The sequence below is a fragment of the Ruditapes philippinarum genome, unplaced genomic scaffold (assembly GCF_026571515.1).
Source record: "Ruditapes philippinarum isolate M1 unplaced genomic scaffold, ASM2657151v2 ctg1614_1_1_1_1, whole genome shotgun sequence".
NCBI classification, from domain to species: domain Eukaryota; kingdom Metazoa; phylum Mollusca; class Bivalvia; order Venerida; family Veneridae; genus Ruditapes; species Ruditapes philippinarum.
Window position 1 is genome coordinate 1 of NW_026855418.1, and position 55,356 is coordinate 55,356.

At 32.5% G+C, this 55,356-nt stretch overlaps 2 protein-coding genes across 2 annotated transcripts; both read right to left on the bottom strand.

Annotated features, from left to right (window-relative positions):
• Positions 1-25,751: 25,751 nt before the first annotated feature.
• Positions 25,752-44,598, bottom strand: LOC132743255 (germ cell nuclear acidic protein-like). The gene is made up of 11 exons (XM_060731789.1): positions 44,515-44,598; positions 42,074-42,178; positions 40,896-41,162; positions 40,493-40,582; positions 38,444-38,548; positions 37,342-37,446; positions 34,183-34,287; positions 33,085-33,189; positions 31,925-32,029; positions 29,609-29,743; positions 25,752-27,201 (listed from the first exon to the last, which is right to left on the bottom strand). The coding sequence occupies exons 3-10, from the start codon at positions 41,086-41,088 to the stop codon at positions 29,631-29,633; spliced, it is 921 nt and encodes a 306-aa protein (XP_060587772.1). The 5' UTR covers positions 41,089-41,162; positions 42,074-42,178; positions 44,515-44,598; the 3' UTR covers positions 25,752-27,201; positions 29,609-29,630.
• A 223-nt stretch (positions 44,599-44,821) lies between these two features.
• LOC132743251 (uncharacterized) lies at positions 44,822-52,012 on the bottom strand. The gene is made up of 6 exons (XM_060731786.1): positions 51,518-52,012; positions 50,640-50,792; positions 48,895-49,192; positions 48,292-48,381; positions 46,081-46,185; positions 44,822-45,168 (listed from the first exon to the last, which is right to left on the bottom strand). The coding sequence occupies exons 1-6, from the start codon at positions 52,010-52,012 to the stop codon at positions 44,822-44,824; spliced, it is 1,488 nt and encodes a 495-aa protein (XP_060587769.1).
• Between the last annotated feature and the right edge of the window lie 3,344 nt (positions 52,013-55,356).

The following is a 55,356-nucleotide window of genomic DNA, read 5'->3' on the forward strand; positions in this document are numbered from 1 at the left end:
TATTTTCGGGTGCTTCCGTACGTTCGATTTAGATTTCGTAAACCTAGGTTAAGTATTTATATTTACTTAAAATTTGAATCATATTTGTTTATTGAAATATTTGAGGTCGTGAGTATTAAAGTTGCGTAATTTGTGTTATATTTTTTATCTACCACTCCAGTTCCGTACGTAAGTTATTTTGGAATTCTTAAATTGGAATAAATTAGATGGCGATTGGGAAAAAGGTTTAAAAGACGTCCGTAATACCTATTTTAAGTAACATTGTAACTAAACAGCATCGTTTGTACATCCTGATGGTGTTTTGAACGCAATTTTAATACTACAGTATTATAAGTTTGCGGCGAATATAATGTAATATTTATATTAAATCATATAATTTTCTTTTGCATGAGATGTTATGTCGTTTACATTACCAATTATGATTTGGTGCCAAAATGACCACTGTTTATGAGAATCTTTATATTTGATATAAATGATATGGAGGCTTAACTTTGTTAAAATCTTCTTCAAAGTCCCTGTAGACGGCTTCTGTTCAAATTCGATTGCTGTAACAAATACTTGGGGCATATACCATTCTGCTTCTTTGAAGCAAACGGTACATGAAACATATAAGGAATCATGGCCCGATCATAACTCGAACCCACAATTCTTAAATTGAAAGCCAGACTTCTTGACCTGAATGCCATAACGCCCAGTTTACACAATAAATTAAAAAAATATATTGATGATAAAATAATATTACGTCGTTATATTTGTTTATTATATGTTTTAAAGGGCGTTTTTTTACGACCAAAGTACGCAGACTGGGTTGAGTCTCAATTTCAATTATTTCACTTATTTATCCTAACATCATTAAAGACTTGATTTACAATAGATGATATAAATTATCATCAAATAGTGCTACTTAATATTGTCTGTAAACAAATAAAGGAAAGACTATGTAACTAACCAATCTCATAAACTCTCCTAAATATTGTTGCCGATCAGCTAGTCAGTAAACATTTAACGAATCAAAGACGAAGAAATAGGTCCGTTCCATGTTAAGGACCGACTGTGAGGTCACTTTATAATGCTATGACGTCATAAATACCGTGTGCTATTTCTTACTATATTATTCCGCACTTTACTAGAACATAATGGTAAAAGTTCAACGAGGAAGAAAATCATATTGTTTAAATAACAAAATTTCTACTGAAAGTACTGAAACATTTTTTTGGTGTTTCGCGTGTTGTAAAACAATCAACGTGCTCGCATTAACGTGTTGAAATGACAAATTTGTAATTTGAATAAATACCCTAAAATCATCCCTTAACCAAGTCTAGTACATTTTATAATAATTTATGTGGCAATAAAAACCTCCTTTGTGTTTTATTTCCGCGGCTTAGTACAAATATGTCGTTAACTCACAAGTTATTTTTTTATTTACACCTTACAAGTTATTTACTACTATCAAACAAGGATAGTCATTTTTATCAGGCTATGATATCATTGAAATATCTGTTTAAAGAATATCTATAGCCTAAAACTGGGATATATTCTCGAACAACACTGTGCACATGTATGATTATTAAGTGACTTATGCATATTTTTATGCTGGATGTCTTATGCATATTTCTTATATTTAGTGATATATGCACATATATGATCTAGTTATGTGCTTTCACATTTCTTTATTTTTTCTTTTTGTCTTTAACTTATTTTTGTGCATTGCGTATGATATGCACAATTACCTATACTGATTATTGTTCTTATATTTCTTCTATTAAGTGACATATGAACATTTCTTATGTATTTTGTGACTTATATACATATTTCTAACATCGAGTGACTTATGCATATTGAGTTTATCAGACATATGTATCTATAGTGACTATGATATTATACATTCATATTGCATTTCCAGGGCGGAAATTAAGAAATTGAATTGAGTTTACCTTTTGTGTATGGAAATTATATATTTTTTTCTTCCTGAACAAAAGACAAACAAGCAAATTCCTCGTACTGTGACATGATGTCAACACCTTGTGACGTAAAGGAAATTATTTCAATGACAAAAAGGAAATTATTTCAATGACAAAAAGGAAATTATTTCATTTCTTAAACTTTTTTTCAAAAAAAAAAAAATAAATATTGGTAATGGCTGTTTGTTGATTCGTCCCATGAAAATAGATTTTTTTTATTTTGAGAAAAAGATTTTTTTCTGTACAAGTAAGCTGAATATAGGTAGATTTTGATTGTTAAATTGCAAGTAATTTATGTTTGACACAAATAAATAGAGGATATTCATGTTTTTTCTATAAATACATGATTTATTTTCATCGAGTGGTATGAAAATAAATATTTCATGAGTGGCGGTAGCCACGAGTGAAATATGGTAATTTTCATGCCACAAGATGAAAATAAATCATGTATTTATAGAAAAAATTTGAATTTTCTGTTTATTATATACATTTTTCTCTTTTTTGACATTAAAATTTAAAAGACTTTCCCTTAAATTTTGTGTACTGGCAGAATTTAAAAGAAAGTAGTCCGGCAAGACACCAGTGAAAATACGGAAAATATGTTTCACTGCAGTGAAAAATAAATTTTTACAGTAAAAATACGGAAAATGAAAATATGCATTTTATTTCATCAATATTTCTCAATATTTCATTTATAAGTATATAATAAAATGAACAACTAATTTTTTTTGAAGGTTAAATAATGCGAACGTTTCTTTTTTATTGAAATTTATGCGAACAATTCTTTTCTAAATCAGAAGAACAAAATACTACTAAATCATTTTAGAGAATTCTTGAAAATTAATTCTTATTGTCAGGGAAAAATGCGAATATTTTTAAACGAAAAATAGTGTGAAACTCATTCTTCGTATTAGGGAAAAAGGAAAGATATTTATTATCACAAAATACGTTTTATCAATAAATATTGCAATTGACACAAGTTCAAGTGTTAACAAGTACTTTATACTCATATCTAATGATTGAGTGCTCTTAACACTCCCGAATGATACACCCATATTTTATACAAGGATTGACTTATCAAACTGTAGTTTAAACATATTTATTGTAGCTCAATTTTGATGAAATTTTTAAAGCTGCCCTCAGCTCTTATTTTTTATAATGGAGAAACAATTCTTTGTTGTTTCAAACTAAGCGTTTCAGTCTTTTTCTATTGGAGAAATGCAGCATATCTCTGTAAGCCTTCTTCATAACAGCGTCCCGAGAGCTATTTATAACTCGTCAGTGACGTTTGCTTCTAAAAATAGAAGATCGCCCGCTTCACTAATTTAAATATACAGAGTGGACAGATAGATATAAGGAATCGATGTTTTTTTGTATTGTTTATGTATTTTATCATCGGTAAATTTCATTTTCAACCTAAATTCTTTTTATTTGACAATTATATGAAACAATTTAGTGACCTTAAAAAAACTGAAGGCCACTTTAACTAAAAATGAAGAACGTGTTGTCTTCCTGAAACATAATGGTGCTGGTGACATATGAAGAAACATGGTCGTGACCTGAGTGAGACTCTTACCCATAACTCATGGTAGCAGAAACCTTGACCACCTCTCCGACACAGTAGACTTTCAAAGCCATATGATAGAAAGACGCTTCAGTCTAGGTTTGAGCAGCATAAGTGATGTGTTTTTCTTCTTAGCTATATTAAATGACATCTGTAGACCACCTCTCAAGCACATAAACCTTTCAGAACTATAAATCAGAGGGACTAAGGCGTTAAGGATGAAGCAGGGAAATATATTTTTTTTTTTTGTTTCTCCCAACCAGCATTTTTATTTTCTTATTTAGGCAACCTCTCCAACTCTTGAGCCTTTCACTGCTATGCAACATCGGGACACTGACGTCTAGCGTTTAAGCAGGGAAATTATTATGTTTTTCCTCTCCTACAGCATATTGAGGCTACCTCTCTAATACCTTAGCCTTTATAAACTAAACACCAGAATAACACAGACGTCTAGCTATAGGTTTTAAGAAGTAAAAGTATTGTGTTTTTTTCTCTCTAAAGTAGTTTTTTACAGCATTTTTATGCTATTTGTTACCATATTCATTAAGTTGAATTTCTTATGATCCGCTGACATGTATCACCAAATAATAAGTTGCAGCAATCAATTTTGCTTCATTCAAATTGACAATTTTCTTGAATTGTTTGTTCTGCTTAGAAGTCCATTAAGATAGTTTAAAGGCCAATTTATGACGCATATTTATTACATGTATTTAAATACCGGTTTACGATAGAATTAATTAATAATTTTCGGACGATTTACATGCATAAAATCTCTTTTTCTTAAGACTTGGAAAAAAAGATATGCACCATGAGCGTTCGTGATTTTCACCCTAGCTATGCATTTTTATAGAGAATTTATCAAGCTTAAGAGCTGAAAAGAAATATCACTTAACAATTGCTACAAAAGGATAATTGAACTAGGCTAGAAAGTACGAAAGACCGGTGGTGGCATTCAACTTCTTGAATTCTTGGGTTCATCTTCATGAATTCAAGACTTTAACTTCACGAATTCACAATTTCAACATCACCAGTTTACAATTTCAGCTTCATGAATTTTCCTTCATGAATTCACGATTTGAACTTCACGATTTGAACTTCATGAATTCACGGCTTTAACTTCGTGAATTCGCGACTTCAACTTCGTGAAGATGAAATCTTAAGTTCATGAAGATGAAATAGTGAATTTGTGATGTTGAAATCGTGAATTCGTAAATTCCGTATGTAGAAAACGTGAATTGACGAAGTTAAAATTGCCAATTCACGAAGATCAAACCGTAAATTTATGAAAATGAAATGTGCCCCACTGGTCTTTCGTAAAAAAGGGACCATCTTTGTGAATCACTGGGTTAATTCGTCTGTTGATAACGCTATTTCAGCATTGACCGATCTTTCCATTTTAACGTTCATAAATCACCGAACATCACAAAATGTGAACTTATCTATTCACGAAATCACGAACGGTTGCTAGATTTAAAATTTCACACTAAAACTCCCTTTAAGTTAAACACGACGCTTCTATTATGTATTCAAAAGATTATACAAAAAGGCAATCAGTTCTATACCCTATGAATTACAAATTTCATCAAATTTGGCGCTGATAAATAATCCGTCGGTCAATTCATTACACGACTGGACATATTTGAATAATGCTGATAAGATAAGTAAAGTAAACATGAAAATTCATCAAAAAGATTGAATACAAACCCTGAATGAAAAATCTTATAGGGCGTTGTCTAGTTTTCCGTCAATCATCAAAGTTTATATTAAGCATTTAATAAATGTACGTTTTTTCCTCTGAAACATATTAAAGAAAGTGAGTTGGAAACATTTATTAAATAAAAAATGATATTTTTGGGTCACAATTTTCATTTATTTAACATACAGCTTAAATGAAAACTGTTTCGTAAAAATTCTTTTTATTTAGTATAAGCTTAGAATATAATACAAACAATATTTTTAGCAAAACGTATGTAGGACACCGATCTCTTTTTTGAGTTAACTGCCCTTGAAATATTTTCTTTTGATGATATTAAGGGAAGTTATTTTGCATTTCAAGGTAATAATTTGTAAGATTTTCATGTAGCTTACTTCCATTCAAGTCAATGTACCAAGGATTTTTGTTTTAATCCGGTTGTTTTTTTCCTGCTTTAATAAAATCAATAATGTCTATGAAAAAAATACCTTAAAATGACAAAAGTATAAGAAATGTTTTACAGAATTGAGTACAAAAACCAAATGGTGAAGCAATATAAGTTTGAAATAATTAGTAAATGACTTTTCATTATAAACATGCACCCGAAAGTCTTAAGATAAAAAACATCATTCTATTGAGTCTAATACAATAAAACAATATTTGTTTGACTAGGTTTTACATCGCACCAACACAGTATAGCACATTAGGCGACTTTCCAGCTTTAGGGGGCAGGGGACATATTCGAATGATGGCCCCGGTCAAATTTTTTAATAACTCAGACATGGTGTTTTGAAGGTACTGATAACTTCTGATATTTCTCTGTCATTGTAATTCTTTCTTGTTTGTGTGTAGAAAATGAGAAGTATTTTTGGGTTTTTACCCGAAACTAAGCATTTTGGTAGCTTTATATGTATTTCTGACTCTCCGAATGGAGGTGAAAAAGTTAAAAATCAAGCTTTGACAGTTGGCGCCAAACAAGTAAGAAATTTCAGATAAATTTTGTGAAAAATCTAAACGTATGACAGACACTTTATTGGTCATTTCCGAAAATGCCATAGCTTGCACTGCGTGTTACTGATATTTTTAAAGGAATCGGGCGGATTCTGGAGTATGCTGTACCTTCATGAAGATTGCCCATATTGGTATATTTTTAGGTGTGATTTTGGCTGGGTGGGGGTAAATATAAATTGCTGTCAGTCATTTTTTGAAGGAGCAATGCATGCAAACTATTATTTTCTTCAATGTATGTCATATATCATTGAATAATGCTGTGCAACTGGTTATCTGCCTGTGAAACAGATTTTGAAATATTTGGAATTGTGTTTCTGGTCACACTGAAATACAAAATTGTTCATTTTTAGGTCCCCTGCCCCCTTAAGGAAATTTTCAAATTTATAAAATGTGTTGGAATTGAACCAAATGTGCCCATAAACATTCCTTCTACACTTGTTAGTCAAAATTTTGAAGTGACCGGTAGGATTTATTAAGTTGTGTAGAGTAAGTAGACTTTCAAATCAAGGGAGGTAATAAAAATTTGGAATTTTTGCAAAAACTGTACTTCACAGAATGTGCACATTTATCCAGATTAAACAGTTTTATATTGTGCAAATTTGACATAATAATGCATAATTGAGCACTTTCAATTGTTACAAATGTATATAATGTCATATAAGTCAACAGTGGTATCTTTACTGCACTTTTAGCTGTATGCCAAAGTAAATGGGGTCTGGTTTGCTGTAAAATTCATTTTTGGACATTAAATGTGGCTGTAATATTGTTTTTCTTGCTAGAATCTCCTTCCAAAAGACTTTAAATACTCTGAAAATACTTTATGGTACTTAAATGAAGGTGGAATACAGAAAAATGACCATCTCACAGGTTCCTGGCTCTTGATATTAAGTAAATCATATAACAGGCATGGTCATTGTAATAGTTACTTCCCCTGAAATAGGGTCTTTTTTAAATCTTTGATTAAATACAAAGTAACCGCAATACACACTTTTCGAAGTTAACGTTTAATGCGAAAAACTTCATATTTTAAGAAAATAAAAGGAAACGCTTTAATGCGGATCACATAAAAATCTTAAGGGGGCAGGGACATATTCGAATGATGGCCCCGGTCAAATTTTTTAATAACTCAGACATGGTGTTTTGAAGGTACTGATAACTTCTGATATTTCTCTGTCATTGTAATTCTTTCTTGTTTGTGTGTAGAAAATGAGAAGTATTTTTGGGTTTTTACCCGAAACTAAGCATTTTGGTAGCTTTATATGTATTTCTGACTCTCCGAATGGAGGTGAAAAAGTTAAAAATCAAGCTTTGACAGTTGGCGCCAAACAAGTAAGAAATTTCAGATAAATTTTTGTGAAAAATCTAAACGTATGACAGACACTTTATTGGTCATTTCTGAAAATGCCATAGCTTGCACTGCGTTTACTGATATTTTTAAAGGAATCGGGCGGATTCTGGAGTATGCTGCACCTTCATGAAGATTGCCCATATTGTATATTTTAGGTGTGATTTTGCTGGGTGGGGGTAAATATAAATTGCTGTCAGTCATTTTTTGAAGGAGCAATGCATGCAAACTATTATTTTCTTCAATGTATGTCATATATCATTGAATAATGCTGTGCAACTGGTTATCTGCCTGTGAAACAGATTTTGAAATATTTGGAATTGTGTTTCTGGTCACACTGAAATACAAAATTGTTCATTTTTAGGTCCCCTGCCCCCTTACTGGTGAAGGAAGGCCTCGTGTGTACTTACATGCATTATTTCAGACACGAACAGGAATCTGTGAAGAACCACATTTTTTCCGTAAGCTAGTGGATAGCTTCCTTACATGAAAGAATTCAAAGTCCTTATCGGAATTCGAACCCACAGCGGTCAGGGGCAATAAAACAAGGTTATTTAATCTGGGATTAGTCAGTAACCGGTTTATAGATCAACATGAAACCCTACACCGTGAAATCTAAATACATTTTATTTACACAGAAATAGATTTTTTCGAAATCGTGGAATTTTTGAAAATTTAAACCACAAAAACCAAACCGTTATCTAGGGAAATAAATAACCACAATCCTTTTAAGAGTTCATTAGACGTAAAATTAACAATCCGGCATTTTTTTCAAACAATGTCATGATTTGTTATAGAGATAATAAAGTGACACCCTCTGCAATTGTTAATGTTATCTAACACTAAAAATTCCAAAACTGGCTTGAATATCTCATTAAGATGATAGCATAATCTATCAATTTACAAACGGGTAGCGGTTTATGTAAATATTTTGATGAAATGGTATCTAAAATTGCGAGCATACCTGTCAAAATGGATATATACTTGTCAATAATACACAAACGGGGTTTTTGTCAATGAAATAAGCGCGTGTTTGTTTCCATGACACATTGTCACTCAAGATCAGTGTTCAGTTATGTATATATGTAAGAGATATTTAGTTACATGTTTTCTTTCTGCAATAGATGCAACTTTGATCGGCTACACGGACACAGTTATACTTATTGTCACGTATATTATGACATAACTATTGTGGCGACATATTTCCATGTGTTTGCACGTGCTGAAGGTGTTTCAAAAATTGCCAATTTATTAAATCCAGATTTTATCCATATCATGAACGCAAAGTTAAGGTTTCAATTTATTAAAAGTTGAAAAGTGCAAATCCTTTTTTTTAAGAGATAACGACATTTGCATATTAAACCAATTCTACTGTTACATCAGTTTAAAAAAAACCAGGAAGATAGAATTACATTATGATTGCCGCACTCCAAACCCGCGTCCGAGATATAACAATACTTTGACTTCTGGGGTATGTTATTTTCTGGCAGAGATCCTGCACTGTCGTTGTAGTTATAATGGTAAAATTCGGACTTAATTAAACATTCCACATACGTTTTCAAAAGATTTAAATACACTAAAGGGCATCCGAATCAAAGGTACCTTTTTTGCTTAAAAGGACTATTTTTTAGGTCTAATACATGTAGTCTTAATTATAAAATCTGGGATAGTTTCACACATTAATCAGTACAGTTAGGATAAAAGATTATACTTGAGTGAAAAGCGCTGCAACGCTTTATCCATGATTTTTTTTGTCCCCTTATTGTAAAAAAAACCTTAAGGTGAGAATACTGTTTTGGAGCACGGGAGAGAAGGTACGAAAAACAAATTCATTCAAATTCACTTCTGATTAATTTAGTTTAATGTTGATTTTTGGGGATTGGCTTTATGTAAGCATGTAATACACATGGATGTTTGATAAAAATATATATTACGTATATGTAGATTAAACTTCTATTGGTATGTAATACAGGTTACAATACTCTTTGACTTTGTTTGATAAGGACTAGTTGTAAAAATGATTGATTCAGTGTACAGACTGATTTACCTAGCTATTAGCTGAAGTGGTTGTTACGCTGGATTGTTTGAACAACTCATTGATAAAAGGAGATTTTTTTGTTGGGTTTTACGCCACACCAACATAGTATAGGTTATACGGGATGGCTTTCCAGCTTAACTGGTGGAGTAAGAAAGACCTCATAAAGAGAAAAAATAATATTAATCTTATTAATGAGTGAAGAAACCCCCCCACCCCCCAAAAAAGTGAAGAAACAAAAAAAAAAAAAAAAATTTTTTTGCCATTTCATTGTTATCATTGTACAGTTTATTAACAAATATTATTATATTCTTATTAATGAAATATTGAAAAATAATGATGCAATAATGCATTTTCCAACTTTTACAAAAATGATTGTTTTTCTTACAATCAAATCTCTACCCAAAAAAAAGAGTAAGCATTCGAATTCTGTCCCTTTATGTGCTTTGTGTCTTCTTTATGTACTAGTAATGTGACTGTATATGAAACATATATATGAAAAATATCTAACTTGATATTAATCGAAACTAGGCACGGCATTTAAATAAAACCTTATCCACTTGACATGGTTACACCCTCCAAAAACACATATAACATAATGGTTCATGTCATTAAAGCGTAGAAAAAGCAAGATATAAAGAAACTTTCGTTATTTACTAATTCTTTTGTAAACAAATTAATTTGATTTTCTTATTTAATCAAGCCTCATGTTTGATTTGGCAATGTTTCTTGTTTAATTAAGTAAACACGGAAGTTTGTCCATGAAAATGATATCATTTGCTTTGCTTATCTTTTTTAATCACTACCTGCTTTAGGTCTTTTTGCAACAGATTTTCGCGACAATCATATTGACTTGTTATCATGATTAAATTAAAAATAAAATGTGTCTATTTATGACAAATTATTCTTTCAATACCGTGTAATCAACCTATTTCATTATATATGTTGGCTTTTTTAATGCTAACAAGAATGTAATTGTTTGTAAGTTATTATTCTTAAACTTATTTGTGTCAGTTAAATTAATATACAGTACAATACAGATATATTCCATATAAAAGGCCATCGCATGACTTTTATCACTTCACATTCTCTAAATCATTCAAACATCATATTTCGTGTATTTCAATAAATTTCTTAACACACATGGATAAACTAAATATATTAAACAAATAAAATAAATACAAAAGATAAGAAAATTAAAAATAAATATTCGGTTCCAAGCTGATATCCTTGTGTTTTATGAATGGATCTGAGTTCACTAAGATTTTACAAGTATTTTGTATAATAGTCTTATGGATAGATAGTCTTACTGCTATGGTCAGGAAGTTTTCATCACTGAACAATAAGATAATTAAATAATACTTACTTTTAAGTTGAGTGATGTTGAAAGTGTCTGTCTGCATTTTCAACGAAAAAGATAATGGTACTGATATGTTGTAAATTTAAATTTCTAAAAACAGTACAATTGTATGTTGACTTAACTGGAGAAAAAGTATGTAATAAACTCTTTGTACAGGTTTATACACACAGTTAAGACTTAAGCAAAATGACGGAAACATTACAATTAAGGGGCAATGTGTAATGTTGAACCTAACGAGAGAAAAAGCATAATAATAAACTCTTAATCAGGTTTCTATACTCAATGGACTTTACCAAAATTCAGGAAACATTACTGTTAAGTAGTGATGTGAGATGTTTGTCTCTTTAAATTGATTGTTATCTTAAGGCACATGCCAGTAATAGTGGTGTAAATGCATGCGGTGCATATGATTGTAGAAAAAAAGATATAAAATAAGATGATGATCGTGGTATAGATTTTGGCATTATAAGATAAAGTCATAGTCGTTTGCATTGTCAGTTTCTAGTACTTTATGATAAATACTGGGTTGAAAAGGGGCTGGACTTTGGCCAATGTTATTTTAATTTTGGCGGTGTGACAAAAACAAAGAGGCGAAACATACGTTTTCAATTGGTGATTACGCTTTATTCTTAAATATTACATGTATATATAATAACGTTTTGCTTTAGGTTTGAAAGTATTTATAAAGTTTGAAAGCAGTCGAATACAACAGACGTTATAACGATACCTGTTTAAGAAGGTACGTTCACTAGAAATTTCAGAGATGATTTCATCATGGACTTTGTCCGTTTTCTTCGCTTTGGGCATATTCAAATTTGTTCAACCACATTCGTTGGAGAATACAGCTGGCAGGTAAAGACAAATACTATATTCTTATATACATAACTTTGGACGCTAGCGCTAATTTTAAATCATTGAGCCTCTTATATTATTTATCTATCTTTTTATTGTCAAAATCTCTCGCAGGTGTTGCAGAAAAGGCTTTTCAACAATTTGATAACAAAGAGATTTGTTTGGTTATATCTGCGTTAAAGCAAGAAAGAGATGCGAGCCTTTCTACAAAAAGCGTCTTAATTAGATTTGAAGATTAAAACAACAACAACAACAACAACAACAAGACAAGAACAAGAACTTGTAATTATTTCAGTACGCTGATAACCAGTGACGATACGAGATGAAATAATTTTATTTCATATAAATGTGTTTATCGTCCACATATGTCTGATAGCTGTTAATAATATAATCATATATTGATTTTAATGTTCACATAACAGTGGTATAAATGTATTGAAGACGGAGGAATTAGAGCAAGATGGTTGGAGGATGGTATTTAGAGGAACATCTGGCAATGGTCATAGTGTGAACCATGTTTGAATGGAAGGTAATGTTGATTATTTGTTTAAACCTGTAATTGTTCCTTGATCCTTTTCATTTCTAGTATAATTAAATAAGAGAAGTGAAAAGATAAGACATGGTATTTATGAACCTTACAACACTAAATTTCTCAAATAAACATGTATATCTTTCAATTTGGCCAAGACCATTTATCATCGTTTCGAGAGATATGTACAATCAATAAGCAGACGGTGCATATCATGATAGGACGGAACGGCAAAATATTAGTGTCATCTTAAAAAATAAAATGCTGCGATTTATGCGAACTGCAAGTTTTAAAACATCTTCTTAAATAGTCTTTTCAAAGTGTAAACGAAAATACAAATAATGAGCTTCATGTACCACCAGTATAGAATATGAAAAACAAGATCAACAAGGTAGAATGGAATTCAATGAACGCATTCCCAACACAAGAGCCCAGCTTAGCCAGAAATTTTTATCTCATCAAACCAATAACCTTTCTGTTCTTCATAAATGCTGCCTAAAGTTTACCGAACAATCATAAGATACAGTCAAATAAGCAAAGATGAAACTTTACAAAACAATATTTCCTCTAAGTTTCTTATACACATAGCATTATAAAGGCACAGTAGCCTAAGAAAGGAAAGCACAAATTTGTGTTTAACAATTTTGTCTTAATGGGTTTAGAACATGCGATAAGCTTATCACATCGAGCGAATAACAATGCGATAATGGTGGCAAGATATAAACGAATTGGTAGATCACTAAATACTACTGTACTAGTAGGTTTGTTTTGCGATTACGCGTGGATGCTGATACACATGAATAGTTCCATTCAATACCAATCCTCCGGGTATAAACACAAACCTTAAGCAAAATAAATCTTAAAATAATCACAATTTTGATAAAGCAGGTCATTGACCACTTTGTAAAAGTAATTTGGAAATGGAGAAATTGGAGCTTGTCTAAAATCTAAAAGTTAACATAAACTTCCATCATTCGGTAAACCTTGATTGTACTAAATTGGCTGACTCTTATAGTTGCAGTCATATGTTTGCTAGATTTTGCTACATCTTTGACGGACTTTGTGCCACTCATTTTCTTCTCCACCTACGAACGGTCTTATATGATACGTTAGTAGATCCCTTAATAACCAAACAGTATAAGAGTACAAACCGTTAAACAAAAGCTTAAAATGTTTCCAAACAACAAAGTCAATCTTGTTACAAATCATGGTGTCACGAAACATGGCTTATAAAACACAAAAGAAGGCCCGCAGTCCGCAGTTACCAAATGACGGTAACACAAAGGAATTTCTTTATTGCATATTTTTCACCTGTGATGGAATAGCCGACGGGAAAAAGTGTACATGGTGGTTTTACCATGTGATATTTGCCTTTTTCCAAAACTGAAAAAGTTCTTAATTGGTCGTCGAAACAAGCCTGACAGAGCCGTGGCTCAGACACCGGCCAGTACCTCAGATTTCTACCTGTTTCTTGGCGAACTTCAAAAAGTTCAGAGATTAAAGATAAGTATTTCAAAGCATGGAAACCTTTTTTCATAAGATTTAAAGTTCATTTGAACCAATTACAACAAGCAATTATCATAGTATTGCAAGCAATCCATAAGTCCCCTACCGGTTAGAACCCCAGCAACATTCTGATGGGCCATTGGCCATTCAATTTTACCAGTGAATGAATGACATGAATGAACTTATATCTTTTGAGTTCTAAGTTTGTCTATATAACAGTAATGTGTTAAGTTTCCCTGCCTTGTAAGGAAATTATGTTTATACAACCTTGTCATATTATTACAATGTGGGATTTTAAAGTAAATCCTATAAGGAATGAAGAAGGTGGAGTGAAAAATACCAATTTCTCGAAGTTCAAGGGGGATATAATTCTGGAAATAGTCTTGCTAGAGTATTTAACCTTCTCAAAAATGTTGAGTGATAATAAGAAACATATATATGAAGTTTGAAGTAGATACATTAGGAAATAAAGAAGTTATTTTAAAAAAGACAACAACATTTTTTTTTCATAAAAATTCTAAGTTCAAGGGAGGTAATACTGATGATTTTTGTGCTAGAGTTGTAAACCTTGTCACAGATGATGTGGTTGATGACCAGAAACTTATATTTTAAGTTTGAAGTAAACACCTTAAGAAATAAAGAACTTATAGTGAAAAAGCTGAAAAATTTAAATCAGAAATCTTGAAATTCAGGCTATTTGTTGCCATAGCAACCAGAATATTCAACAAAGGAAGAAAAAAAAAAAAGTTGTACATAATCTCCAGACTGCCATCTACCCATATTTTAAGTTTCATAAAAATATTTTCAGTACTTTTTAAGTTATCACTGGATCCAGTTTATGTGTTAATTTTGCCATATTTTCAGACTATTTGTTGCCATAGCAACCAGAATGTTCAACATAGGAAGAAAAAAAGACGTGCATAATCTCCATACTGCCATCTATCCATATATCAAGTTTCATAAAAATATTTTTTGTACTTTTTGCGTTATCGCGGGATCCAGTTTTGTGGACGGACGGACTGACGGACTGACAGACAGATGGACAGACGGACGGACAGACGGACGGAGGGTAAACCTAAAGTCCCCTCCGGTTAAACCGGTAAGGGACTAATTAGGCTTTTGTACAATAAGCATTAGATATTGAACAACCCTCGAAATTGCCAAAAACGATGAAACGAAACACACTGTGGTTGAGCTATATGGACATAGACAAATTATTTTAAAATGATAATTGGACACCAAAAAAATCAAAAGCTTTCAAAAATATATAATATTAGAATATCATAGACATAATAACCTTTAAAAAATTCTTACCGAAAAGTCATTCAAGGATATGTTTTTAAAGATTTATATGTTTTTGAAGATAAACACATTTTTTTTAAACAGACACCCTTCAACGGTGTTTGGATAATGTTTTACACATACATTTTTATCATCGCGCAGTGATAGGTTTAATATTTTTGCCCAATGTTTTATGTCTTATAAATCGACAAATAAAGTTGAAACATTGTCATTTATCAAAATATTTTTTTTTAAATTGTAGTTTAATTTTAAATTATAACCCTATTTACCTGTCTTTAAAAATCTTAACTATATTAACAAGGCAGAGATAATTGTAATTTTTATCATTTTCCGTTATTTTCAGGAAAGAAATCAAATCCTGACAAACCAGTTTCCATGAAACGTTCTCATGGTTTACATTATCGGGATAACATCTTAGACAACTGGTCTCACCTTGATTTCAAGCTGGTTAAGTTTGCATTCTATGATGCTATCAAAAAGGTAGCGTACGTGATATTCAACGGGTAAGAGAGCAACATGCATCATTGGTATAATAAGAGTCATGTTATTGAATCAAGCTGATCAGACCTGACGTCTACAGGTATCTTCAACCAATTCTTTTTTAAAGGTCATTCCTTGCAAAATCATTATGACCGTCGTTTTTTATCAACAGAGAGTATGGTGGATGCTAAAATGATAGTGGTCATCTTGTAGTTATGAATTTACCTCTTTCTAGCCCCTCTTGTTTGTATGACGACCACAGTGCCTATCCAGCATTGCTATATTCGCTGACGTTTACCAGAAAATAATGTTTGGTAACGCGGATTTCATGATGATTTTTATAAAGGCAGGATTGTAATCTATTGTTTTTTCACAAACGCACTGGCAAACAATCTGACTTGGATAACACTTTTAATATACATATCCATTATCTATACCTGAAGAACGTATTGTTATGTTAAATTATGTAATATTTCATTTTTATTAAAATATACTAAACCGTTGCTATATAAATCATAATATCACAACATACGAGTATAACATACCATCTTTTTGTTAGAAAATCAAAAATGTGGTATTTTGCAATAAAATCTTTGCCACGATCTGTTTGTAGCTATACCCTTACCGAATGTCTTACCGAACACAAACAGTAATAGTTAATATATGGAAATGATGCTATATTTGTTGATACAAATGGAAAATAAATCTTTATGTAATCAAAATGTTTCTTAGTAAAATTGACCTTAGAAAGTACATGTAAATATAAATAGAATACAATGTTTTATTGCAAGATAGTCATTTGTAATACAAATTTTGTTAAAAATAAATAATTTTGTGCCACTCTCTTTCACAAAAAATGTGAAATCATATTCGTTTGTGTGGTGTTTAAAAGTTTATAAAAATGTGTTTCTAAAAATAGAAAACAGGCCTCTATCCCATTTTAGGCACAATTGTTGTGGTGTTGCAATTAAAAAGGCTCTTGTTTAATATGCATAATAATACCTAATATATTCTTTTTGTTGTTCTTAGTTTGCTCATGCGTACTCTTAAATGGGATAAATCTAATCGTTAGGATTACACCACACTTTGAATGCAAATAGAAATTAAACAAAAAAGTTGAATAAATTTAAATCAACCAAAGTTTTAATGAACTAAGTATTTATTTACACTTAACTAAAAGTTAGTTAAAGCTAAACAAGCTTACAATAATCACTGTTAAATTAATATATACTATTCTTATTTAACCAAAAATATGAAAATCAGAATAAAGAAGTTAAAGTAATTTTAAACAAGTTGAAAGTTGTAAAAAGGTCATACCTAAAAATATGAAAAATAACTTTAATGATTCTGTGCTATTAAACTAATGATTCTGAATATGAGCAAGCCCTGTTTTAACCTATATCAAAAGAAATCTCATAATTTAAGATGGCTGCCACTTAAATCAAAGAAAATATATTAATTAATCTTTATTAATTCTGTAAAAAGAAATTACTAAATTACTTACACAAATTTGTCAAAAATCTCTGAGTTTATCTCTAAGGTTTACTTATTGCCAAAGTGCCTTAATAAATTGAGTAATTAATAACTTGACCTTAGAGAAGCTTAAAAGATGTTACTTCTTAAAAAAACGGCAGAATGTCTAACCTCCCTTAATGAAATTCTACATCTCAGAGGGAGCTAACATTTACATACAGGTGGCACTGTATGTAACAACTTATCTGATTGTTCTGCAAACAGCCAACCGGAATTTAAACACAAATGATTTAGGCTTATCAGTTCTTTACATAATATTTACATCATATTTCTTTAAAAGTATTCATGAAAATTATATATGTTTTACTTCTAGAGTAATATTATGTGATATTATGAAATGATTATATAAGCTGTTGTAGTAGGAATCCAACTTTACAACACCTTCACATCAATTACTGTTGTAGGGTTCTGAGAGCTATTCAACCTGCTGGTTTTCCAGCAGCTCATAATAACAAAATGTTATTACCTGTAAATGTTTCAATGTTACTGAAACAACACTAAGATATAATATTATGTGATTGATACATATATAAACAACTTACGAAACGAGTTAAGGAAGGCCGGAAATATCAATAGATGAAAATATTTCATGTATAACTATTTGAATAAAATCTTGTAACATGTGGATATGAAAGTTTGAAAATTGAAAACAAAATGAATGATGAAATATGTACAGCTGTACAGACAATATGATTTTTAAATATAATATAAAAAAGACGTTTGATATGTTTCGTTTTTTTGTACGCTAGATTTATAACCCTTGTAAAAATATGATGATGTTGGAGTTGAAATGAAAATTTTAATGCTATAAGAAATAAAGAAGTTTGAGTAAAAATTATAGTTTCTAGTAAAGAAAAATATAAGTTCAAGCGGGATTTTGGAAATAGTCAAGCTAGAGTATTGAACCTTCTGCCAAAGGATTTGACTGATAATGAGACACATTAATATGAAGTGTGATGTAGATACATAAAGAAATAAAGAAGCTAAAAAATCTAAGTTCAATGGGAATAATTCTGATGATTTTTGTCCTAGAGTTGTCAACCTTGTCACATATGAAGTGTTTCTTTGAAGTTTGAAGTAAATACCTTAAGAAATAAGGAATTTATAATGCAAACTTAAATAAAAAATCTTGACGAGGTTGCATACGCTTGTTGAGTAAGACAGCTCTCATAATGCTCCTGGTAGTTAAGATTAAAATGGTGTATATAATCTCCATACAGCCATCTATCCTTATTTGAAGTTTTATAAAAAAAATATTTCTTTTGAGTAATCAGAAATACAGTTAATTTTGCCATATTTTAAAGATTTTTTGTTGCCATAGCACCCAAATTTTTCAACATAGAAATAACAAAAAAAAAGACATGCATAATTTCGAGACGGCCATCTAGCAATATTTCAAGTTTTATAAGAAATATTTTCAGTATCTTTTGCGTTATCACTGGATCCAGTTCATGTGTCAAATTAGCCATATTTTCAGTCTATTTATTGCCATTAAAACCAAAGTTTTCAACATAGGAAGGAATAAAAGACGTGCATAATTTCCAGACTAATATCCATATAGTTTTATCAAGTTTCATAAACATATTTTAAGTACGTTTTGCGTTATCGCGGGATCCAGTTTTTTGGACGGACGGACTGAAAGACGGCCGACAGAAGGACGGACGGACGGACGGTTAACCGAAAGTCCCCTCCGGTTAAACCAGAAGGGAACTAATACAACCAGAAGTGATATCCTCAGGGAACACAGTCAATCTGACACAATCGACTGGGATAGGCCTTTTTTTGGATTTTAAACACATTTAAACCTACGGCGTTAGCCTCAACTCATTCAAGCTCACACAACCGACCGTGAAATGCTTTTAGAGAGGGGTTTTTTAACGCAACGAAACCGACAGTGATACCCTCAGCGAACATAGTCAATCTGACATAACCGACAGTTATAGGCCTTTTTGGGGGTTCTTAACACAATTAAACCTACGGCGATAGCCTCAACACATTCAAGCGTGAAATGCTTTTTGGGAGAGGGTTATTAATGCCAACAGTGATATCCTCAGCGAGCACAGTCAATCTGACACAACCGACGGTTATAATCCTTTTTGAGGGTTCTTGATAATGATAGCCTCAGGCAATACAATCAAACTGACACAAACCAAGGTGAAATGCCTTTTCAGGGTTCTTAACGCAATAAAAACGGCGGTGATAGCCTCAGAGAACACAATCAGGTTGTCCCAACCCGATGAAGGACTTTTAGGGATTTCTGAATGCAATAATATTGACGGCGATAATCTAAGTGAAAACAAACAAGCTGATTGAACTTAAAGGGATATACCTTTTAGGGGTTCTTAACGCAAAAAGTCGGCTGTGATATCCCAAGAGAACACAATTTTGGGAATAAAATCCGGCGGCAATAGCCTAAGGGACACAGGCAGGTTTACACAACCCACAGTGAAAGCCTCTTAGGGTTTATCCTTAAGCAATAAAACCGATGAAGATTAAATACTTTAACACAAGCTGACACGACCCGTGGTGGTAGTCCTTTTTGAGGTCTGTAACGCAATACCTGAGGACACAGTCAAGCTGACACAACCCAAGATCATATGCCTTTTTCGGGGATCTTAACGCAATAAAACGGACGGGTATTGCGTTAGGAATCACAGTCAAGGTGACAAAACCGTGGTGATAGGCCTTTCAGGGTGTTGTTAACGTAATAAAACAGGCGTTGATAGTCTGGGAACACAGTCAAAACAGTGGTTGGCCTTAATGGGAGTTCTAAATGCAATAGAACAGACGGTGATAGTCTCAGGGAACACTGTCAAGCTTGCACAACCCGAGATAATAGGACTTTTGGGGGTTCTTAGCAATATAGCAGGCTAAGATAGCCTAATGGCACACAGTCAAGCTTGCGGAATTAATTTCCTCAGGGAGCACGGTCAAACTGACACAGCCAATAATGAAAGGCCTTTTTGGAGGTTCTTAACATAATTAAGCCGATGACGTTGATATATTCAGGAAACAATCTCAAGCTCACACAACCCATGGGGATAGGGTTTTAAGGGGCTCTTACGCAATAAAACCGGCGAATATAGCCTTAGGGAACACAGTCATGCGGACACAACCCACGTTCATAGGCCCTATATGGGGTTCTAAATGCAATAAAACCGGCGGTGACAGGGGACTGAGGGAACTCAGTCAAGCTAAAATAACCCACAGTGATAGGCCTTTGTTGCGGGGATTTTAATGAAAAAAAAAAAACGACGGCCATATCCTCAAGGTACACAGTAAAGCTCACACAAAAGTTAAAGTCCCTTTTCTTGGTTCTTAACGCAATAAAACTGGAGGCTTCTAAACGTAGGAAAACGGGCAGTAATAGTATTGGTGAACACCGTCAAGCTGATTCAACCCAAGATTATAGACCATTCTGTTCTAAACAAGATAAAATCGACAGGTACAGCCACAGTAAACACTGTCAATATGACGAAAACTTAACCTCTGTTATAGGCCTTTTTTAACCTAACACAACCGGCTGTGATAACCATAGGAACACAATCAAAGTTACACAACCCTAGGTAATATGCCTTTAAGGTTCTTGTTTAAAAGTGACGGCGATCGCCTAAGGTAACGCAGTCAAGATGATACATCTAAAGGTGATAGGCCTTTGCGGTTCTCAAAGCAATAAGATCGGCCGTGGGTGATACCCTCAGAAATACAGTCAAGATGACACAACCCAAAGTGATTGGACTCCTAGCGGAATAAAACCGGCGTTACTAGACTAATTGATAACAATCATTCTGACACAACTCGTGGTGAAAGATATATTTGGGGTTTTTAACAAAATAAATCCGTTGGTGATAGCCTCAGGGTACAGTTGATCTGCTATCACAACTCAACGTGATAGGCCTTTAAGGGGATCTTAACTCAATAAAAGAGGCGGTGTTTGCCTCATGGAACACAGTCAAGCTTACACAACCCATGGTGATAGACATTTTTGTGGTTTCTTTTGCCATCAAACCGGCGGTGATTGAATACAATTAAGCAAAGCAACCAGAGGTGATAGGCCTTTTTGGGATTCCTAACGAAAGAAAAACGGACGGTAAAAGCCTCAGGAAACAAGGTGAAGCTGACAAAACCCAAGGTAAAAAGCCTTTTGGGTGGTTCTTAACACAATAAATCATGCGTTGATAGCCCCAAATAACACAGTTACGCTGATACAACTCACGTTGATAGGCTTTTTTTTCGGGGTTTTTAACGCAATAAAATCTGCAGTGATTTTTATTTTCATTAAATCTGACCGTTTTCCCTAGATAACTTCATTGAGTCTTGAAGGATGTTTTGTCAATTGAAGCAAAAGTAGATGTTCACTTTTCCAGACAAAGTTAACATGACTTAAGACTGCTTGAAAATTGATTTTACTGAATCTGACATAGCGCATTTTGTGATAATGGGTGCTTTCATTCCGATGAACACGAAAACAAGGTTGGCAAATTGTTATTACCTCCAATCGTTTTTGTTATCATATTCTAAAACCATGCAATGCTTTTGTTGATTCTTTTATACAGTTTTCATTCTGCTATAGTATGTCTATATGTCACTGAAACATACGCCTTAAACTCGCTAGCGGGTTCAGATTGCTCACCTGCAGAATCACTTTTGTGATTGTATAATTATAGTAGTTATGAACGATTTCTATTGAAATTTTAAATGAAAATAATAGTAGTTTTGAAAGGAAGTTTCTATTAAACATAATCAACTTCCTAAATACTATCCAATAAATGCAGTTCAGAAATATATCGGCTTCTTTAGGCTAATGGTAGGGAGCGAGGCTTTGTTGTACAAAAGCAAGACTATATGCTTCTGTTTGAGATTGACTGACTAACAAATGATTCAATACAAGTCTTAACCAGAACGCGATAAATATTTTAAAAATAAATAAATAAATGCAAATGTGCTAAATTTGAAATTGACTTGAAAGTCATTAAACGTTACACGTGGAATTTAAGAATATTTAAAACTATTAAGCAATGGCAAATTTAATTAACTTCAGGCTAATGCTTGATGGATGCCTAGATTTTAAAGAATGACTATTATTAATTCTTCAGCTTGCAAGTCATATTTATGCGACTTTTTAGATGAAATTGCTACAGTGTGACTTTATAGACAATGTAAAAGCTCTAAATACAGTGCAGTACGTTACGCGCGAAGTATAGTGTATTTTTGGTAAAGAATTGCCGCCCTTTGTCATGTCTAGAAGAGTTATATTTTATGCATCAATAAAATGTTATATTTGCTCCTTCCTTACCGGCGACACGTTTTGAACGCTTAATGCACACTTGCTTGCGAAATCAATCCTATGTGCGTGTTGTTAAGAGTGCGCGAGTACTATCTTTGTACATAAGTGATGAAGTACCGTCAGGACGTCGTTCAAAATACCATTCTAGATAAATTTTATGTAATACATGTACCTCCAGGGAACAAATATTGTGTTCAACACTTAATAAAATATTCGTTTAAGGCAAACTTTATTTTTTGTTTACTATCACAAGTTGGTGAAATACTATAAATGTTTTTAATTATACTTTAACTCTGAAGACTGCGTCTAAAAACAACCATTGCATTTAGAATGATGGCCTTATAGCTGACTTCTTAATAGAACTTACCTATATTTTATCAAATTTCATTTACCGAATGCCTTTTTGATAGAATATTGTATTTCTTATAAATATATTTAATCAATCAATACTTTCAAGGAAAGAAAAAACAAAGGAAAAGAATTGAGTTAGTTGTCTACTATATTTTAATGGCTCAGGGTGATACTTTAGTATTGTTGGATCTGTCCGTTTCCATCTAGTCCAACATTTTTTGTCAGTATGTTTGTCCCAGTAATTGTTTGCATGCACGATAACCGCCTCCGTGGTCGAGGTGTTAGAGTCGATAACTTCTAATCAGTTACCTATCGGGCGTGGGTTCGATCCCCGGGAGATGCTTTGGTAGTTTAGCGCGGAGGAAGGTAGTCTAGTACTGGTGTAACTCTCCAGGAACAATGGTTAGGAAACTACTCGCCTATATGACTGAAATACGTACTGTTGGAAAAAGGCGTCAAATGAAACAAACAAACAAATCAATTACATATATTTTGCATTATTTAGTATTCACAAATTGTTGAATACTGATATAATTTGTAAATTGTCTGTTGTTACAAAATATGTAAGCTTGGCTAAATAAAGAAATATTGTTGTATTGAACAGAGATTTGCATGCACGATGTCTAACATAGGTCATGTCGGATTGATAACTGAGTCTCAAAGACCAAAGTAGTAAATCTTGTTAACACTCAAGTGGCTACTTGTTCTGTCCAAATATCCTGTAAATTTGTCAGAACAGCTATTTACATGATTTTTACATAATATTCTTGAAATTTGCCAGAATTATTGTAATGTTGATTTTTAGCTCAATTTGAATATTTTCGGGTCAAAGCTAAGGCACAGAGTACGAACAACCTTGTTCACTCTGTCAATGTAACAATTTAAGCCCAAATACCATGGAAATTTGTCAACAAGTTTATTTTATTGATTTCTATATCCAGTTTGAATATGTGTCAACTTTGGTAAACAAGAGCGATCAGTAATCACACGTGTCGCCTCATAATGGCCAATTTCATGTTGGGACAAATTTTGTGACAGACGGACAGACAGGCGGACAGTACACAACTACACTTGGTACTGATCCTGTAAAGTTTGGATAAAATTGCACAAGTAGTTTATGAGGAGTAGTCCGGACAAGCTTTTGCGTATCTGGCAACACACAGAAAAAAACACCTTTTTATCAAAGGGCCATAACTCGGCCAAAAATCATTCAACCTGAAAACCCGTGCAATATGCGCAAGGACTTGAGCTACAGATCAATCCTGTAAAGTTTCATTGAAATTGCATTAGTGGTATAAGAGAACTAGTCCGGACAAACTTTAAAAATAAAAATTATTAAAGGGCCATAACTCTGACAAAAATCATTGAACCGGAAAATGCTGACAATATGCACAACTAGACTTGGTACTGATCATTCCTGTAAAGTTTGGATGAAATTGCACCAGTTGTTTATGAGGAGTAGTCCGGACAAGCTTTTGTGTATCTGGCAACACACAGAAAAAAACACCTTTTTATCAAAGGGCCATTACTCGGCCAAAATCATTCAACCGGAAAACCCGTACAATATGCGCAAGGACTTGAGCTACAGATTAATCCTGTAAAGTTTCATTGAAATTGCATTAGTGGTATAAGAGAACTAGTCCGGATAAACTTTAAAATTAAAAATTATTAAAGGGCAATAACTCTGACAAAAATCATTGAACCGGAAAATGCTGACAATATGCACAACTAGACTTGGTACTGATCATTCCTGTAAAGTTTGGATGAAATTGCACCAGTAGTTTATGAGGAGTAGTCCGGACAAGTTTTGTGACGGACGGACAGACAGACGGACAGACAGACGGACAGACGGACAGACAGACGACGGAGAAGTGATCCCTATATGTCGCCACTCCGTAGAGGCGACACAAAAACTAGGTGACACAGCTCGAATATGGAAAAACCTTGATTACTTAATAAAAATATGCAATATTCCAGATACATGTATGAATTTTACGTTATCAGTTTAATATTATCTGCTTTTCATTTATAATGAACAATAATAGTTGTTATAAAGAGTCCTAATAATCAGCTGAGCGATAAAAAGGGCCATCGTAGCCATCTTGTTATTACTGTTATTTACACACACAGAGAAATATAACTTGTCCACTTTTCTCCATTCATACATGTATACATTTTTTACAATATTTTCTCAATAATGCTGCAAAAATTGCTAAATTATTGTGATATGAACAATCACTGCTAAAAATGCTATTGTAGCTGAGGGGTTGTCTTTATATATGTTTGGTATTAATTGTCTGTCCGTTTCAACATTCTTTTAAATAATATTCAAAATATACAATAATAATAATATATCTATATTTCCATTTAAAACATTTATTATTGCTGACAACCATTATTTGATTTTTCAAAACGTATTTTGTGACAATGAAAGCAATATAGTTTTGTCAATGATAAAAAGCTGAAAAGGTATTACAGGTACAAGTGCAGTGTAAAATTGTCTAAATTGTCCAATGAAACAAAAGAAATTTGAAGTACATTGCAACGGGAATCTAGTATTAAGTAAAGTATATTTTCACACACAATGCAGCTTTAAAATGTCTTTAATAAAAATGGTTACATTATTGTTCGGCAATATTGATATGAGACTTTCCGGAAGCATTTTCGCTAGTTTCCGTAATTTATTACGATTTACTTATTGATTTGTAATGATAGAAATGTTTTCGATACTTCATGGTATACTGACGTCCCTTTGGCCTAGTGATAGCAAACGCGAAGTTGCAAGTTTGTAACCTCAACAAAATATGTTTCTTTCATGTTTCTTTAATTTTTAAATAATATGCAGTATCAGTGGATTCATCATTTCTTTAATATCTTGTGTTTTTTTCTTTTTAAAAACTAAAAAAAATGTAACTTTCAATTTGTACATATGTACAGTGTATGGGTGATTGGCATTCAAAAAAGTTTCGCAAAAAATATTAAAACCCCTATTGAAATGATATTCCATTTAGATTTAAACCTACATCCTTTAATTTAAACAAGAAACTCTTAACGTCTTATCACCGAGGCCAGTTAGTCAAGTGTTGTGTCGGTAACTTATGTTATACATAAACCATATATACCGTTATACCATAATTTAAAATCCGTCAGAATAACTTCGGAATCTGACAATTATGGACAAAAGGTCATTGAATATTCACATGTCTCAGGTCAATATTGCCGAATATTACATTCATATCAACATTTTGATATTAATCAACTATTTCGAAACGCTATTAAAAGCCTGTTTGTCGACAAAGCTTGCCGTTTACTGATTATTTTATACATAAAGTGTCTAAAAGAAAAGAAGACAGTTTCTAGAAAAGAATACTACTTTTCGGTAAAGTTGGAAAACCAAAAAGTGAGAAACATTTGAGACTTAAAACACATATGAAAGCTTCTCTCTCACACAACATAGGTCTAAATCATCAACATCGTTTACAGTTATTAAATTTGCAAAGAAGTAAAACATGCAGTTTTCACATAACAGTCGTTATGTTTCACCTGTCACACATATGAACACCCCTAATATCACAGATGTTAACGACGTCTCACTTAAAGACAGGAATACCAAGATATGCTCTTCCATTTTTGTCTTTTTTTTGGCATAATTTTCTAAGATATATTGTGCAGCAGTCGATTGGAGGATGACAAAAACTTACCAAGCGCAGAACTGTTCTACCTGAATCCAACGGATCTACTTGCAACCTATTTACGGGTGTGTTTATACATGTAATTTAAGTCAATATTAACAAAATAAAACGATGCAACGGTTTAAAATCACAGCAAGATAAACTTTGCAAAGCCTTTACTTCGATGCTTCTTCCATCGGACTAGACATTTATGAATCATCTAGTTCTATATAAATATTCGAGCCTGTGGTGAAATTTTATTGTTTGATAACATTAAAAAAAAAAAAATAAACAAAAAAAAACAACAACAACAAAAAACAAAAAAGCACCCGAACTACAATGTGTTGGATAGACGCTTTAAACTGTTAAGCATTATTGTTACGTCAGTTTTGTAAATTCTAATTAACAATTATAAGTATTAAATACTGGGTTTCGCAATAATTATTGTTTAGTCAAACAAAAATTTCAAGATCATCCATGTTGCTTCCAAAGCCGCTGCTTAAAATACTATTCTATACTCCATCATAGGGTCATCATCATGTGCTCGTTCCATTTCTATTATATTTTCAGTTCTATTTTGTTTTTCAAATACCGATAGTAGACTTTAAGTGGCGTTCAAGAATTCGTTAGTTCTGTTTAGTTCAACTGCAAGCCCTGTTCTTTGTTCCGGTAGGACTCTCTTGTATGAATACCATGTGCCGATATCCGATATGAGTTGAACCTAAAAAAATCATATCTGCGTTATTTTATTTAAACGATATAAAACAGACCAAAAGTAGAAAGAATTGCACCCTTTGATGATATACTGAACCAAAAAAGAAACTTTCGCTAAGTATATGCCAGTTGTTCAAGGGTACCACTTAGATGTACACACTTATATGCATGTAGTAGCTTGTAAAACTTGTTTTGTTTGCAAAATCGGTCAGCTAATCTCCGTATAAAAGCCCCATATGTTTATTCAACGTAAAAATCGTACTAACATATCTACATTCAAACTTGGAGAAAGTTTCTTTTTTGTTTCAGTATACATATATTTCATTTACTTGTAAAGCTTAATTGATGCAATTTGTGCACACAATGATTACCTTAAAAAAGCGTATACATATTTGATGTTCTGAACATATATTTAAAATGTTTATCAAAACATTTGTTTTTAATTGGTTATAACAGGGACCATGTCTACACGACATAGGTCTAACGAAAGGTTTAGGTGAGAGATGTTGAACTGTTCCATTATACCTCATTTACAGACTGAGACAAACCGGGCTTAAAGTTTTAGAACTTCAAGCCTTTTTATAGGAAAAAAATATTAGAATTTTGATATACTGTATTCCGAGATATTATTCCACGCTTTTCGCGGTGGATATTTTTTCGCGATTGTTTGTATCCGCGAAAAAGATGCATGTAACAAATTCACAAACATTTGTAGCTTCAACAACTTATATTATCTAATATCATTATGAAGTTCTATGATGAAGTATGCATAACTTTCCTTACATACACAATTCAAGGTAAAATTTCCCCTTTACAAAACGGTCTTGCTGTTTGGAATATCCATTTTATACCAATTAAATAAAATCATACATTACATGTTATTTACAGTGTGCATACTTTAAATGACGGTACTTAACTTGCTAAAAAGAAAGGTGTTATTGTCTGTTACAAGTACAATTTATTTCTATATGGATAAGCATTTACTGTTAACGGTAAAAATTCATTTCATTCAAACAATGAATTTTTTTTCAGAAAGTAAGATCAATCATAAATCACTCTATTTCTTAACCCGACATTATGATATTAAATGCAAAATAAATGCATTTTCGTGTTTCTGGTCGCAGAGAATATGGTCAGAATGGTGTCTTATATCTTACATAAAAATTGTCTACTCCAGCAGCGACTTTATATTTGCGAAATTCGCGGTCAATATGTTTTCGCGAAAGTTTGTTTCCGCGAAAAAGCAATCCCCATGAAAAATGCGAAATATTGTTTCCGCAAAAGTTTCTAGGAATACAGTATACATGCAGTTTTCTGTACACATCAATGATCAAGTTAGATTTTGGACATTTTTAACTGTAGGGACATGCTTTAAATACCTGCAAATTTGTAAACGTCTACTAAAAATGATTCTTCCAAAATATATTAGTTCTAGGAATTATAAAAAAACACGTTTTCGTTAAAATTAATGCTACTAAGGGCATGGCTGATATTGATCTGTGGCATGATTATTTAATATTTTAGAGAAATAAGAACTTTAAAGTTATGCTTATTACCAAATCACTTTGTACATGTAATATAAATTCTTCGACTTGAAAATCAGTTTTTATTATAAGTAAATGTAAATTAGGTTCTAGATATACACTGCGATAAGGAGGGGAAATTATTTAAAGATATCGTTGACAATAACGTACGAGGCACCACAAATGGTGGAAGCCGGAAATTTTGCGATCCTTATGCATGGTAATTAGCATTTTGTGAACCAAAACTTCCAGATTTTTTAAGGAAACAAAAAAAAAAAAAAAAAAAAAAAAAAAAAAAAAAAAAAAAAAAAAAAAAAACGAAAACAATACAAGACACACACACAAAAAAGAGAGAAAAAGTACCATGGATCGGTATTTTTTAAGTCTATCCTATGTCTTTGATTTGATATCGTTACTCAACCCAGTACTCTCCGTGAATTTATTAATATTCTCGAGTATTTCAGTCATTTTCTTTTCCGAAATTCTGTTGTCGTGAGAATGAAGTATTTAATACTTGCTGTGACGAATCATCTTTCATTCAAACTAGACAGTAATATACATTGCATATAATTCAGTTTACTGTACAACTATTTCCCAGCTGTGTTTAATGTAAAATATTTTTCCAAACGCATTGCTTTTCAAACAAACATCTTATTTAAAATATTATAAAATTTTATTTATGAACTTAACTCAAAACTTAAAACCAAATAAGTTTTGATCACAAACATAGTATTTTTACCTTTGAAAGATATCGGATCCATACTTTGAATTACTAAAAAAATTATCTCAGGAAAAATTATGTAACAATGCTCTAAAATGAAATATAAAAATGGTACTTTTTCAATATTAGAGACTGAGAAGAAATAGATAAACCATAAAAAATAATAAAACCTGATATATTTCTATCCTCTTCTCAACAAATTATGCATTTTTCATTTTTCTTTCTTCCCCAATTAAACTCTTCTTCACTGTTGCCACGCACGTCTGATAAAGCTTTCAATGGTAGTTTTGGTACATGTAGTTTATCTAAAAGAACAAGGCTTATGTCAATTACGTATGTCGTATGTCTGCCTTTATTTGCATAAAAACATCACAATATTAATTTTTTTCAAAGAAATTATGATTGATTATCCTATAGGTGTCAGAATAATTGTACAGTATCACTGTAGATATTCTTTTTTACATCGGGTTAATTTTTCTCTTCAACGATACAGCGGCGTAATATAAATATCATGTTTAAACCAGTTGCTGTGCGTATAAAATTTATCTACATGTAAATGTCAAGTATCAAATATTCGAATTTTTGTTATGTAGCGTTTATTTTTTATTTTTTGGTTGAGAAGAGAATTTGTTGTTTTAAAGGGAGTTTTGTTGATTTGTTGAAGTTGGTTGAATTTAATTGTGATGACTTTAATTGGTTCATTGGTTGTTATTAGTTGTTTTGATTGTTGTAGTTTATTTGGTTTTTGAGTTATATATTATGTTTGGTTAGATATATTTGGTTGATATTGGTTGAATGTTTAAAGTCATTTTGTCTTGTCAAGGTTATATTATTTGATGCTTTGTTTTTGAGGATATCTGTAAATATTGGGTCCATTAGTTCGCTTTTCTGATTAGATGTTGGGAAGCTAATATTGCTGGTTGAATGTTTGTGGTGTATACTGTATCTTAGAGTTGTAAAAGAAAATTCAGTTTGTGTTCTTCATTTTTGTAGTGATTTTATTGTTTTGTTTGATCATAAGTTCTTTAGAGCTTGGGCTCGCCGAATGTCTAGTATTGTTTCGTATAAATAGAGGTTGTTGAATGAGTGTAGATTTAATAATAAATTTATTGAACAAGTTGAATAAAATCAAATAATGCGAGCCTCTGGGTGTAAATAATGATCAAAATTGTGCAAATAATAATCAGAGTTTGTTGTTTAAATGTATATATGGATTTGAGATAGAAAAAGATAAAAAATATGTAAAAAAATAGTATTAACTAAACAATAATTTATTACAACTGAGAATATTTCAATTTTAAGTCAGGCGGTGCTGTTCAGTCCCATAACTTGAAAATTGGTTCTAGTTTTTATTACTTAATCTTTCCTTAGCTTAAATAACATGAAGTCAGTCATTCTCCTGACAAAATGTAAGCAATATTGAAATTTTGTTTATATAAATAATATCACTGTATTTAAGAGAAGCTAATTAGACACAAAAATATATCGTTAAGCTAAGAAAAACATAGTTCCTTTAAATTACTTAAAACGTTATAGTAATCCTATTTAGATACGTTAAAATTATTTTAAGATTACTATCATATCTTAAGACAAAAAGACTTGAACATTCAGCTACATTGCTCTGTTGTAAATATATTATATATTTAGTATAGTTTTGATGTGTTCGGTTTTATCCATAAGTATTTTTATATTAAACTATCCCTTTGTTTACTCATGTAACATGAACAACAGTAAATTCGATTGATTCAATGAAGAACAGCACAACAGACTATTTACCCACTTTTTAACAACAACAACAAAGGCAATGTCCTATTCAGTCACATGTATGTCCGTCTGTTTATACGGTTTATTTCTGTCGATTACATGACTGTCACATCATCTTACAGTATGTGGTCTTCGAAAGTTATATACGTGTATAAATTGTTATTCTGTTTTGAAATTTGATTATACCAATGAGGAGTACTAATGAAAGACTCGTGAACTATTTATTGTGATCTAATGTAATTCTCAATTAATGTTAGAACTAAATTTATACATGCATTTATTTCGAGTATGTATATAATTAAACTGGAGGATGTAGCGTTTTAGACGGATAGTTAATGAAAAAGGAAACACAACAAAAAAAAAAAACACTTTACAAACATCAAACGTAGACACATTGCAAATGGTAAATTATGAACTTTGAAATTATCCGAAAACGAATTCAACACAAACTGAAATCATATCGTTAAAGGTTGATTGACGTGCAATATATGAAAAATATCTATAAATTGTATCCTAACACAGATATGAAAGTAAAATCTGATGTGCTGTTTACTGAAACAATTATATTGACATAAATCATTAATATTTTTTCCAGCAGTTCACATCTCACCAAAAAAAAAAACGACAAAAAATGACAAAACGTCAGCAATAATATCACCCTGTTTATAAATAAATTGTTTATGGTAACAATATGATGTTTGGACTATAAAGATAATATATACCTTCAACAGAATCAGACAAACTAAACTTTCTCTGAATTTGCTTTTTGTGTTCTTTATCAGATGATTGATCATCAGTTGATTTGTCAGGTTGGCTTCCAATATAACCTGGTTGAATGATTAAACAATGAAAAAGGTTTAGAATATTAACTTAATGCATAAAATAAAAGTAATTATATTGAGTTTTCACGAAATTGTTGTCACTGCTATTATGTACATTTCCTCTTTAAACTGATATTTTTTTACATGAACAAAGTTTGCTTGTTCCTTTTGTATTTTTGTGGTGGTAAATAACCATCCGGGTCACGCAGTGGGCTAATTAGAATTCACCAGGGTACAGTTAGCCACAGTGACTGCATTATTCCTGGACAGGCTGTCAAGCAGCTTACTTGTAGGATTGCCTTCTCTTTCGCAAGGAAATGATAACATTTGTACATGCTAGAGCAAAATTCCAGTGCATATTACCGTAGAAAGGATTTCATACAAGTTACCAGCTGGGACCGGGAATCGAACACATTATCGCCAGATTAAGAGTCCTAACGCTCTTACATATCTTAATATTGAGCGAACCGGACATTATTTGTATTATTGTATTCCCCCTTTTTTCTTAATTTCTATAACATACGGAAGCGTCCTGGTGCAAATTCATAATGTTTTATAAAAAATAAACTCCTATGTAGGAGATAAAAAAACCTTAATTAGGAGTTTATAGCTCCTACGTAGGAGATATAAAAGCCTAATTAGGACTTTTAAACTCCTACGTAGGACTTTATAACTCCTACGTAGGACTTTATAACTCCTACGTAGGACTTTGTAACTACTACGTACGACTTTATAACTTCTATGTGTATATAAATTGTTATTATGTTTTCCTTATTATTAACGCTTTGAAATTCCATAATATACAAAAGCATCGAAAATACAACATCATTGATTAAATGTACGGGGAGACTTGTTACAGCCGCCACACGGCACAAATAACACGGATGTGACAATGAAATAGAGAAATACAGAATCCCAGATGAGGACCCAACTTGACAAAATTGAAAATGTTGCAGGCTCGGTTTGATTGAGTCTGTTCATGTTCATCAATATGACTTTTACTGTAACATTATAATGTTTATCTAATAATATGGTGCTTAGATTGTAAAGATAATGTTTACCTCCAACAGAATCAGACGAACTAAACTTTCTCTGAATTTTCTTTTTGTGTTCTTTGTCAGGCGATTGATCATCAGTTGATTTGTAAGGTTGGCTTTCAATGTAACCTGATTTAATGAGTCAAACAATGATAAAAGTTATAGCATAACTTTATGTATATAATTAAAAAAAACATTACGTTTTGACGAAATGTTTGCGCATAGTAATGGTAATTTTATCTCGACCTTGAATAATACAAACTCCTCTTTTTCATAACAGCAAAATGGATAGAAATAGATTATAAGAATGAGAGAAAAATACAAGTTTGTAATATAATGTATGATACTCTACCTAAAAAAGAATTTTCTGATACAATTCACAGTTTATTTTCATTATCAAAAGCATTATTGAAAATTTTGCACTTAGAATACGTAATAGATATTTCCAGGTTACTTTGGTATCTTCAGACAACAAGGGCAACATTGTCGCAAAATACGCTCGTCACAAAAGCTTTTGACAGAGATGTAGGCATTATAGATATGCATAAAGGAGATATGCTATGGGTATTTTCTAGAACATATCTGGATAACTTGTCATCTCTAGTGACCTTGACTTTGCAAATGCTAACCTAAATAACATGTTTCGCACCAATAGTTATGATAATGACCATTTGTGTTTCAATCCCTCAATGAATGAGGACAAAATGGTCCAAATACACATTTTCATACTAGTCTTGTATTTGAACTTTAACCTTGACCATGATTACAGGGACCTACATTTGGCACACGACGCCTCCCCTTACAATGGCAAACATTTGTGCGAAGTAATAATAAAATCCCTTTATGCATGTAGAAGTTTTGCTCTAGACAAGCTTTTTGAAATGACCTCTTAGTGTGACATTGACCTTTAACTTGGAGACCTAGTTCATGTTTATGACACTGCTTCTTATAGAGGTGAACATTTGTATGAATTTTCATTAGAATCATTCCATATGTATAGGAGATATGCTCTGGGCAATCACATCCTATTCAAAAAAGGTTCTTTATAAGTCACCAATATGACTTTTAATGTAACATTAAAATGTTTATTTAACAATTTTAGATTGTAAAGATAATGTTTACCTCCAACATAATCAGGCAAACTTAACTTTCTCTGAATTTTCTTTTTGTATTCTTTGTCAGATGATTGATCATCAGTTGATTTGTCTGGTTGGATCTCAATGTAACCTGATTTAATGAGTTAAACAATGATAAAAGTTATAGCATATCTTTATGTATATAATAAAACAAACATTACATTTTGACGAAATTTTTGCGCATTGTAATGATAATTAGACCTCGATTTTGAATAATACAAACCCCTCCTTCTCATAAGAGCAAAATAGGTAGAAATTGATTATAAGAATTAGAGAAAAATACAAGCTTATAATAGAATGTATGATACTCTATTTAAAAAAAGAATTTTCTGATACAATTCACAGTTTCTTTTCATTATGAAAAGCATTATGGTAAATTTTGCACTTAGAATACGTTATAGATATTTCCAGATTACTATGATATCTTCAGACAACACGGGCAACATTGTCGCAAAAAACGCCCGTCACAAAAGCTTTTGACAGAGATGTAGGCATTATAGATATGCACAAGAAAAGCATTGATGCAAAGCATCAAAGGGCGTCCAAGCAAGCAATGCATCAAGTGAAGATGAACTAGTAGACATATGATGACAAGATATTCTTATAATTTTTTCAATGGTTTTTACCAGAATTGTATATCACTTATGAGTGAGCGAACGAAATACATTGTTCATTATGAACTTTGATTGGCATGCTAGAGATTAGAATATTACTTGTTATTTCTTTATGATCGTGGTTATTAATAGCAACGGATATACATGTATACAATCATTCATAATCCATATGTGTAACGCATGATCAACACCACACTTGTGTAATTGTCCCTTATTATGTTATCGCTATTAGCGAAGATCCCCTTAAGGTATCTGCTCACAATATGACACTGGTTATATTACCATGTTGATCATGTTGAGCATAATTGTTTATGATACAATAATTGTAATATCTATTAATTTTAATAAAAATGACAGATTTTATCAATATCGTTTTCTTTTCTTTTTTGTGTTTTGAGTTTTTATGTTTACTACTCTTTTTTTTATTAAAATTGTAAAATAAACCTTAAGAAGAGTTCAATTGTCATATTGACCGACGATTATAAGTCAAAACTTAACTGGAAAAATTCAGTAAATTATGGTTAATCTTTCAATATATAATATTGTTTATTCTCAAACCATGTACATGTACATTTGTATCTTTCTTTATCATTTTTTAAATTATCAATCAATTGAATAATTCATAAAATCTAATTTGTAACTTTGAATAATTCCTCGGCATCTTTACTAAACTCGAATAACAAATTAAATAAAATGTTTCAAAGTTGATAGTGTCATATTAATACCATAAAAATGTACCCTTTTTCTCAATTATTGTACATATTTATTGTTTTTATCTCATATAGATAAAATGAAACATACTATTGATGTTGTTGTTGTTTTTTTCTCGAATTGTATGTTTATGTATAATAATAATCAATAAATTTGAGAGTTGATCTGTGTTTATTAATAATTGTAACCAAACTAAGTGACTAACATTCATTTTGGGAAAAAAGCTTATTTATCATATTAAAATATTTGTTCTTTTCTGTAACGATATCAAACATCTACTCCAAAACCGGGAGAGACCGGACAATAAACGTGTGGTACTATTCGCCGGTCACTAGTAAATCCCGGACAAAATAGACCGGGAGAGACCGGGAATTACCGATAGGAGTACATCCCTCTATAAATAGATTTTCGGAATATTTAGGTCATCAACTCATCATTCTATTTACAGCTTTCGGATACATCACGGATTTATATTACATGTAAAATCCGTGGATACATGTACCATAATAACCCAATGTGTACTACAAAATGATAAATAAAAAAACCCCGAAGAGCGCGATTTATTGACGGAAAAGGTTATTTAATTTGAAAATATTTGCATTGCGAAATTCTCCAGTTCGCTATTCATTGTACATATCGCGACATTTCCTTTTTAATTAATAATCAAGCACCCTCATACCGATCGGAAGGATCGGCTTTTATTACATGCTTTTCGGTGGTTTATAGAAATATATCGGTGATATCAAAGTGGTAATTTCACTTTTTGAAACAATCAAATTACCACTTTGATAAGTTCACTGTTTTGAATTTAAGCCCCTTACGTTGTTTCAGTGAAATACCAGCGTGCACAGTACTGGGTACCAACTTAATGAGGTGACGTCGTAAATGACGTCACGTTGTATTATTATTTGCCGCGCTTTTCATTCAGTATTAGATTTAATGTCTTTTTAAAACGTTTATTTGCATATAATAAAAAGAAAATTTGTTAAGTTTAGTGTAAGATCAAAATATATTTCACATTGAGAACCAAAAGTTAATATTTCACTCGTGGCTTCGTCACTCGTGAAATATACCTTTTGGTGCTCACTCGGTGAAATATATTCCGATCTTACACTGAACTAAACAAATATCCTCTATTTATTATGACCGACTAAAAGGCTAGAGAAGTTGCTGTCGCCCTTTCACAAAATCTGATTTCATTCCATAAGAGGCGCCGCGCTTGGGCGCGGACGCCAATAAAGGAGATATGCTATGGGCATTTTCAAGAAAATATCTGGATAACTTGTCATCTCTAATGACCATGACTTTGCATATGTTAACCTAAATAACATGTTTCGCACCAATAGTTATGATAATGACCATTTGTGTTTCAATCCCTCAATGAATGATGACAAAATGGTCCAAATACACATTTTCATACTTGTATTTGAACTTTGACCTTGACCGTGGCCACAGGGACCTACATTTGGCACACGACGCCTCCCCTTACAATGGCAAACATTTTTGCGAAGTAATAATAAAATCCCTTTATGCATGTAGAAATTTTGCTCCAGACAAGCGTTTTTTTAATGACCTCTAAGTGTGACCTTGACCTTTAACTTGGAGACCTGGTTCATGTTCATGACACTGCTTCTAATAGAGGTGATAATTTGTATGAATTTGCATGAGAATCACTCCATATGTGTGGTAGATATTCTCTGGACAATCACATCACATCCTTTTCAAAAAAAGTTCTTTATAAGTCACCAATATGACTTATAATGTAACATTATAATGTTTTTTTAACAATATGATGTTTAGATTGTAAAGATAATGTTTACCTCCAACAGAATCAGGCAAACTAAACTTTCTCTGAATTTTCTTTATGTGTTCTTTGTCAGATGATTGATCATCAGTTGATTTGTCAGGTTGGATCTCAATGTTACCTGATTTAATGAGTTAAACAATGATAAAAGTTATAGCATAACTTTATGTATATAATAAAACAAACACTACGTTTTGACGAAATGTTTGCGCATTGTAATGATAATTAGACCTCGGTCTTGAATAATACAAACTCCTGCTTCTCATAAGAGCAAAATATGTAGAAATTGAATATAAGAATGAGAGACAAATACAAGCATGTAATAAAATGTATGATACTCTATCTAAAAAGAATTTTCTGATACAATTCACAGTTTCTTTTCATTATCAAAAACATTATGGTAATTGCACTTAGAATACGTTAAAGATATATCCAGATTACTATGATATCTTCAGACAACAAGGGCAACATTGTCGCAATATACGCCCGTCACAAAAGCTTTTGACAGAGATGTAGGTATTATAGATATGCATTAAGGAGATATGCTATGGGCATTTTTCAGAAAATATCTAGATAACTTGTCATCTCTAGTGACCTTGACTTTGCATATGTTAACCTAACTAATATGTTTTGCACCAATAGTAGTTATGATAATGACCATTTGTGTTTCAATCCCTCAATGAATGAGGACAAATTGGTCCAAATACACATTTTCATACTTTTATTTGAACTTTGGCCTTGACCTTGGCCACAGGGACCTACATTTGGCATACGACGCCTCCCCTTTTAATGGCAAACATTTGTGCGAAGTAATAATAAAATCCCTTTATGCATGTAGACATTTTGCTCCGGACAAGCGTTTTTTAATGACTTCTAAGAATGACCTTGACCTTTAACTTGGAGACCTAGTTCATGTTCATGACACTGCTTCTAATAGAGGTAAACATTTGTATGAATTTTCATTAGAATCACTCCATACGTGTAGGAGATATGCTCTGGACAATCACATCACATCCTTTTCAAAAAAGGTTCTTTATAAGTCACCAATATGACTTTCAATGTAACATTATAATGTTTATTTAACAATATGATGTTTAGATTGTAAAGATAATGTTTACCTCCAACATAATCAGGCAAACTAAACTTTCTCTGAATTTTCTTTTTGTGTTCTTTGTCAGATGATTGATCATCAGTTGATTTGTCAGGTTGGCTTTCAATGTAACCTGATTTAATGTGTTAAACAATGATAAAAGTTATAGCATAACTTTATGTATATAATAAAACAAACAATACGTTTTGACGAAATTTTTGCGCATTGTAATGATAATTACACCTCGATTTTGAATTATACAAACTCATCCTTCTCATAAGAGCAAAATAGGTAGAAATTGATTATAAGATTGAAAGAAAATACAAGCTTATAATAGAATGTATGATACTTTATATATAAAAAATACTCTAATACAATTCACAGTTTCTTTACATAATAAAAAGCATAATGATAATTGCACTTAGAAAACGTTATATATATTTCCAGATTACTATGCTTTTTTCAGAAACAAGGGCAACATTGTCGCAAAATGCGCCCGTCACAAAAGCTTTTGACAGAGATGTAGGCATTTAAGATATGCATAAAGGAGATATGCGATTGGCATTTTCCAGAAAATATCTAGATATATTATAATCTCTAGTGACCTTGACTTTGCCTAATATATTAACGTAAAAAACATGATTCGCACCAATAGTTACACCAATAGTTATGATAATGACCATTTGTGTTTCAATCCCTGAATAAATGATGACAAACTGTTCCAAATACACATTTACATCTTTTTTAACTTTGACCTTGACCTTGGCCGCAGGGACCTACATTTGGCACACGACGTCTTTCCTTACAATGGCAAACATGTGTGCGAAGTTATAATAAAATGCCTTTTATGTATGTAGAAATTTTGCACCGGACAAGCGTTTTTCAATGACCTCTAAGTGTGACCTTGACCTTAAACCTGGATACCTAGTTCATGTGTATGACACTGCTTCTTAAAGTGGTGAACATTTGTATGAAGTTTCTTAGAATCCCTCCATATGTGTCGGAAATATGCTCTGGACAAAATCTCTATATTTTTCATCATCTTTAGTGACCTAGAAGATTACTTCAAGTGACATTGACTTTTAATATATTTACCTAAATTACATGGTCGTCATGAATATTTCCATTTGTGTTCTCATCAATCAATAAATGATAAGTAAAATGGTCCGAATACACGCTTTCATATTTGTATTCGAAATTTGACCCCTGTGTGACCTTGAACGCGGATGCAGAGTCCTTAATTTTGCACGCGACACCTCGCCTTACAAGGGTAAACATTTGTGCGAAGGTATAATAAAATCCCTCTATGCATATAGAAGTTTTGCTTCGGACAAATGTTTTTATGTGCTCTAAGTGTGACCTTGACCTTTAATCTTGAGACCTAGTTCATGCGCATGACTCTTCTTTGTGTAATGTGTGAAGTGTCATTAGAATCCCTTCAATATGCTCTGAACAAAATCTCTACATTTTATCATCTTTAGTGACCTCGCCTATCAGTTCTAGTAACCCTGACCTTGCATATATAAACCTTAATCTGAAATCCCTCTATGCGTGTAGATGTTTTGTTCCGGACAAGCGTTTTACAATGACATTTAAATGAGACCTTGACATTTGACCTCGAGACCTTGTTTATGCGCGCGACACAACTTTACAATTCCTCCATGCATGTAGAAAATATGCTCCGGACAGAAAATGGTACCCGTCCGCAAAGCCTAGCAGCCTAGCAGCGTGTCCATGGTTTTCTCGAGTGGTAATGGTCATGGTCTTCAAACCACTTGCCCTACTCCGCTGTTGATCCGAATCCCGTCAGGGGCTTTTTTCATTTATGTTAGAAAATTATCTGACTACTACCTCATCGAACGTCAGTTGTGAGAAATTTTGAAGAGAAGCGTTCTGATGTCGGAATTTAGAATTTAATTTTTTATAATTACGTATTTGAAGTACATGCACATCTAATTCACAAGCTAAAGTAAAACAAATATATATTAGTCAACCATATTTTCTCATTATTGTCAATGTCAACTTATGTAAAATAATCTTTATTTTAATAATATGTTGTTTGGCTTATAATGTATACCTTCATCATAATAGGGCGAACGGAACCTTCTCTGCGTCGACTTTTTGTGTTCTTCGTCAGATGATTGGCTGGGCGGGTTTACTGTACTTTCTAATTTAATGACAAACAATGAAAAAAGTTATAGCATATCAAAGCTGTTCCGTTTTTTACGAAATTATTTTCTTTTTGACATTGCAATCATGTACATTAACTTTTATCAATTTTACGAGTTTTACGTAGGAGCCGATTTTCCTTTTATAACTTTTTCATATTTTTGTGGAATAAAACCCGGGCCGCCCGATTCACAGTCCAATGCTCTACCTATTGAATTAAATGGGCAGTATTTGTATTTTTTTAACTTTGACGACAATCTTATAAATTGTTACAATAACAAATATATGTCCAAATGGAACATCAGTCATACTTTTCCAACGAAACGATGTTCGACCAGCAGTAGCACCTAATGTCGAACCATCGAATAAACTAAACGGTCCTCCTATTGCTCCAATATCCCTTCCTGCTGTTGCGTCTTTAATTTTATCCGACAAATGTTCATTATATGCTGGTTTCATGGTATATCTTGTTTCGTTTGAAAATTTGACACGTAGCTTTTCCATGATGCCCAAGGATTGATAACGTCTGTCCCGTAAAAGTGCAAAATCTGATTTGCCAGGTTGGCTTTCAATGTTACCTGATTTAATGAGTTAAAAAATGATAAAAGTTATAGCATAACTTAATGTGTATAATAAGAAAAAAAAACGTGTTGACGAAATTTTGGCGTATGGTAATGGTACTTAGACCTCAATCTTGAATAATACAAACTCCTCTTTTTCATAAGAGCAAAATGGGTAGAAATAGATTATAAGAATGAGAAACAATACAAGCTTGTAATAAAATGTATGATACTCTATATCAAAATAGTTTTCTGATACAATTCACAGTTTCTTTTCACTATCAAAAGCATTATGGAAATTGCACTTAGAATACGTTATAGATATTTCCAGATTACTATGATATCTTCAGACAACAAGGGCAACATTGTCGCAAAATACGCCCGTCACAAAAGCTTTTGACAGAGATGTAGGCATTATAGATATGCACAGAGGAGATATGCTATGGGCATTTTCCAGAACATATCTGGATAACTTGTCAGCTCTAGTGACCTTGACTTTGGATATTTTCACCTAAATAAAATGTTTTGCACCAAAAGTTATGATAATGACCATTTGTGCTTAAATTCCTCAATAAATGATCACAAAATGGTCCAAATACACATTTTCATACTTTTATTTGACCTTTGACCTTGACCTTGGCTGCAAGGACCCTAATTTGGCACGCGACGCCTCCCCTTTCAATGGCAAATATTTTTGCTATAATAATAAAATCCCTTTATGCATGTAGAAATTTTGCTCCGGACAAGATTTTCCAATGACCTCTTAGTGTGACCTTGGCCTTTAACTTTGAGACCTGGTTCATGTTCATGACACTACTTATTATAGTGGTGACATTTGCATGAATTTTGATTAGAATCACTCCATATATGTAGGAGATATGCTCTGGACAGTCACATCACATCCTATTCAAAAAGAAGATAATGTTTACCTCCAACAGAATCAGTCGAACTTAACTTTCTCTGAATTTTCTTTTTGTGTTCTTTGTTAGGTGATTGATCATCAGTTGATTTGTCAGGTTGGCTTTCAATGTAACCTGATTTAATGAGTTAAACAATGATAAAAGTTATAGCATAACTTTATGTATATAATTAAAAAACATAACGTTTTGACAAAATATTTGAGTATATTAATGATAATTAGATCTCGATCTTGAATAATACCAACTCTTCCTTTTCATAAGAGCAAAATAGGTAGAAATAGATTATGAGAATGAAAGAAAATACAAGCTTGTATTAGAATGTATGATACTTTATATAAAAAAAACTTCTAAAACAATTCACAGTTTCTTTTCATTATCAAAAGCATTATGGTAATTGCACTAAGAATACGTAATAGATATTTCCAGATTACCATGGTATCTTCAGACAACAAGGGCAACATTGTCGTAAAATACGCCCATCACAAAAGCTTTTGTTAGAGATGTAGGTATTATAGATATGCATAAAGGAGATGTGCTATGGGCATTTCCAGAAAATATCTGGATATCTTATCATCTCTAGTGACCTAGACTTTGCCTATATTAACCTTAATTACATGTTATGCACCAATAGCTATGATAATGACCATTTGTGTTTCAATCCCTCAATAAATGACAAAATTGTCCAAATACACATTTTCATACTTTTATTTGAACTTCGACATTGACCTTGGCCGCAGTGACCTGAATTTGGCATGCAACGCCTCCCCTTACAATGACAAACATTTGTGCGAAGTTATAATAAAATCCCTTTATGCATATAGAAATTTTGCTCCGGCAAGCGTTTTTCAATGACCTCTAAGTGTGACCTTGACCTTAAACCTGGATACCTAGTTCATGTGCATGACACTGCTTCTTAAAGTGGTGAACATTTGTTTGAAGTTTCATTAGAATCCCTCCATATGTGTCGGAAATATGCTCTGGACAAAATCTCTATATTTTTTATCATCTTTAGTGACCTAGAAGATTCCTTCAAGTGACACTGACTTTGAACATATTACCTAAATTGCATGGTTTACACTAGTAGTCATGATTATTACCATTTGTGTTCTCATCAATCAATAAATGATGAGTAAAATGGTCCGAATACACGCTTTCATATTTTTATTCGAAATTTGACCCCTGTTTGACATTGCACGTGGATGCAGGCACCGTAATTTTGCACGCGACACCTCGCCTTACAAGGGTAAACATTTGTGCGAAGGTATAATAAAATCCCTCTATGCATGTAGAAGTTTTGCTTAGGACAAATGTTTTACTGAGCTCTGAGTGTGACCTTGACCTTTAATCTAGAGACCTAGTTCATGCGCATGACTCTTATTTTTGTAGTGTGTGAAGTGTCATTAGAATCCCTTCATATGTAGGCGATATGCTCTGAACAAAATCTCTAAATTTTATCATCTTTAGTGACCTCGCCTATCAGTTCTAGTAAATCTGACCTTGCATATGTAAACCTAAATCTGAAATCCCTCTATACATGTAGATGTTTAGTTCCGGACAGGCTTTTTACAATGACATCTAAATGAGACCTTGACATTTGACCTCGAGACCTTCTTTATGCGCGCGACACGGCTTACAATTCCTCCATGCATGTAGGAAATATGCTCCTGACAGAAATTGGTCCCCATCCACCCTGCCTAACAGCCTAGCAGCCTGTCCGCCCGGACGCCCACCTGACCGACCGGCCGCCCATCAGGGGGAAAACTTATATTCGATCGGATTTTCAAACGGGCGTATATAAATGACTTGAACATTACACTTTTTTGTTCTGTTGTAAAGATATTGTAAAAAATGAAAAACAAGATCATCATGGAAGAGCTGCGTTCAATGAACGCGACCCTTACATGACCCAGCAACACAGAACTAGCAGGACTCCAAACATAAACAGGCACAGGGCAAAGCATGAACTGGATAAAGTACTTTAATGATACATGATAGGTTATAATAGAAACAGACAAGGAAATGAAAAGCATGCATCATTAAATAAAGCACGTTTGTATATAATTTGGCATTGCAAAAGTAGTTGATTACAGTCGGGGCGTCCATGGTTTTCTCGAGTGGTAATGGTCATGGACTTCAAACCACTTGCCCTACTCTGCTGTGGATCCGAATCCCGTCAGGGGCTTTTTTCATTTATGTTAGAAAATTATCTGACTACTACCTCATCGAACGTCAGTTGTGAGAAATTTCGAAGAGAAGCGTTCTGATGTCGGAATTTAGAATTTACTTTTTTATAATTACGTATTTGAAGTACATGCAAATCTAATTCACAAGCCAAAGTAAAACAAATCTATATTAGTCAACAATATTCTCTCATTATTGTCAATGTCAACTTATGTAAAAAAATGTTTATTTTAATAATATGTTGTTTGGCTTGTTAATATAATGTATACCTTCATCATAATAGGGCGAAGGGAACCTTCTCTGCGTCGACTTTTTGTGTTCTTGGTCAGATGATTGGCTAGGCGGGTTTACTGTTCTTTCTAATTTAATGACAAACAATGAAAAAAGTTATAGCATAATTATCAAAGCAGTTACGTTTTTACTAAATTGTTTTTGACAGATTGTTATCATGTACATTAACTTTTATCAGTTTTACGAGTTTTACGTAGGGGCCGATTTTCTATTTATAACTTTTTCATATTTTTGTGGAATAAAACCCGGGCCGCTCATTGACAGTCCAATGCTCTACCTATTGAATTAAATGGGCAGTATTTGTATTTTTGTAACTTTGACGACATTCTTATAAATTGTTACAATAACAAAATTATGTCCAAATGGAACATTACTCATACTTTTCCGACGATACGATGTTCGACCAGTAGTCGCACCTAATGTCGAACCATATAATAAACTACCCGGTTCTCCTATTGTTCCAATATCTCTTCCTGCTGTTGCGTCTTTAGTTTTATCCGACAAAGGTTTGTTGTATGCTGGTTTCATGGTAAATCTTGTTTCTTTTGATAAGTCGACAAGTAGCTTTTCCCTGATGTTAAAGTATCGTTCAATTTCAAGATCTGATAGGCTAGGTTGGCTTTCAATTTTACCTGATTTAATGAGTTAAACAATGATAAAAGTTATAGCATAACTTAATGTGTATAATAAGAAAAAAAAACGTTTTGACGAAATTTTTGCGTATTGTAATGGTACTTAGACCTCGATCTTGAATAATACAAACTACTCTTTTTAATAAAAGCAAAATGGGTAGAAATAGATTATTAGAATGAGAAAAAATACAAGCTTGTAATAAAATGTATGATACTCTATATAACAATAGTTTTCTGATACAATTGACAGTTTCTTTTCATTATCAAAAGCATTATGGTAATTGCACTTAGAATACGTTACAGATATTTCCAGATTACTATGATATCATCAGACAACAAGGGCAACATTGTTGCAAAATACGCCCGTCAAAAAAGTTTTTGACAGAGATGTAGGCATTATAGATATGCACAGAGGAGATATGCTATGGGCATTTTCCACAACATATCTGGATAATTTGTCATCTCTAGTGACCTTGACTTTGCATATGTTAACCTAAATAAAATGTTTTGCACCAAAAGTTATGATAATGACCATTTGTGCTTAAATCCCTCAATAAATGATCTCAAAATGGTCCAAATACACATTTTCATACTTTTATTTGAACTTTGACCTTGACCTTGGCTGCAAGTACCTAAATTTGGCACGCGACGCCTCCCCTTTCAATGGCAAATATTTTTGCTATAATAATAAATTTCCTTTATGCATGTAGAAGTTTTGCTCAGGACAAGATTTTCCAATGACCTCTAAGTGTGACCTTGGCCTTTAACTTTGAGACCTGGTTCATGTTCATGGCACTACTTATTATAGTGGTGAACATTTGTATGAATTTTCATTAGAATCATTCCATATATGTAGGAGATATGCTCTGGACAGTCACATCACATCCTATTCAAAAAGAAGATAATGTTTACCTCCAACAGAATCAGACGAACTTAACTTTCTCTGAATTGTTTTTTTGTGTTCTTTGTCAGGTGATTGATCATCAGTTGATTTGTCAGGTTGGCTTTCAATGTAACCTGATTTAATGAGTTAAACAAGGATAAAAGTTATAGCATAACTTTATGTATATAATTAAAAAACATAACGTTTTGACAAAATATTTTCGTATAGTAATGATAATTAGATCTCGATCTTGAATAATACAAACTCTTCCTTTTTATAAGAGCAAAATATGTAAAAATAGATTATGAGAATGAAAGAAAATACAAGCTTGTATTAGAATGTATGATACTTTATATAAAAAAAACTTCTAAAACAATTCACAGTTTCTTTTCATTATCAAAACCATTATTGTAATTGCACTAAGAATACGTAATAGATATTTCCAGATTACTATGGTATCTTCAGACAACAAGACATTGTTGCAAAATACGCCAATCACAAAAGCTTTTCTTAGAGATGTAGGTATTATAGATATGCATAAAGGTGATATGCTATGGGCATTTCCAGTAAATATCTGGATATCTTATCATCTCTAGTGACCTAGACTTTGCCTATATTAACCTTTATTACATGTTTTGCACCAATAGTTATGACAATGACCATTTGTGTTTCAATCCCTCAATAAATGACAAAATGGTCCAAATACACATTATCATACTTTTATTTGAACTTCTACATTGACCTTGGCCGAAGGGACTTGAATTCGGCATGCAACGCCTCCCCTTACAATGACAAACATTTGTGCGAAGTTATAATAAAATCCCTTTATGCATAAAGAAATTTTGCTCCGGCAAGCGTTTTTCAATGACCTCTAAGTGTGACTTTGACCTTAAACCTGAATACCTAGTTCATGTGCATGACACTGCTTCTTAAAGTGGTGAACATTTGTTTGAAGTTTCTTTAGAATCCCTCCATATGTGTCGAAAATATGCTCTGGACAAAATCTCTATATTTTTTAGCATCTTTAGTGACCTAGAAGATTCCTTCAAGTGACACTGACTTTGAATATATTTACCTAAATTACATGGTTTACACTAGTAGTCATGATTATTACCATTTGTGTTCTCACCAATCAATAAATGATGAGAAAAATGGTTCGAATACACGCTTTCATATTTTTATTCGATATTTGACCCCTGTTTGACATTGAACGTGGATGCAGGCACCGTAATTTTGCACGCGACACCTCGCCTTACAAGGGTAAACATTTGTGCGAAGGTATAATAAAATCCCTCTATGCATGTAGAAGTTTTGCTTAGGACAAATGTTTTAATGAGCTCTGAGTGTGACCTTGACCTTTAATCTAGAGACCTAGTTCATGCGCATGACTCTTCTTTTTGTAGTGTGTGAAGTGTCATTAGAATCCCTTCGGCGATATGCTCTGAACAAAATCTCTAAATTTTATCATCTTTAGTGACCTCGCCTATCAGTTCTAGTAACCCTGACCTTGCATATATAAACCTAAATCTGAAATCCCTCTATACATGTAGATGTTTTGTTCCGGACAGGCTTTTTACAATGACATCTAAGTGAGACCTTGACATTTGACCTCGAGACCTTGTTTATGCGCGCGAAACGGCTTACAATTCATCCATGCATGTAGGAAATATGCTCCATGAACGCGACCCTTACATGACCCAGCAACACAGAACTAGCAGGACTCCAAACATAAACAGGCACAGGGCAAAGCATGAACTGGATAAAGTACTTTAATTATACATGATAGGTAATAATAGAAACAGACAAGGAAATGAAAAGCATGCATCATTTAATAAAGCACGTTTGTATATAATTTGGCATTGCAAAAGTAGTTGATTACAGTTGGGGCGTCCATGGTTTTCTCGAGTGGTAATGGTCATGGACTTCAAACCACTTGCCCTACTCTGCTGTGGATCCGAATCCCGTCAGGAGCTTTTTTCATTTATGTTAGAAATTATCTGACTACTACCTCATCGAACGTCAGTTGTGAGAAATTTCGAAGAGAAGCGTTCTGATGTCGGAATTTAGAATTTACTTTTTTATAATTACGTATTTGAAGTACATGCAAATCTAATTCACAAGCCAAAGTAAAACAAATCTATATTAGTCAACAATATTCTCTCATTATTGTCCATGTCAACTTATGTAAAAAAATGTTTATTTTAATAATATGTTGTTTGGCTTGTTAATATAATGTATACCTTTATCATTATAGGGCGAACGGTACCTTCTCTGCGTCGACTTTTTGTGTTCTTGGTCAGATGATTGGCTAGGCGGGTTTACTGTTCTTTCTAATTTAATGACAAACAATGAAAAAAGTTAAAGCATATCAAAGCAGTAACGTTTTTAAGAAATTGTTTTTTGACAGATTGCTATCATGTTCATTAACTTTTATCAGTTTTACGAGTTTTACGTAGGAGCCGATTTTCCTTTTATAACTGTTATATTTTGTGGCAGTAGTGGTGGTATCTTACTCTCCGGAGAACACAGTTTAGCCACCGTATTGTTTATGGACAGACTGCAAAGCAGTTAACAAGTACAAGAGTATTCTCTTTTGCAATGGAAAGACTTCTATACATGCCAGGGCAAATGTACAGTGCCAAGGACCGGAGAATGGGTTACATGACAAATCATTACAATAAATGAGTCGCACCGTCCGGGAATAAAACCCGAGCCGCCCGATTCACAGTCCAATGCTCTACCTATTGAATTAAATGGGCAGTATTTGTATTTTTTAACTTTCACGACATTCTTATAAATTGTCACAATAACAAAAATTTGTTAAAATGGAACATCACACATACTTTTCCAAAGATACGATGTTTCACCAGCAGTCGCATCTAATGTCGAACCATATAATAAACTACCCGCTCCTCCTGTTGTTCCAATATCCCTTCCTGCTGTTGCGTCTTTTATTTTATCCGACAAAGGTTTGTAATATGCTGGTTCCATTGTATATCTTATTTCTTTTGAAAATTCGACAAGTAGCTTTTCCGTGATGTTCAAGAATTGATTATTTCTGTCCCGTTCAAGTGCAAGACCTGCTTTTTGTTTAGGTAGAATTTTCTTGTACCATTCGTCGCAATTCGATATGAGTTGAACCTGACAAATATCATATTTAAGTTATTTTATTCAAACCATATAAAAGAGAACATAAGAAGAAATAATCTAACGGTTTTATGATATTTCTTTACTTCCGACAACTTCTGTGATGCCATGTACGCCCATAATTGAATACCTTGAAAATGGCAAATTGCCAGATTAATAGAATTTCGTCTATGATTTTCCGGTCTTTTTCCTGATGAGATGTTAAAAAACAATTGTTTTTAATTGAAACTTTCTAAGATATCACTTACCTGTGATCTACATCACGTAGTTTTTAAAACAAAAATGAGAACATTTCAGGGGGTGTGCGGTTTGTTCACAAATGTTTTCAAGAAACAATATTTGTGTTAATAACACTGTTACAAAATATGTTTCAAAATAATGCAAAGAAATGTGTGATCATGTACTTGATCAAAGTAACAATGTGTATTTCAAACAATTATATAAATAATTAAGTATTGAACAACTGAATAGAACTATTATAATAACGCCATATTCTTTACAGGAACCTGCTTTATTAATGAGATCAGTTTTAAATTCAAGAAATCATGTTTTTGCAAATATTTCCGCACACAAAAAGTCCTCTTTTTGACAGTCGCAAAATGTTTGTGACGCATTAATATCCACTTATATATTATATTTTAAACTTAACATTATATATAACTTCGTCTGCGCGTAGTCATTACAGGGGATATGAATGAAATTTTTATTAAGTTCCAGGTAATACTTAATTATCTTTTAGATATTTTTTAATGTTTCCTACACATATATTTGTATAGAGTACACCCCTCCCCTACGAGGCACCTCTGTTTAGGACTACATAATAATTTTAAAGGCAAATTATACATAAATGAAAACGTTTTATTGCCTGCTAGGACGTGGGTGATATTGATCCGAGTTATGACTTTTATACATTTGTGATAAACTAATAACTATCAGGTTATGCTTAATATTAAATCATTTTGTAAAGGTCTCTCATTGGGAAAAGAAAATTTTGATAATACACCTGTAATATAAATCTAGACAAGAAAAGTATACCTTCGGAACGGATCATTTTAGACAACGGGCAACAATTAATATAATTTCATTAAGAACTGCTACAAAACAAATCTAAAGCCTTCAGCGTATAGCTTTAAAAAGGGCATATGTTGACAGTCATATGCTGTGATCTATTTATATATTATAATGGATTTATTTATTTATTTATTTATTTATTGCACTGTTGTAGAATAACATCTTTCATGTAAAGTTAGACCCCGTGGTTAGGAGGGGGTGTTTTACAAAGATATCGTTGAATATTATGAATGTCACACCACGAATCGCGGACGCCGGACAATTGTCGATCGCTTAAGCCCGTTTCTGAGCGTTTTGTGAATTAGAAAATCTAAATAAATTAATAAAAAGAAAACAACAACATTAAAACAACAACAACATGAATCGACACCTTTTGAAGTTTATCCTTTGTCTTTGATTTGATACCTTCACTCAACTCAGTACTCTTCATGAATTGGTAAATATTCTCGAGTATTGAAGACATTTTTGTTTCTGAAATTTTGTTGTCGAGAGTACGTAATAAATAGTTCACATGACAAATCATCTGTAATGAAAACAAGATTGTTTTATATAACATTTTACAGTACAACTGTTTAGAAACTGTTCTTTGTTTTTGACTAGTATATGTGTATAAAAAGTAAAATATTTTCAAAATGTATTCATTTTCATTGAAGCCCTTTATTTAAAGTGACATGATGCTCATATTTATATAGTCAAGTTGAGCTGAATTGACTTTATATTTCAAAAGATTTGCTGTCAAAATGGTGTTTTACCAACAGTTGATATTGGAAAATGTTAAGGATAAAATTATAAATCTGCCTAACATATAAAAAGACTGCCCCACTCTTTTCATAAAGTAAGCGTTTTAGGTAAATAGATATTAAGAGAAATTTCGTTTTGATCGGTACGTTACTTATTGTTTACTTGAACTTAATTATTAAATTAAAAGAGGAATTATGGCAAAATGAACACTTATTTTGATCTTCACCCGTTTACTCACTATATACCTTTGGATTGGCATAATGTCACTTTAAAATATTATTTAAAATGATAAAAAATCAACATAAATTATAATATGTTTGATCATGTTTTGATCACAAAAAAAGAAAAGATTTTGACCTTTAAAAGATCTCCATATTTTGAATAACTTGAGAACTAAAATAACTCTGAACGAATAATGTAACAACCCTTTTTTTATATGAAAAAGAAAAGATGACACTTTAAAAAAATATTTAGAGGAATAATCAGATACAGAACAAAAAATAAAACCTCATCTATTTCTTTCCTCTCCTCAGCAAAATCTTTCACTTTGAAGTTTCTCAACATATGAAATATTGCTATCATGTCTGTATCCTCTGGACAAGTGCTATCCTTGTTTCCGTGTGGCATGTATAACTTTGCGATCTTCCAGTACCTTTCCACATTAGTATCTCCAATATTGTCCCATTCAACAAATGCTGGATCCCAATGAGCTGACACAAGCTTCTCCAACAAAGACTTACACTCTGGTGAGTTTACCACCCATACACGACGATCTTTCACTCGCCTTAATTTGTAGTCTTTGTGTCTATTTTGAGCGATATCTAGCAAATTTTCAAGGTTAATTTTTTCATAAAAATTCAAACTGTTGAAAAACTGTTTGAAAATTGACCTCGCTAAATATGCCATAGCCTCGTGTGATGTGATCTTCAGTGCAAGTACTGATTTTACCCAATAAACCTCTTCGTTTTTGCTGATGTCCTGTGCGATTGATACATCTGTCATTGATAGTAAATCTAAAAATAACCCCCGAAAAACAAGACTTATTTAAACAAGAATTTGTAACAGAGTTACCAACGTCCCCCGCCTAAGGAAAGTTAAGGCATAAAATTGTGCTATTTCAAAATATTGAGGTTAATCTCAGGACTTTCAGTACAAAATTATGATCAATGCTAGATCTGCAAATGCAACAATAAATTTATTAAAAAAAAATATTGGAACACGAAATTTAAAAATCTATCATGTTAAGATTTGACCTCTAAGTGTGGCCTTGACCTTTGAGGTAGGGATGCAGGTGTTGTGCATGACATATCGTCTTATTATTGTAACTATTTGTGCCAAGTATTTTTAAAAATCACTTGAACTATGAAGAAGTTATAGATCGGACACAAAATATACCCTATAACAGACTATGTTAATCTTTTACCCCTTAGTGTGACCTTGGAGGTAGGGATCCATGTTTTGCGCCTGACATCGTCTTATTATTGTGATAATTCGTGCAAGTATTTTTAAAATCCCTTGATCTATGAAAATGTTATGGACTGGACATAAAATATACCCTATAACAGACTATGTAAATCGTTGACCTTTAAGGGTGACCTTAACCTTGGAAGTAAGGACACAGGTGTTACGCATGACATATTATCTTATCCTTTTGAACATAATGCCAAGTATTTTCAAAATCCCTTGATCTATGAAGAAGTTATAGACGGGACACAAAATATACCATATAACAGACTCTGTCAACGTTGACCTCATAGTGTGACCTAGATCTTGGAGGTAGTGGTTGGCCAAGGTATTTAAAATTTCTTTGATAAATGACAAAGTAATGGACGGGACACGAAAGTGTGACGGACGGACATACGGACGGAGAGACGGACGGAGGCTATTTCTATACCCCCCTTTTTTCTTCGAAAAGGCGGGGGACAATATTAATGTATGACGTATGTCTGCCTTTATTTGCAGTAAAACGTTACAACATTAAATTTTCCGAAGGAATTATGATTGATAAGCTATAGGTAATCAATATTGAAATTTTGTTTAATATCATTTTTTTATGAGAATTAGACACAAAAATATCGTGAAAAAAAACATAGTTCCTTTAAATTATTGAAAACATGGTAATCCCGTTGAGTATAAGTTGAAAATATTCCCACATTATTATGATATCTAAAGACAAAAAGATATTGAACATTAAGCCACATTGCTCTGTTGTACGAGCGTAAAAATATTATATATTTGGTAAATTTTTGATGTGATGGGTACAATTTATTCGGTTTTATACATAAGTATCTAATATTGAACTGTCCGTCCGCCGTTTGTTCATGCTTCATTAACAACAATAAATTTGAAGAACAGCATAAAGGACTATTAACACCCTACCCAACAACAACAACAACAACAACAATAAAAAGGCAATGACATTGAGTCCTATTCAGTCACATGTATGTCCGTCTGTTTATACGTTTTATTTCTGTCGATTACATGACTGTCACATCATATTACAGTATGTGGTCTTCGAAAGTTATATACGTGTGTAAATTGTTATGTTTTGAGATTTGATTAATATACCAATGAGTAATACTCATGAACGACTCCCGAACTATTTATTGTGATCTGTTGTAATTCTCAATTAATGTTAGAACTAAACATGCATTTATTTCGAGTAAGTATTGAATTAAACTTGATGATATAGCGTTTTAGACAGATATTTAATGAAAAAGGAAACAAAACACTCAAAAAATCCTTATAAACAAACACCAGACGTAGGCAAATTGCAAATGGTAAAATTATGAACTTTGAAGTTATCCGAAAATGAATTCAACACATCGTTAAAGGTTGATTGACGTGCACTATATGAAAAATACATATCTATAAATTGTATACTAACACAGATATGAAAGTAAATCTGATGTGCTGTTTACAGGAAAAAAACATATTTACATAGGTCATTAATATTTTTCCAGCAGTTCACATCTCACCATATTCACAAACTTTTCTTTATTACAAGTCAGCATTATAATCTCCCTGTTTATAAATAAGTTGTTTACGGTAACCATATGATGTTTACCTTCATCAGAATCAGACGAGCCAAATCTCTCTGAATTTGCTTTTTGTGTTCTTTGTCAGATGACTGATCATCAGTTGATTTGTCAGGTTGGCTTTCAATATTACCTGATTTAATGAGTAAAACAATGCAAAAGTTTTAGCATAACTTAATGTATATAATAAAATTAATTATATTATATTTCGTTTTTACGAAATTGTTGTCATTGCTATTAGGTATATTTCTCTTTAATCTGATAGTTTTTTACACGAACAAAGTTTGCCGCCGATTTTTCATCTGTTCTTTTTGTATTTTGGTAGTGGTAAATAACCATCCGGGTCACGCATTGGGCTTATTAGAATTCACCAGGGTACAGGTAGCCACTGTATTATTCCTGGACAGATTGTCAAGCAGCTTACTTGTAGGATTGCCTTCTCTTTCGCATAGACTTATAACCTTTGTACATGCTAGAGCAAAATTCTAGTGCATATTACCGTAGAAAGGTTTCATGAAAGTTACCAGCACAGACCGGGAATCGAACATATGTTCGGCCGATTAAGAGGTGAAAGCTCTATATATTAAGCAAACCGGACAGTTTTTGTTTTATTGTATTCCCACTTTTTTCTTTATTTCCATAACATACGGAAGCATCCTGGTGCAAATTTATAATGTTCTATAAAAAATAAAATCCTACGTATGAGATAAAAAGCCTAATTAGGAGTTATAAAGTCCTACGTACTAGGAGTTTATAACTCCTACGTAGAAAATAAAAGAAGCCTAATTAGTTTATAAATCATACGAAGGACTTATTACTTTATAACTCGTACGTAGGACTTTTTTAACTCCTACGTAGGACTTTATAAGTCCTACGTTGGACTTTGTTACTCCTACGAGGGATTTTATAACTCCTACGTAGGAAATAAAAAAGCCTAATTTGGAGTTTATAACTGCTACATAGGACTTTGTAAGTCCTATGTAGGACTTTATAACTCCTACATAGGACTTTAAAACTCCTACGTAGGAGATATAAAGTCCTACGTAGGAGATATAAAGTCCTACGTAGGACTTATAAACTCCCAAATAGGACTTATAAACTCCTACGTAGGAGTTATAAAGTCCTATCAGTCCTACGTATGAGTAATAAACTCCTAATTAGGGATTTTTATCTCCTACGTAGGAGTTTTTTTTAAAAGAACATTATGAATTGGCACCAGGACGCTTCCGTTATAACATCCTTATAATTTGTTATCAATTACAAGTAAATGTCTAACTGTTACCTCTTTCATATACAATACTCTGTAAT

Excerpts from the sequence above, each read along its gene's own strand:
- LOC132743255 (XM_060731789.1), bottom strand. The coding sequence starts at position 41,088 with ATGGAAAAGCTACGTGTCAAATTTTCAAACGAAACAAGATATACCATG. Across the intron at positions 34,288-37,341 it reads TTTGCCTGATTCTGTTGGAG|GTTACATTGAGATCCAACCA; the intron begins GTAAACATTATC and ends TCATTAAATCAG. Across the intron at positions 29,744-31,924 it reads TTTGTCTGATTCTGTTGAAG|ATAAACTACATGTACCAAAA; the intron begins GTATATATTATC and ends TTGTTCTTTTAG.
- LOC132743251 (XM_060731786.1), bottom strand. The coding sequence starts at position 52,012 with ATGACAGATGTATCAATCGCACAGGACATCAGCAAAAACGAAGAGGTT. Across the intron at positions 48,382-48,894 it reads AACATCGTATCTTTGGAAAA|AAAGAACAGTAAACCCGCCT; the intron begins GTATGTGTGATG and ends TCATTAAATTAG. Across the intron at positions 45,169-46,080 it reads TTCGTCTGATTCTGTTGGAG|GTAAAATTGAAAGCCAACCT; the intron begins GTAAACATTATC and ends TCATTAAATCAG.